This window comes from Sapajus apella, unplaced genomic scaffold (genome assembly GCF_009761245.1).
Source record: "Sapajus apella isolate SASKATOON/1434 unplaced genomic scaffold, GSC_monkey_1.0 scaffold103, whole genome shotgun sequence".
NCBI classification, from domain to species: Eukaryota; Metazoa; Chordata; class Mammalia; order Primates; family Cebidae; genus Sapajus; species Sapajus apella.
This window is the reverse complement of record NW_022437043.1, coordinates 5431815-5500119: the sequence shown is the minus strand read 5'-3', so window position 1 is coordinate 5500119 and position 68305 is coordinate 5431815. Positions and strand designations below refer to the sequence as shown.

The window sequence follows — 68305 nt, the reverse complement described above, 5'->3', positions numbered from 1 at the left end:
GCTGGGCATGGTGGCGCGTGCCTGTAATCCCAGCTACTCAGGAGGCTGAGGCAGGAGAATTGCCTGAACCCGGGAGGCGGAGGTTGCGGTGAGCCGAGATCGCGCCATTGCACTCCAGCCTGGGTAACAAGAGCGAAACTCCGTCTCAAAAAAAAAAAAAAAAAAAATTAAAATAAATCAAATGGAAGAATAGGTGGGTAGGTAAACATCCAAGCCAATCCCTGCCCTGCAAATCCCCTCCCACAGCATATGAAAGAACTCAGGACTCACAGAGTTGGGATAAGAAGGCTTGGTCTCCAAGCAGGTCCTCGTAGTAGAGAATGAACCAGCCCTCAATCACCAGGTGAATGAACCCACACACTGCAAACCAGCACAGGGACAGTCGCCGCCAAGTCCCCAGTGGGACCACTGCAGCACGACCCGACAACAGCCATGTGGTCACAACTAAGACCCCTGTGACAGAGAAGAGGCCAGCCAGTATATGCCAGGTGGGGCGGTCATTAGGCACGAAGTTGTCCAGTCTTAGGTGCTGAGGCCAGTATGGGTGCAAAGGGCCCGCGTTGGTAGTCATGTCTTTGTGGGCTGATGGCTTCGTGTGGATAGGCAGGAAGTTAAAAAAAAAAAAAAGGAACAGGAAAACCTGGACAAATAGAAAGCACAGAATGAGATAATAAAATTCGAATAGTTTATTACCAAAGAAATATAAAAGGACCGAATTTACCAGTTAACAGACAGGACTGTAACATTTCTAATTACATTCTGTTTTAAGAGTATGACCAAGGCCAGGCACTACGGCTGGTAATTCCAGTGATTTGGGAGGCTGAGGCAGGAGTATGCCTGAGGCCAGGAATTCAAATCCAGCCTGGGCAACGTAGCGAAACTCTGTCTCTAAAGAAATAAGAAAATTAGCCATGTGTGATGACGCATGTCTGTAGTCCCCAGCTACTAGGTAGGCTGAGGCAGGAGGATCGCTTTGAGCCCAGGAGTTCAAGGCTGAAGTAAGCCGTGATGACATCACTGCACTCCAGCCGGAGACTCTGCCTCTAAAAAAGAAAAGAATGCCGGGTGCTGTGGCTCACGCCTGTAATCCCAGCATTTTGGGAGGCCGAGGCGAGTGGATCACTTGAGCTCAGGAATTCGAGACCAGCCTGGCCAACATGATGAAACCCTCTGTTAAAAATACAAAAATTATCCAGGTGTGGTGGCTGCACCTGTAGTTACAGCTACTTGGGAGGCTGAGGCAGGAGAATCTCTTGAACCCGGAGGCGGAGCTTGCAGTGAGCAGAGATTGCGCCACTGCACTTCAGCCTGGGCAGCAGAGCAAGACTCTGTCTCAAAATAAAACAGAAAAGAAAAGAAAAAGAACATGACTGAAATATAAGGCCACAGAAAGACTGAAAGCTTGTTCCAGCCCTCTAGGAGCCATATTATAATGTGGTAGAAACAGTCCTGATCTCAGTCCTTGGGGGTCAAAGTCTGGTGGGAGGCACATGGGAACAACACCTGATCCCAGCCCTCCCTGTCACAGTCTGGCGAGGGAGATATAGGACCAGGCTTGGTCTCTTCCTTCAAGGATCACAAACTGGTCACGACCACCAAACCCAGTCCTGTGCTCCGGAGTCACGGTTTGGTAAGAGACACAGGAACCAGGCGTGGTCCCGTTGCACGGGTCAGCGTCTTGGACTGTTCAACAGAAAGCTATTCCCTCCCCCTGCCGTCCCCGTAGTCCTGAAAACTGCAGCTGGGGGACAGAGGAAAGAAAACGAATCAGAACTACAACCTTCAGTGCCGGCGTTTGGAAAGCCAGAGCCTCCTCGCGAAAGCTTGCAATGCCGTCAACCTGCCGGGAAGTGGCGGAAATTGAAAGGCTAGTATCGGGCAAGGAGCGCTAGAGCGGAACACAAAGCCCTCCAATCCGAACCAGACCCCTCCAGTCCTCCTGCCCAATGAGAAGGCGGATCTTGTCGTCCGGACAACCGTGCGGTAGCAGGGGGTCTCGCGCCGGCGAAAGGGGGCAGTGGGGGGGGGATGGCAAAGGGTCTCGCGCAGGCACGCCGCCGAGGGCTGGCTGCAGAGCCTGGGAGAGCTAAGAGAGGGAGCAGGGTGCCGGGTGGAGGGCACTCACCCAGCCGCGAGACGGTAGCGGCCTCCTGCAGGACTCCGGACTGTCTCTGTGTTGGCCCTGGAGCTCTGTCACATCCCTAGTTCGGGCTCATCCCCCTCGTAGGTTCCCTCGCCTTATGGAGCGGGCCAATGGCGAAGCGAAGAAGGCGGCCTGTGCCGCTCCCAACCAATAGGCGTTCTCTGTGTGCTGCTGGCCCCGCCCCCACGCGTGGCGCCATTTTCACCTGAGTCAGGTTTGGGGTGGAGACTGGGGCAGGCCAAGGTTGGTGGGCGTTTTGCGTCCGTAGCCAATCTGCATCGAGTAGTCCTGGCTTCAATTTCCCCATTCCCTCTTCAGTCGGTCAAAACAGGGACTCATTAAGGGCTGCATCCTCATCATCTGCTGGTGAAATCAGCTTTGCGTTGCATCCTCTCACCTCCGCCCTTTTCTAAGTAGAGTAACCCTCATCATAATGCAAGGAAAGTGTTACAGGCAGATCACATCCTGTACACTGCAACCACCCCCTCCCCTGCTCTTATGTGCTCAGAACTCCTCAGTTCTAATAGCGATCATTCTCTCTTCTCCCAACCACAAGTCAGAAGAACTAATCAGAACCCAAGCCTCTGAGTCCTACTGGCCAATTGGCATGAAGACCCTCAATCTCCCTGTGCCAATTCTAAAAAGTCAATCAAATGCCTAACCACCAGTGGGCCCCCAGACGGAGCAATCAATCAGAATCCAGACCCATCCCAGATCTCCCTTCCAATTAGAACCCACAACCCTCAGTCCTAAGGACAAATAGGCACCCATCCGTCATCTCTCTTGCTTTCTCTCCTCTGTGTCCCACTCAGAACAACCAATCAGAATGGAGATCCTTCAGTTTTCCAGCCAATCAGGCCTCCCCAACATCCAACTATACAATCTGTCCCTGCCCTACTCACACCAAGCAGGACCAGGACCCTGCCATCTTCAGGCTCATCATCTAATCTAACAATCATAAACTAACCATGAACCAATCATAGTCTGCTCTCTTCTCATGGTTTCTAGCTTCCAAACCTTTATCTATGCTGTGCCCCCTTCCTCACTCATTCCTATTCCCCTCTGAGTAGTGAAGAAGAAGCCTATTGTATATTTCCTACTTTTATTTGACAATAACAAACTTTATATAAAAAGGAAGACAGAAGGCGGGGAGGCCCTGGATCTCCCCCTCTCAGTTTCCCCAAGTGTCCCCCACCCCTAGGTCCCAGCAGGGACTACTCCCTTCCCGCCTTGTGGTGGGGTGGGGATTGACAGGCATGGAAATAGTGTGACTGTGTGTGTGTGTGTGTGTGTGTGTGTATGTGTGTGTTAAGGTGTTGGGAATCAAGGATGGAGGGGGCCAAGGAGTAGACAGAGGGCCTTCCCTCATCTTCCATCAGTGGCACCCTGAGAGGGGTCTTAAAAGGGTTATTAGGGTCCACAGATGTGCCTCAGCCTATGAGACGGTAGAAGATCCAGCATCCAAAAGTGACCCAGTGACTGGCCCAGTTGAGCTCTGACCACTTGTGGAGAGTGTATGCCATGCCGTAGCCCTGTGGGAGAGAAAGAGGTGATGGTCCCACTCAGCAAGGACAAAGAAGGTCTCAGGAAAACCCATCCTTTGCCCAAGGACATTTCTATGATTACCCTAGGTGAGGCCCTGCAGAAGGGCCTACGTACATATGAAAGGTGACCAGATATAGTTTTTGTCTTCTTTAAAAATCATTTTAAAAACAAAGTGATCCCATTCTCTGGCCTGTTATCTCCCAAACATATAAAGAGCTCCTAAAAATTTTGAGAAGGTAAATAAGTCATCCCAGTAAAGGAAAAACAAATGGCCCTTAAACACATGAAAAGATGCTCAGCCTCATTCATAATCTTCCTCTTTTAATTATTTTTTTTGAGACAGGATCTCATTCTGTTGCCCAGGTCGGAGTGCAGTGGCATGATCTCAGCTCACTGCAACCTCTACCTCCCGGGTTCAAATGATTCTCCTGCCTCAGCCTCCCGAGTAGCTGGGATTACAGATGCTGTGCCACCATACCCAGCTAATTTTTGTACTTTTAGTAGAGACGGAGTTTCACTATGTTGGCCAGGCTGGTCTCAAACTCCTGATCTCAAATGATCCACCTGCCTCGGCCTCCCAGAGTGCTGGGATTACAGGTGTGACCTGCTCCACCAGCCATCTTCTTCTTTATTGAAGTGGCAAACAAATCCAGGAAGTTTGAGAGGCACTCTATGCTGGTGGGGCAGCAAGCACATTCATGCATTGCTGGTGGGAGAGCACAAAAGTACTACTCCATTGAGACTATCAGGAACAGATCCTACAGATCTGTCTGCACCTGTGTGGATCCACGTGGGTACAGAGTTCCTGCTGCAGCATCACTTGTAATAGGAAAGGACTAGAAATCACCTGATGTCCACCAATAAGAGAAAAATTAAACTGTGTTACATCCTCGCAGTGGAAAAAATGAATGAAGACACTATATACTGATGTGGAAGATTTTCAAAAATTGCAGAATAGTATCATTCGTGTGTTATCTTTAGGGTAAAAACTCGGGGGGTAGAATTTAAATATATATATATATATATATATACACATATATATATATATATATATTTTTTTTTTTTTTTTTTTGAGATGGAGTCTCACTCTGTCGCCCAGGCTGGATTGCAATGGCGCAATCTCAGCTCACTGTAGCCTCTGCCTCCCAGGTTCAAACGATTCTCCTGCTTCAGCCTCCCAAGTAGCTGGGATCACAGGTGCCCGCTACCATGCCCAGCCAATTTTTGTATTTTTATAGAGACAGAGTTTCACCATGTTGGTCAGCTGGTCTCGAACTCCTCACCTTGTGATCTGCCCGCCTCAGCGTCCCAAAGTGTTGAGATTACAGGCCTGAGCCACCGCACCCGGCCTAAAATACATTTTCTTATTTGTGCCCTAGGTGAGGGCACAAATATGCTTAAATTTTGTAAAGATATTTTAATAAAAGGATAAAAGTGGGCCGGGTGCAGTGGCTCACACCTGTAATTCCAGCACTTTGGGAGGCCAAGGCGGGTGGATCACCTGAGGTCAGGAGTTCGAGACCAGCCTGGCTAACATGGTGAAACCCTGTCTCTACTAAAATACAAAAATTAGCCAGGTGTGGTGGCGCATGCCTGTAATCCCAGCTACTCGGGAGGCTGAGGCAGGAGAATCACTTAAACTGGCGCCAAGATCGCGCCACTGCACTCCAGCCTGGGCGACAGAGAGAGACTCCGTCTCAAAAAAAAAAAAGGATAAAAGTGATTACCTGTAAGAGGGTGGGGGGCAGAAGGTGGGAGCAAGTCTTTTCTCTGAATATCTTGACTACTGTTTGGTTTTCGAACCACATGATAGACATTCACTATTTTAAAATATTTTAATGAAAACAAAACAAAAATTTTATTTAAAAAGAAGCAGGCCAGGTGTGGTGGCTCATGCCTGTAATCCCAGCCCTTTGGGAGGCTGAGGCGGGTGGATCATGAGGTCAGGAGTTTGAGACCAGCCTGGCCAACATGGTGAAACCCCGTCTTACTAAAAATACAAAAATTAGTCGGGGGTGGTGGCACACGCCTGTAGTCCCAGCTACTCAGGAGGCTGAGGCAGAAGAATCACTTGAACCTGGGAGGCAGAGGTTGCAGTGAGCCAAGATCACACCACTGCACTCCAGCCTGGGTGACAGAGCGAGGCTCCATCTCAAAAAAAAAAAAAAAAGCAAAACCCAGATTTTGCACACTTAATCTGGATTAAAATTTTTTTAATGTCAAAAAACATGAAGTTTTGTTTTAGACTGAAAAAACTAACTAAAAGAGAAGCAAAAGCCTGGATTCTGCAAGAGCCATATGAATAAATGTTATTTTAAAGTTGTTGTTAATTTAAAAAGTAGTAAAATCTGGAATTTGCATACTCAACATGAACAAAAATAATGCAGACATTTTAATGAAAAATTTTAAAGTGCAGAATCCAGGGTTTGTATACTCGACCTAAGTAAAATATTTTTTAAATAAATTAAACAGGGTGCTCCTGTCTGTTATCCTGGCACTTTGGGAGGTTGAGGTGAGGGGACTGCTTGAGCCTAGGAGTTCGAGATCAGCCTGGGCAACGTCGGGAGACCCTGTCTCTACAAAAGAATTTAAAAAAATTAGCTGGGCTTAGTGGCGTGCACCTGTAGTCCCAGTTACTCAGGAGGCTGAAGCAGAAGGATGGCTTGAGCCCAGGAATGTGAGGCTGCAGTCAGCCGTGATCACACCACTGCACTTTAGCCTGGGTGACAGACTTTGTCTCAAAAAAAAAATTAAGAAGTCTTGAAAATTCTACCTAAACAATAATGAAGTGAAATAATTAACAAAAGTAAAACCTGGATTTTCCACTCCATCTCTATAAAATGAATTTTTTTTTTTTTTTTTTTTTGAGACAGAGTCTTGCTCTGTGGCCCAGGCTGGAGTGCAATGGCATGATCTCAGCTCACTGCAACCTCTGGCTTCCAGGTTCAAGCGATCTCCTGCCTCAGCCTCCTGAGTAGCTAGAATTACAGGCGTGTGCCACCATGGCTGGCTAATTTCTTATATTTTTAGTAGAGATGGGGTTTCACCAGCTTGGCCAAGCTGGTCTTGAACTGCTGACCTCAAGTGATCCTCCTGCTTTGGCCTCCCAAAGTGCTGGGATTACAGGCGTGAGCCACTGTGCCTAGCCTAAAATGAATTTTAGAAGTAAAATAAATAAACATATCTTGCACACTTCACCCAAATAAAAGACCCAACAGTGTGACTCAAGCGGAGGGACTACGGGAAAGGATGGAGGAAGACTGGAGGCCCACGCGAAGCAGCACAGTCTGAGCAGCTCAGGCCTCAGCTTCCCCGCATTTGTCCTCATGGTTTCCCCCTGGCAGGTAGCTCCACCCTTGGTTAACCACCCAGCCCAGGCCCCCCCCTCACCTGCTCCTCTGTGGTGTCGTCCACATCGACATCAAACAGGGAGCCCAGGTAGGCCAGGTGGAAGATGGCCAGGGCTCCAAAGAACAAGTTTAAGGCTCGCACCCCCAGGCCCTGTGGGGGGACAGATGGATACACTTGGCAACTGGACCTACTCACTGTCCCCCACCTCCTCCTGCGCAGGGGAGCCCAGGGGACACACGGGGCACAGTGGGTCCCAGGACTGAGGATGCCCAGGGTACCCCCTGAGATAGGAAAGAGATGGTTCAGGGAGCCTCCTATGGGAGTTCAGAGGCTTCCAAGGATGAGGGTGCTGTCCACAGTGAGGGCATCCTGGGTTGGGGGAGGGCACGTCTCCAGGCAGAGGAGGAAGAGTGGCGGGGCTTTGAGTCGGGGCTTTATAGTGATAAACGTTGACATCGGGTGGGAGACAAATATGAAGTTGTCTGTACTTCTTATTGCAAACAGAATGAAAAACATAAAATGAAACAAAACCAAATCCCCACCATGACCTAGAGAGTCCATGCCTCCCACCCATCTCCCCTCCCCACCCCACCTCTGCTCAAGCCACACTGGCTGCGTTGCTGTTCCTCAAAGATTCCAGGCCTTTCCTATCTCAGGGCCTTTCCTGAGGGTCCCTCTGCCTGGAATGTTTCCCTCCCTCACCTCCTTCAGTTAAAGGCCTCAAACGTCACCTCACCAGGGAGGCTTCTCTGACCTCCCTATTTCAAATGGAAATCACCCCCATACCTTCCGTCCCCCTTTCCCCACACATTTTCTCCTTAGCACTACTTGCAAGCTAACACACTATTGTTAGACTTTACTGACTCATTTTTCATCTACTGTCCGCCTGGCTAAAACGTTTGTCCCGTAGGGCTGGGACTTTGGTCTGTTTTGTTCACCACAGTGTCTCCAGCACCTAGAGTGCCAACAGGTGCTCCACAGATATTCAATGGGGGAAACGAATGCCAGGTGTGTATACAGCAGATACTCGATAAATGTCTGGTAGAGAAACAGATGCCAGTGAACAGAGGAGAGGTTATGAGGATGGCACCAAAAGAAGAAGCTGGGCACCCTGAGACAAATACAAGATAGAGACAGAAGGAACATTTTGGATGGGGAGTGTCAGGCACAAGGTTGCCCAGGCTGAACCCTCACCAAGCGATGCCGGTGTGAACAGTCTGGCGGGCACCGCTTTGACAAGACACAGGCACTGAGGATCCGAGCCAGGCGCTTCCGAAGGACTGGGGCGGTGGGGAGAGGCAAGGGGGTCAGGTTAGCCTCAGGGGATGCTGGTTCCAGCCCCCCACCAATCTTCTATCCATTGGCTGGGCTGGGCCATGCACTCACCATGCTCCACATAAGTGATAAAAGCCAGGGACATCAGGACCGCAGCCAGGTGGAAGCTGAAGCCCTGGGGGAGTGGAGGGGACAATGAAATGGGTGAGGAAGAGGCGCTGCCACCTGCCCCCACGCAGCTTCCACCCTGATCCTGCTCCGCCCTGCTCACATGCAAGAGGGCACTGGCTGCATAGGTGACCAGCACAGCCGAGAAGGTCCCCAGGTGGAGAGCATTCTTGAAAACATCTGGAGGGGAAGAGATGTGGGACAAAATTCTCCTGAGAGTCCCCCAGCCCCTCCTGGAGGGCCACCAGCAGGATGAGAGTACCCACAACCTGTTGGAGCCCCCAGGATAAAGTCCTTAGATGACCTCAAACTTCACATGCCCAAAGCCCAGCTCCCGATCTCCCCACCAGCCTGCCCTTCCCAGTCTCATCAAGTTCAGTGGATGTCAACTCCACCCTTCCAGTTCCTCAGGGCAAAAACATGGGAATCACCCTTGATTTGTCCTCCCCAAACTCCCACATCCAAACTCAGCAAATTCTGTGAGTTCCACCTTCAGAATATGCCAGAATCTGAGCTCTCCTCTCTGTATCCACTGCCACCACCACCATCATGTCCCCTCTCTTCTGTCTGTCCTCACAGCAGCCAAAGGGATCCTGTTGCAACCCAAGTCAGCCCAGGGCCCTCGTCTGCTCAGAGTCCTGCCGTAGCTCTCATCTCTCTCAGAGAAAAAGCCAAAGTCCTTTCTGTGGCCCACGAGACCCTCTGGGCCCTCCCTGACCTCACCGCCTGCCACCAGCCCCTCGATCACTCTGTTCCTGCCTCACTGGCCTTCTTGCTGTTCTCCACACACCAAGCAAGCTCCTGCCTCAGGGCCTTTGCACCTGCTGTTCCTGCCATCTGTTACACTCCTCCCGTGTATACCTGCACTCCCTGCTCCCTCACCTGCCTTGCATCTTTGCTTCAATGTCACCTCCACCGGGAGATTTGCCCTGACTAATTTTTTTTATGATTGCAATACCCCACCCTCCCCACTCCTATCTCATACCTGCACTCCTGGATCACCTTTACCTGCTTTATCTTTTTTTTTTTTTTTTAAACCATAGCACTTATCAACACCTGAGTTATTAGGTATTTTTTTCTCTTATTTATCATTTGCCCCCCAACAGAACTGCAGCTCCACAAGGGTAGGGATTTGGGGTGCCTAGCATGCGGAAGGTGCTCAGTAAATGTTGTATGAATGTATGAAAGGGCCTGGGTTACCAACACAGCTGGAGTGGTGACTTGGTGACTCACAGTTATTTAGCCAATAAGACATGGGCAGGTTCCAGCTTGTGACAACTTCCACCATTGACCGAGGCAGCTCCACATTCAGTGGCTTGGACACCGTCAGATCCCTGTGGGCAGAAGAGACACGCAAATTCATTTGGGATCTCAACTCATCTGACCACCACACTTCTGTCTAGGCTGTTCCCTCCCCCGGGAGTACCCGCCCTCCTCCCTGCAGCTCCTCTAGGCGGCACCCTGTGGGAGAGGGGGGTCCCCAAGCCCTCCCACCATTCCAGGTGATCCTTCTCCTCGGTAAAGCCAGCCCCCGCCAACGTGGCCGTGGCCTCGGACAGAAAGCCCACAAAATAGTTGCTGAAGTGGAAGGAGACAGCACTCTCGTAGGCTCGCAGCCACCTGGGGAGAAAGGGGCAGGGGAGACAGGCATCACGTTTCGGCCCTAGCATGATACCCCACCACATGTCAGCATCCCCGGTCCCGCTCTGTAGACTCACCTTACCATGGTGCCCCTAGGGCCCCCAGGGGTCAGGAAGGCAGCAGAGAAGAAAGAAAAGAGAGTCAGAGAGGCCCTGGAGGCTGATCTGAATTGTTCAGACAAGACAGACGAAATGTAGCCGCAAAAAAAGGTGAACTATGATAGTCACACACAGACATCCACCTTCAGGTAATTAGTCTTAAGTGGCTCAAACAGATGCACGAGCTGTCCTAAAATATGACATGGCCTTGCAGGCTCACATGGCCAAATGGCCAAAGCCACCATCAGAGACCTGACCTCACAGACCTGCCCCCTCTAACAGCCAGACACAAATCTTATCAGACTCCCAGCCTTGCAGTGCTCTAACCTGACTCAGCGACCACAGGACAGCCGAAAATCCCTGAGCTGGGCACAGAGAGCATCAAACACCCTGCTGTGCACACACACACCCCCTGCTAGTGGCAATCAGACATGGGCAAAAACAGGCAGCATCCTGCGTTGGAAGAAGCACAGGTTCTGAAGTTAGGCCTGGGATTCATGCCTGGCTGCTTAGCTGGGTGACACTGGTCAAGTCACTTGACCTTTTAGAGACTCATTCAGCATTAGACCTAATCAGCAGCCAGAGAGTAGGGGAGGGGCCATAAAAACAAAGGGCCAGATGAAACCCTGTAGTCCAACCAGAGGCAGTCAGTCCTGCAGACAGGCACAGACCAGAGTCGGTTACGACCCCTCAGCTAGATAACACCAAGCCATCAGACAAGGCAGACGTACAGGCAGAGGTAGCCGATGAACTCCACAGACAGGCATATGACATGCTACGGTCAGATCCATTCCTGGCCAAAGCTACAAAATGTCAGAATCATCAACACAGATTTATCTGATCCAATGACAGCCACGCACCCTATCATTGATGATGGCACAGCCAGACAGCCACTCACAGGCTCACACTCAGGGGGTCAGTGGCCAATAGACAAAACAACCCATACATGTCCCTAGCCAGAGTTGCTGACAGGTTAAAGTCACCCAACCAACACACATGTCACTCTCCATGACAGTTATGTGACTCACTTCTAATAGCAAGACAGCTGAACAGATGGACAGCCAGACACACAGTATGTGTTGGAGTGTCAGTCATACAGAGTCACAGAGCCAAGCTTGGTCAGCCAGCCAGCCACAGTCTCTGTCTAGTCGTGGAGTTGACGGTCAGACACACTTGGACACACAGAACCCATTGGTCGGGGGCTCTGCCCCCACTCACGTCAGCCCCACTCCATGAGCCCTTACACCTGCCCCCCTCATTTACCTGGCTTTGCGTTTCTTGCTGTAGTAACAGAAGACAGAAAGAAGCATTAAGAGACAGACTCAGAACTGGGGAAACCGCGGGTCCCTACCCAACCCCCTTACTGCTGGGCAGGGATCTCAAAGGCTATGCTCACTTGCGAAGTAGGCGGTCACCGTCGAGGGGGATGAAGTACGGGAAGAGGTAGGGGCCCACACAAGTGGACAGCACAAGGCACAGCAGGGCCAGTGCCAGGCTACGGGCCACCTTCTGCAGCCACTGGCGGCTCTGTAGGGAAGGGATCAAGGCTCCATGAGTGCTGCTCCGGGGCAGCTCCCACAGTCCCTGCCCACCTGTCCACCCAGGACCTCACCAGTGGGCGGCCTTGGACAGCCTGTAGGTAGTTGTGGAAGGATATCCAGGGCCCGAAGACAATGGTGCCCACGAAGTAGAGGTAGCCCATGAACTCCACTGGCGAGGGCACTGCACCCACCTCGCCCCGGTCCAGGTCGAAGCCCAGAGACACTGCCTTCATGGCCACGATCATCTGGGCCCCTATGTGTGGTGCCCATGGTCAAGTGGATGGGCAGAGGGCAGATCAGCATGGCAGGGAGGAGGCGCACCAGGTGAGATGTAGTAGGAAAAGAGGGCACAAAGATGGATAAGTGGGCATGGGACAGGTAGGCAGGTGGGCAAGGAAATAAACGAAAGATAGATGCTCTTACTCCAGAGAGTCAGGCATGTACATGACATGAGACAGACAGACTTAGGGAAAATGCACGGTGGAAAGAGACAGGAACCTGAGGGTAATGTGACGCCTGCATGTCCAGTGGGGTGGGCAGATGAGCGAGAAAAGCAGGGGAGGAAACGCACAGGGTGGGGCGGCGGAGGGGATGAGCAGGTGAGAGGGGCAGGGCTACCTACCTCGCATCTTGTGCCATGTCACAGTGTCTACCATGTGCATCTCACTGAGGAAAAAGGTGTTGGTCTTGGTCCCATGACATTCATGGCCTCCGAGACCACAGAGGTGGGGAACCAAGGTGCCCAGAGGGTTCTGCTTCCTCCCATCCTACAACCGTCTCATGGCTGAAAAATTATCCCAGGCTCCCTCCTCCAGGGGGAGCCCATGCTCAACCTGTCCCTTACAGTCCTGTGAGAAGACCAATCTTCCAGATTCCCTTCTCCGGGGACACTCCATGCCCTCCTGTTCTGTGCCTCCTCGTAGGAGAATGACTCTCCCAGACTCCCTTCTTTCTCCGGGGAATCTTACCCCCTCCCTGCCCTGGACAACTTCATCTGGGGCGTGGGGACCCACCCACACACTTCAGCCAGCAGTGTGAGGATAAGGACGCACACCCATACCCCATGAGTAGGTAGATGAGGATGGTGACGGAGAGGAAGACGCCTCGATGGGAGGAATGTCGGCAGAGGAACAGCACGAGGTAGCACAGGAGGCTGAGCAGCACGACCCAAACCATGTGCAGCTGGAAGAAGTGGTAGAGGCTGAAGAACCCGCCTGCCACGGTGCTTGCATGCTTCAGGTAGGATGGCAACCCTTTGGGCAAAAGGGAGAAAGAAGGAGAAAGAACGAGAAAGAGAGAGAGAAAGAGAGTGTGGGAGGAAGGGAGGGAGGGAGGGAGAGAGGGAGAACAAGAAAGAGAAGGTTGGTGGACTGGTAGGAAGGGGAGGATGGCCTGGGCAGAGGGCATAGCCAGGGCAAAGGCCTACAGGCTGGAATGTAGTGGGATCGGGGGGGCCTGGAACAGGTGTTGGGGAGCTGGAGAGGGTGGCAGAGCCTGGGTTTAAAGAAAAGAAACTTCTATAAAGGGTATTTGGGGGACCCTGGAAGAAATTCAAGTATCAATTTATATAGGATAACATTATTGTATCCAGATTCAATGTCTCAGGGGGTAATGGTGGAGGATGTGGTTGTGGGGGATGATGTCCTTGTTCTTGGGGCCACACACTGAAGGATGTGGGGTACACTGTCATGATGTCAGCAGGTTATTCAAGCAATTCAGGAAGATGATAGATAGATGGATGGATAGATAGATAGATAGATAGATAGAGCCAGCTAATGTGGCAAGATGTTGAAGTTGGAGAATCTGGTGATGCATGCGTGGGCGCTCATTGTACTATTTTTTCAACTTTTCAGTGGCTTTGAAAAATTTCAAAATAATAAACCTGGGAAAAAATAAACCATCCATTTAAAATAAAAGAAAAAGAAAAAAGAAAGTGTAGAACCTTCGGATCTCAGATTTCCAGAAATCTCCACGTCCTATAGGAACCTCGGGGACTTGGAATCTTTCATTAAGATACAGGCCTGCTATGACTGTGGAAACATTTCAGAATCCTAGAATCCGGAAATCGCATCATGCCCTGATTATAGAAATCCAGAACGCCAACATTTTAGAAGTCTAGAATGTGAGAATTTCAAATTGTCAGAATCTCCAAGCCCTGTAATCATGGTACTTTGGGATTTCATAACCCTGCGACATCAGCATGCCAGTGTCTTATAACCTTGGGTTGTAGACATTTCAGAATCCCAAGATCCAAGAATCTCAGCTTTCCGGAATCCCAGAAGTCAGGAATACTGAAGGGCATGGCTTGGCATGGCAGGATGTGGCTCAGTGTGGTGTGGCTCAGTGTGGTGTGGCATGGGGTGGCTGGCATAGTAGGATGCGGTGTGATGGAATGGGGTTTGGCCTGGTGGGATGTGGTGAGGCTTAACATGTTGGGGCCCGGCTTGGACATGCTGGGCCCCGGCAGGATGTGGCAGGGTAAGGTGTGGCTTGATATGGATGAATGTGAGAAGTCTGATATGGCCTGGCATGGTGGCACACGGTATGGCAGGCACTTACCGAGCCTCCAGAGGAGGCGGCAGGCAAGGCAGATGGCAAGGAGCAGCCAGATCTGGTCAAGGCCCTGCTGGGCAGTAGGCAGGAGACAGCCTTGCAGTAGCTGTTGGAAAAATTCCTGGCGGCTGAAGGTGGCCATTGCGGACCCCCACGGATGGAAGACCAGATGGATAGATCTGTCAAAGCGGGGACACAGAGGGAGCGGGTGTCCGTGGGGCAGACCTCGCTCAAGGGATGGACTCCGGCACTCACATTTCAGTTTGGGCTGCCCGACCCATGTAGAGGTACGGTACTGGGGGCCTGGGGGAGGGTGTGAGAAGTCAGGTACATCAGGCTGAGCCGCCAGCTGTGTACGTGTGGGTGTTCGTTCAGCACGCACACGCACAGCCTGTGACCTGGAGTGAATGAAGGACCTCTGTCTCTCCAATGCTATGAACAGTCCAGTCCGATGGTGGTGGGATGGCATACATTTCAGGCCCATATATCAAATGGGGCGGGCGACGGGAAGGGGAATCCCTGGTTTCCAAGGTAGAGTCGCTCTGGGTGGAGGGCAGAGAGGGGGATTCTGTGACACTTGGGGGCCGTGTGCATCTCTCCTTGTATGGATGCGGCGGGTTGGGGGGTGTCCTGTATCCTCCGCGCGCCCCATCTATCCTCTCCCGGCGAGAGGCCGCCAACAAAGTCCTGCCCAGGTCCGGGGGCTGCAAGGAGGTGGTGGTAGGGGACATAGCCGGAGGGAGAGTCGGAAAGGTGATGGGGAGGGTGTCCCACCACTCGCGCTACAGATCCGCCCGGGGAGGCCGGCTCAGGGATGGGAGCAGGGGAGTCGCGTGCGCACTACTGGCGACCTACCTGGCAGGAAAGAAGCCGTGGTCCTGGGGACCGAAGACGTGCTGCCGCCGCCGCCGCCTCCTCCGGGCAGCCTACCCCGCAGGCCGCAAGGCCGGGACCAGCAGCGGCTCCCAGGGCGGCGCGGCGAGCGGGCCCTTTAAATCCCGGGGCAGCCCGGCCGCTGGCTCGGCCAATGGGAGAGCAGGAGGGGGGCGGGGACGGGGACGCGGAGGAGGGGAGCGGGAGGATCGAGGGAAGGAGGAGCGCGGGGTTGAGGGGAGCCGGGCGCGGGGGTACGTCGGCGCGCAGGGCGTTCACGCCCGCACCTTTCCGGCCTGTGGCCGTTGCAGCCCCGGACCGCTTGCGTCCGGAGGATTTCTGGCCATCCAAGAACAAACTTCCAAATCTCCAAATTTCCAAGCCTTGGAAGCTGAGAAGGGAATGAAGGGGGAGGGAGGAGGGAAGCCGCTGCACCCCCAAATGGTCACCCTGGCACGTCCTCTAGATACCGTGGTGGCCCCGTTTCACAGATGGGAAAACAAACCGAGATCTCTCCTTCCTCGTCCTTTGAGAGAACCGAAGTAACTTCCAACCCTTCCCGCCTCCGGGGAACGGCCAGGAACATTTATAAGTAATGACTGTGTCACCTAGGAACACAAATTAGGCGCCTGTGCTTCCCCTGGGGACAAGCTGTGAGCACTTGGCGTGTTGTCGTTGAGAAATGATTTGCATGCTTAATTCCCCGGCAGACTCTTTGCATTGAAGGTGACTCCAGCGACTAGTAAATGTTCCCTGTGAACTAGAAGGAGGCTAGTACGGAGCACGTAAAAAGGGTATTTATAAAGCTCTTACATCTATAATCCCAACACTTCAGGAGGCCAAGGGTAGGAGGATCGCTTGAGGTCAGGAGTTGGAGACCAGCCTAGCCAACGTGGTGAAAACCCGTCTCTACTAAAAATACAAAAATTATCCGGGAGTGGTGGTGCAAACCTGTGGTCCCAGTTACTCGGGAGGCTGAGGTGGGAGGATGGATTGAGCCTGAGAGGCAGAGGTTCTAGTGAGCCGAGATCGCGCCACTGAACTCCAGCCTGGGTGACCGGGCAAGACCCTGTCTCAAAAATGAATGAAGACAGGGCGCGGTGGCTCACGCCTGAAATCCCAGCACTTTGAGAGGCGGAGGCAGGTGGATCACCTGAGGTCAGGAGTTCGCAACCAGAATGGCCAAAATGGAGCAACCCCATCTCTACTAAAAATACAAAAAAAAAAACAGAAAAAAAAAAAAAAAAAAATTAGCTGGGCGTGGTGGCGGGTGCCTGTACTCCCAGCTATTCTGGAGGCTGAGGCAGGAACCTCGGAGGTGGAGGTTGCAGTGAGCCAAGATCACACCATTGCACTCCAGCCTGGACAAGAGTGAAACTCCTTCTCAAAAAATAAATAAGTAAATAAATAAGAGCAAAACTTCTTCTCTAAACAAATAAATAGATAAATAAGAAAGAAAGCACTTAAACTGGCCCCAACAAAGACCCGTATAGGGTTCTATCTGCACCGACACTAAGGATTTATGTAGCACCCGCCTTCTACCTACCCTACTGCTGCAGTTTCTAGGCATTCCACTTTGTACCAAGGGTGATGAAGCCTATTTTTCCAAAAGAGCACTTACTGCATGCTTAGCTGTGACGTGGAAGGGAGAAGGAAGCCCAGGTCAAGCTGGACTCCACCCTGACCTGGGCAGCCAACTGAAACAAATTTTAATCAGATTAACAACGGCCTGTTTGGAACTGGTAAGTCATGTTCATTCACCCGTCTTCAGTGTCATTTTCTGTTAAACAAAAGAGTGGCCTTGGCAGGTTTTTGCTGGGAAACACCAGTGGTAATCGAAGAGAAATGTATGTTTTCTCTCTATTTTAACATGCAGTTAAGTGGAGTTCTAGCTCATAAATTAGTATTCACGTATAATATACAAAAATATTTAATGTTTAATATATATATATTACCATATATATATAAAATGAATAATAGCTTAGACCAGATGCACAAATCCCAATTCTTTTCCTTAACAGCAGTATACAGGACATGTATTTTATGAATTAAATTTTATTTTAATTTTTTTCTCAGTTGTCAAACACACTCAAGTTGATTCAACAAAGACCCACAGCACCTACCGGAATACTTCCCTCAGCTGCAAGATCTGGCATTTAAAACTGGAGGATTCTTTAGTAAGCTGGTTTTCTCCAACAAGGAAAAAAAAAAAAAACTGGAAGATTCTTACCACATGTGCTTCTGGGCTTTGAAAACTTGATCCTTTCCATCTAGGCTTTTGACCTGTGCAACAAAGAACTAGTATCTAGATTTTAGGATATGTAACAAACATCTACAAATCACTAAGAAGAAGACAAACAATACACTTGGCAATAGACATCGGATACAAACAGGTAATTCACAGCAGAAGAAACCTGAAATGGCCAATATGTATAATATATGAAAAGATAACCCAATTTGTTTACTTATCAGGGAAATATAAAATTAAAACAACGGTGAGATATAATACCATTTTACACCTACCAGATGTTGTGCTTCATATTTTTTATCACTGGAGATTAGTAGAGGGTGGACACTCAGTAAATATCTGTGGTCATTCTGGGTTAGGGTTTCTGGGGTGTTTTAAATGAGTACTCCATAATTAAATAAATGCAAATTAAAAACAATGATATACTGTTTTTCTCTTATTGGACTAGCAAAAATTCGAAGCCTTATAATGATAACATATTTACTCTCTTTCTGTCTGTGTCCTTCTTTTTTTTTTTTCTCTCTCTCTCTATATATATACATATGTAATTTATATATATATAATCTTTCTGAATGATACACAGTGATTTTTCTGAATTATTTGATAGTGGTTGCAGATATGATGCCCTTTTAACTAAATACTTCAGTATGAATTTCCTAAGAGCAATGACTTTTTTTTTACATTGCTACCAGCATAGTATGAGGCTTCCATTGCTTCACATTCTCAGAAATATTTGTTATCTGACTTTTTGGTTCTAGCCACCCTGGTGGGCATGTCAATAGCATCTTTGTATAGGAAATTCGAATCATAGATTAAAAGACTAATCATAGACCAAAAAAACCTGATAACAAGATTCTGTTACCAGGTTTTTTTCGTTTCCTCCAATGTGGAACAATGTCTTCATCTTCACTTAACTTTCATGATCTTGATGTTTTAGGAGAGCACAGACCAGTTCTTTGGAAGAATGTCCTTCAGTTTGGGTTTCTCCGATGTCTCCTCATGATTAGATTTGAATTCTACATTTTTGGCAGGAATTCCACAGAAGTGACGCTGTGTTCTCAGCTTATCAGGAGGCAGGAGGGTTCAGTTAATCCCGAAATTGGCATTAGCATTGATATTTTGGTTAAAGAGGTCTTCCAGTTTTCACCAGTATAAATTTACTGTTTTCCCCTTTGTAATTCTTTTTTTTTTTTTTTGAGACAGGGTCTTGCTCTATCGCCCAAGTTTGAGGGCATTGACGCAATCATGGCTCACTGCATCTTTGAACTCCTGGGCTCATGTGATCTTCAAGGACTAAAGGTGTGAGTCACCATGCCCGGTTAATTTAAAAAATTTTTTTTTGTAGAAACAGGGTCTCACTGTGTTGCCCAGGCTGGTCTCAGATTCCTGGGCTTAAGCAATCCTCCTGCATCAGCCTCCCAAAGTGCTGGGATTACAGCCATGATCCCCTTTTGTAATTAATAAGTATCTTGTTGGGAGATACTTTGAGACTGTAACTGCATTTTTAAAAAGCAAACTTTTACTCACTACTTTAGCATCCATTGGTGGTTCTTGCCTGAAGCAATAACTATTCTGATGGTGGCCAAATAATGATTTTTCTTTTATACATAAAACGGGATTTTACTGTGAGGAAGACCTTTCTTTCTCTTTCTCTCTCTGGGACACATAGATTCTTATTTTATTTTTTATATTTATTTATTTATTGAAATGGAGTCTTGCTCTGTCACCCAGGCTGGAGGGCAGTGGTGTGATCTCCACTCACTGCAACCTCTGCCTCCCGGGTTCAAGTGGTTCTTCTGCCTCAGCCTCCCAAGTAGCAGGGATTACATACACCTGCCACCATGCCTGTCTAATTTTTGTATATTTAGTAGAAACAGGGTTTCACTATGTTGGCCAAGCTGGTCTCGAACTCCTGACCTCAGGCAATCCACCCACCTCAGCCTCCCAAAGTGCTGGGATTACAGACATGAGCCACTGCACTTGGCCAGATTCTTATTTTGTTGATTGACTTTAGGGTCTCACTCTGTTGCCCAGGCTTGAGGGCAGTGGCTCAATCATAACTCATTGCAGCCTACAACTCTTAGGTTCAAGCGATCCTCCTGCCTCAGCTTCCTGAGTAGCTGGGACTTTTAAAGATTCTTTTCCAAAATGCTAGATATAGGTGATGGGGAGGAAGGCAGCAAATCACACTGCCATGTGTGTACCTATGCAACAATCTTGCATGCTCTTCACATGTACCCCAAAACTTAAAATGCAATAAAAATAAAAATAAAAATTCTTTTCCAGAGATGGGGGTCTTGCTGTGTTGCCCAGGCTGTCCCTGAATGCCTGGCCTCAATCCATCCTGCCATGTCACAAAGTGCTGGGATTACAAGTGTGAGCCACCATGCCTGGCCCCACACTGGATCTTAAAGAAATATTATGAGATCTCAAGGTCAAGAAAGGAAGGGAGGAGGGTTCCAGGTAGCCCAGGTAGTTCCTGACCTGGGCAAAGGCAGAGGGAAATTGTGAGATGGGAATGAGGTGCTCCTGGTGACAGGGTCTGTGAGGGTACATATTCTGGGACACAGCAGCTGGGCAGGGAATATGAGGCTCCTTTAAGCTGAGACCCCAGTGTGTGAGCCTTCTTGAGGGTAGCCCTCGTGTGGGGGTTCCTTTATCCCTTACCTCAACCTGGGATCTCACTGCGCCATTCTACAGAGAGAATGGTAGGGCAGGGAGAGAGTGAAGCCATTCTTCAGAGATGAGCATGTGCGTATCTTGCCGGGTGGTTCTGTGGCCTGTGCAGGGAGAACACTGTTGTGGCCAAGGTGAGCTTAGGGATGGGTTCCATGTCTGCAGGACATACCTCACCTTGGGACCTGCAGCCACCCTTTCCTGTTCCTACCCAGCTGCTAGCTTACAATGGGACTTTGAAGAAGTCAATCTGTCTAGACCTCGGTTTCTTCATCTATTTAATGGTGTTACTGATGCTCTAGATTCAAGGCCACTTAATTAGAAGTTTGTGAACTAGGCGGATGCATAGATGGGATTCCAAAGAGCCCATGAGCTTGCAACCAACTCTGTAAGTGCTGTCAAAGTCCTCCAGCCAAACCCCCCAGGAACACGTGTGGTTGAACAAGTTGGGTTTATTGCCCATTGCAACAAGGGAGGGCGTACACTGTAGGGCACCACGGGGTGTCTCAGTAAAAGGGAGTTAGAACTTATAGGATTGAGGCTTGTGTTCAGTGATTTTGGGGACAGTTTAAGGAAGCAGGGCTTTGCTTTGGCTAGGAAGTGGTGCTAATTCTTTTTTTTTGTTTGTTTTATTTATTTATTTATTTATTTATTTTCAGTTTGCGTATTGGTGCTATGATTGGCTATCACAATAAATTTTATCTAGAAGGAGGGCAGTCTAACTAGAGTGGAGGCTAAAGCTGTCATTAGCCAAAAAAAAAAAAAAAAAAAAGCATTATATAGCCAAGTCGGGGGATATTTGGTCATTTCTGTGGTTTGGACAACAACGTATTCATTTGTCTGTGCTGAGACAAGATGACATACTGATCTTGTTTTTGTCTCGATCCATCACAATCAGACTGACCTTGTCTGATATTGATGTTTTGTGAAATTGTCCATGTTCAATAGGAGGGCATTAAGGCCTAGCTGTGGGTACCAAGCCAGCTCTGGGATGTCAGGGGCTGCTTGTCTCTTTCTCAACATGTTCCTAGGGAGCAGGCTCTCAGTTTTCATCAGATTTTCTGGGAAATCTGGAATCTCACAGAGAATCAAATGCTTAGTCTCTAAAACCACTTGTAGCTTAGACAGGTACCGCCCATTTTACAGAGGCTGCAACTGAGGCTCAGATGGGATAAGTGGCTCCTATGGGGATGTGGGATATGAGGTCGTGTGTGTGTGTGTGTGTGTGTGTGTGTGTGTATGTGTGTGTGTCTGGCATAGGCACCAGCAGAGCCTGTGACAATGGTGAAATTAAATCACTCTGTAAAAACCAGTCTTTGTGAAATTAAATCCCTGTCTTAAAACCAGTGCAGGCTATTAGATGTCAGCAAGAAAGACTGTTTGGTTTCTTTTGCAAAGATCGGCTTTTCTTATTTGTGCTTTTTAAAAAGTCCTTTTTACAACCTCGATGAAGGGGAATTTGACATCTAACAAAAATGCATGTTTTTCTTTTGCTCCAGCACTCCCACTTCCAGAAATTTACCCTGAAGATACTCCCCCAAACACTGTGAAAATACAAATGCACAAGGTATTCATTGGTTGAATAAGCTGTGGTGCAGTCACACAGTGGAGTTCTATACAGCTGTAAAATGATTGAGGAAGACATCTATGAACCGATGAGGAATGATTAGGGCACACTGTTTTTTTAGACAGAGTCTCACTCTGTTGCCCAGGCTGGAGTGCACTGGCACAATCTCAGCTCACTGCAACCTCCACCGCCCAGGTTCAAGTGATTCTCCTGTCTCAGCCTCCCGAGTAGCTGGGACTACAGGCACACGGCATCAGACCCAGCTAATTTTTGTATTTTTGGTGGAGACAGGGTTTTGCCATGTTGGCCAGGCTGGTCTTGAACTCCTGACCTCAGGTGATCCTCCCACCTTGGCCTCCCAAAGTGGTGGGATTACAGGAGTGAGCCACTGCACCCATACAGGACATACTGTTAAGTAAAAAAAGCAAAGTGCAGGCCGGGTGCGGTGGCTCATGCCTGTAATCCCAGCACTTTGGGAGGCCGAGGTGGGCGGATCACCTGAGGTTGGGAGTTCGAGACTAGCCTGACCAACATGGAGAAACCCCGTTTCTGGCCGGGCGCGGTGGCTCAAGCCTGTAATCCCAGCACTTTGGGAGGCCGAAGCGGGTGGATCACGAGGTCAAGAGATTGAGACCATCCTGGTCAACATGGTGAAACCCTGTCTCTACTAAAAAAAATACAAAAAATTAGCTGGGCATGGTGGTGTGTGCCTGTAATCCCAGCTACTCAGGAGGCTGAGGCAGGAGAATTGCCTGAACCCAGGAGGAGGAGGTTGCGGTGAGCCGAGATCGCGCCATTGCACTCCACCCTGGGTAACATGAGTGAAACTCTGTCTCAAAAAAAAAAAAAAGAAACCCCGTTTCTACAGAAAATACAAAAAAAAATTAGGTAGGCGTGGTGTTGCATGCCTGTAATCTCAGCTACTTGGGAGGCTGAGGCAGCAGAATGGCTTGAGCCTGGGAGGCGGAGGTTGCGCCACTGCACTCCAGCCTGGGCAACAAGAGTGAAACTTCATCTCAGAAAAAAAAAAAAAAAAGCAAAGTGCAAGACAGTAAATATAGTATGCAAGCCTTCATGTAAAACAAGATGATATAAGAAAACATATATGTATTTGTTTATCTTTACAACAAGAAACATTGTGGAAGGATAAAGCAGAAACTATTGAGATTGGTTTCCTAGAAGGAGTGGGATGGAACAGAGAAGTGACAGTGACACTTCTCTGAGTATACTTTTTGGTCTAGTTCTGACTTTTGAAACCATCTTGTTTCATACACCTTAAAAATAAATAAAATGAACAAGGATAGGGGAAATTACCGTTAGTGGGGATGTAAAATGGTGCAACAGCTGTGGAAAACAGTACGGAATTCCGGCCAGGCCAGGTGGTTCATGCCTGTAATCCCAGCGCTTTGGGAGGCTGAGGTGGGGGGATTGCTTGAGGCCAGGAGTTTGAGACCAGCTTAGGCAACACAGTGATATGACATCTCTACAAAAACATTTTTTAAATATTGGCTGGGCGTGGTGGCTTATGCCTGTAATCCTAGCACTTTGGGAGGCCGAGGTGGGTGGATCACTGGAGGTCAGGAATTCAAGACCAGCCTGGTCAACATGGTGAAACCCCATCTCTACCAAAAATACAAAAATTAGGCATGGAGACAGGCACCTGTAATTCCAGCTACTCAGGAGGCTGAGGCATGAGAATTGCTTGAACCTGGGAGGCAGAAGTTGCAGTGAGCCGAGATTGTACCACTGCACTCCAGCCTGGGCAACAGAGTGAGACTGTCTCAAAATAAATAAATAAATAAATAAATAAATAAATAAAAGAAAAAAGAAAAAGAAAAGAAAAGAAATAACCAGGCATGGTGGCATGTGCCTACAGTCCCAGCTACTCGGGAGGCTGAAGTGGGAGGAGTCCTCCAGCCTAGGAGTTCCAAGCTGCAGTGAGCTGTGATTGTGCCACTGTAGTCCAGCTTGAGTGACAGAGAAAGACCCTGTCTCTACAATAAGATAAAACAAAAAGATCCAGTTTGATATCACTTCCCAGGTTGGGGAGACCCTTCCTGCCTCTTGCTTCTGGGATTCCCACGCCCTGTGCAGACCCTGTCTCCATAAACCTCATCACACGGAAGTGTCTGCCTCCCCACAGGCAGTGCTGCATCTCTGTGCTGTCTGTGGCCTCCAGTGCCTGCATTAGGCTCAGCATCTAGACAAGGTCTGGCAAGCATTGACTACAGGACTCCATCAACCAGTGAATAGCAGGGGTGATGAAGGGCTGGGTGCTGGTGTCTCCCTGTTTGGACAGTGCTTGAAATGGGGCTGCCACAGGACTTTTGGGTTTTGGGGGATGGTGCTCCTCGCCCTGCAGCCCTATTGCCCTTGGTTTTCTACCCCACCTTACCTGCAAACTGCTGTCCCTCTTCCTTCTAGAGCCAGCTAGGGTCTCCCCACAGCTCCTGGCACCCCAGGGCCTCCTGGCACATCATCCCCTGGCCGAAGTTCTTCTGGCACCCTGAAATCTGACTGCACTACCGTCACACCAAGCTATCAAGGCTAAGGACTTTTCCTGACCAAGCCTGACACCTGGAAAGCTGGCAGCCCTGGACAGAGGGATGGGTTTACTACTGAGCCCCATCCCCTGGCCAGGGTGTCATTCTTAGGACACATCCTCAATTGTCCTCCTCGTTCCCTGTGAAGGACATCATTTAACAGAGCTAACAGCACCTAGTTCGAGGCCTTGGGATGGTTTCTTAGCATAAAAATGTAGCTACACTCAGGAAAATTCAGAAGCTGCCCTTGAGGAATTTTTTTTTTTTTTTTTTTTTTTAAGATACAGCCTCGCTCTGTCAGCCAGGCTGTAGTGCGGTGGCACATGATCTCAGCTGACTACAACCTTTGCCTCCCTGGTTCAAGCGATTCTCCTGCCTCAGCCTCCTAAGCAGCTGGGATTAAAGGCATCCACCACCACACACAGTTAACTTTTGTATTTTTGTGAGACGGGGTTTCACCATGTTGACCAGGCTGGTTTTGAACTCCTGACCTCAAGTAATCTGCCTGCCTCAGCCTCCCAAAGTGTTGGGATTACAGGTGTGAGGCACCATTCCTGACCCCCTTGAGGAAATTCTTAAGTGGCTTTGACCTTCTGGCCCTCTTCCCTCAGCAATGTGGCCATGCATCCTGCAAGCCCTCCAAGCCCTGCAGAGCCAGATAAATTGGGGTGCGCATGCCTGATTCCCCTGACCACATTGTTTCCCTGTTATGTGTCCCCAGAGTATGTGGTGTGGACCAGAGTTTATGCTTGCTTCTGTACACCCACCAGATATCTCAGCATCCCACTGTCCATCTGTCCATCCATCTCAGGGACACTTCCTGTAAATGGCATTCTTCCTGAGGTTTAGGGTCTTTTTCTTTCTTTGAATTGCAGGCTGGAGGTTGGCACACATGTCTCCTTGGGATCTGGAGCAAGAGTGGGCTGGCTACCCCAGGCCTCTGGCCACACTCTCTGGGTGCTGGCTCTTTCGCTCAAAAGCCATCCCTGGCACCCCATGGCTAGGAATTAAACCCCCTGCTCAGCTTCCAAGTGCCAACTTCTTTTATTATTATTATTATTATTTTTTGAGAAAGTCTCCCTTTGTTGCCTAGGCTGGAGTACAGCCATCTTGGCTCACTGCAACCTCCGCCTCCCGGGTTTAAGCGATTCTCCAGCGTCAGCCTCCCGAGCAGCTGGGATTACAGGTGCCCGCCTCCACACCCAGCTCATTTTTGTATTTTTAGTAGAGATGGGATTTCGCCATGTTTGTTGGTTCAGGCTGGTCTCTAACTCCTGACCTCGTGATCCACCCACCCTGGCCTCCCAAAGTGCTGGGATTATAGGCGTGAGCCACTGCTCCCGGCCCAAGTGCCAACTTCTTCCTCAGCCCTTCGTCCACCCTGTGCTTCAACTGCACTCATTCTCTCTTACACCTCCCAGGGTGTACCCACACTGTTTCCACTTCCAGGAATGCCCTTCCTCCTCCTCTCTTCTGGCAATACCAACAGATATATCAGCACTTGGCTAAAATGTCAGGGTCATAATCAAATGCTCCCTGGGGTAACCACAGCATTGATCACAGAATCATGCAGCGAGATTTGCCTGTGGATGTCTCTCCAGTTAGACTGGGAGGGCTGAAAGAGCAGGAGGGGGTATGACTCATCTCTGTGCTCCCAATGCCTGGCGCAAAGCTGGAGCCACAGCAGTGATCAGTTACGTGGGTGTGCAGATGGGTGGCTAGATAAACAGATGAATGAATAAGTGGGTAAGTGGGTGAATCATGGGTGGATGAATGGGTGCAAGGCTGGGTGGCTGAGTAGATGAACTGTGGGTATCCACAAGAAAGAGCAGGTTGATGACAATTCTAATATTCTTACCTGCTCTCATCCTTAATAGTTGGATGAACTGACTTCCCTCTGCCAAAAAATCAGGGTTAGGAAAAAACGCTCGATGAATACACACCTACACAACAGCTTTGCAGCAGAGCTGAACAGACAGGATGATAGCTAGACAGACAGATCCCTCAGAGATGGGGAGCAGAAGAGCTGGGAGCTCAGATGCGCCTGGGAGGGCCATCTGCTCTGAATGGAGACAGAACATGGGAAGGAGGCTGCTGTCTCCTCCCGGGGCTGCCTTTGAGCCGCCCGGTCCATTGAGTACTTGGTACACTGCCTGACAGCTCCCCATCCTTTTGCCACGCAGCTCTAAATCTCACCAGAACATTAGCTCACATCCAGCGAAGCTTTGCCTTCTTCAGACACACTCTGCCACTTCTGGTAGTCATTGACATTTTAGTAGAAATTGCCTTTTAATCTGGCATGGGTAGCAGAGACAGGGTTTCACTATGTTGTCCAGGCTGGTTTTGAACTCCTGGCCTTAAGCGATCCTCCTGTCTCACCTCCCAATGTTCTGGGATTACACATGTGAACCATCATGTCCAACCTCCATTTTTTTTAGCGACCCCCTTCCTCCTCACCTCACTCCAGTGCATGTTGTTCTTGTGTGGCCAACTCCCCCTCCCCCTGCTCCCATGCATATCTTCAGGAGTGTACTCATGACTAGATCAGCCAATCAGAGCAATCTATCATTGTGACTATAGGGTCAGAATGGGTGTGACTCAAGCCAGGCCACATGATCTAAGGCTGGAACTGAAGGGAAAGAGGCTTTGCTGCCCTCTGGGGCTCCTTGCTGTTTAGGGATAGGCGAGGCAGCTGCCACCTGGGAGAGCCTGCTGAGGGCCAAGCTCTCAAAGAGAAATCAGACCTCCTCCTGGACACAGAGAGAGTCCTCAGACACACTGTGCATGGCCAAAGTTCACTCTGTCCCAGGTCTCTTCTATTACCTGAGTAATTCCCTTTTACCTTAAGTTGGTTTCACTGGAGTTTCTGCCACTTACAACTCACAGAACTCTGAAGAATAGAATATATCCTTCTGCCTGCCCTCTCAGCCCACATGTGGTTATCATCTCATTTTGCAGATTTGCCCTCTGAGGTCAGAGCATGCCAGCCACAGAGAAGAGTCTGGACTGGAAGGGACCCCACAGGCCACTGAATCCATCCCTCTGACCCAACCCCCACAAGTTCCCCAGGTCGGCCTCAGGAGTGGCCTGGCTGCACACTTTCCCTTCACTGACCACAAAACTTGGGCAACTGGACTCTCAGCCTGCTGGGAAGCTTCTGGTGTTGAGGCAGGGACTAGGTTTTCCCTTTGTATCTGGTGTACTTTGTCTCCAATGGCAAGGCTTGGGCTGGGAGAGGGTTAGCTTCCAGCTGTTACACTCTTGGAGAACATTTGTTCTTCCCCAAAAGGCGGCTGCAAAGGTCTTCAGCAACTCACAGCTCCAAACTGTTCATTGTGCAGATGGCTTCTCCTAGGGCCTCCCACCATTTCCTGTCGGGAATTCATCACTCCTTGTGCTCCTCCTCGTTTATGCTTCGGGCTTCCTGGGTGGCAACATGGGGGTTCCAGAGAGCAAGCCAGGCATGTCTTCCCTGGCCAGGGGTCTGAGCTCCCTGATCCATCACCCGGGGAGCACTTGTTGGGTGTTTCATCCAAGGATGGAAGAGCTGGGTCCTGCTAGGCCGGCATCTCAGGGGGAGGGTCCCAAGCATCCCTTCAAAAATGTCCACCACCGGAAATTCTGCAAAGGAAACAAACCTAATGACTAACAGCTGATGCATATTGAGCGCTTGCTCTGTGCCGGGCAATTTGAAGAGCTTCGTGTCCATGATCTCATTTAATCTTCTCCACATCATATAAGGCAGGAACCGGAACTAACTACATTTTTTTTTGAGACGGAGTTTTGCTCTTCTTGCCCGGGCAGGAGTGCAATGGCATGATCTCAGCTCACCGCAACCTCTGCCTCCTGGGTTCAAGCAATTCTCCTGCCTCAGCCTCCTGAGTAGCTGGGATTACAGGCATGCACAAACATGCCCGGCTAATTTTTTTGCATTTTTAGTAATGATGGGGTTTCTCCATGTTGGTCACGCTGGTCTCAAATTCACAACCTCAGGTGATCTGCCCACCTCGGCCTCCCAAAGTGTTGGGATTACAGGCGTGAGCCATTTCGCCCAGCCTACATTTTATGGATAAGGAAGCTGAGGCCAGCGGTTGAAATAATGTGCCTAGAATAAAGCTTTCCTATGGTCATCACAAGCATAGCAGTTCAGGATGGCAATGGGGGCATTTCAGCACTTCCTCTGGCCAGGATCACCTGGGGTGGCGTGGACGGCTGGTTGTGTTTTGAGTCTGAATCAAGGCACAGCACAGAGGGTGGGACCTGACAGATGACCCCCTCATCCCAGAGGGTCACTCCATAACCCCATGGTGGAGGTGTGTCACAGACCCCGATTCCATACCTGTGTAAGCACATCCCTGTCCCTCCAGAAGCAGGCCAGAGCCCAGAGCAGCTCCAGTCCAGCTCTGTCTTCCAGTCTCAGTCCCTGAGGGTTACTTCAAGCAAGCCCCTCTCCCCCAACTTGATGATCTCATCTGTACTGGGAGCTGGTAGATGAAATTAAAAAATGATTTCCAAAATGGTAACATCACGACTCCTACAAATATAAAGTGAACATGTGTCAAAGATTTTTAGATCATTTATTTATTTATTTTTGAGACAGAGTCTCACCCTGTCGCCCAGGCTGGAGTGAAGTGGTACAATCAGAGCCCACTGCAGCTTTGACCTTCCCGGGCTCAGGTGATCCTCCCACCTCAGCCTCCTGAGCAGCTGGGACCACAGGCACGCACCACCACACCCAGCTAATTTTTGTACTTTTTGTAGAAACAGGGTTTTGCTATGTGGCCCAGGCTGCTCTTGAACTCCTGGGCTGAAGCGATCTACCCGCTTCGGCCTCCCAAAGTGTTGAAATTACAAGCATAAGCCACCATGCCTGGCCCAGATCATTTATGAATGAGGGAACTGGTAAGATGTTACACTAGACCCAGAGGAGAATGTGAAGAACAAACATATATAAGCTCCCAGAGATACTGCAATGGATTTGCCAATAGATGCAATGTAATATCTGGAATCATCTTTTTCTACAGGATAGAGATCAGTCGTATCTCTACAGCACAAAATTCATTTATTATGGACGGGAGTTATCAGTCCTGCACAGGTTCACTTTTCTCTCTACAGAGTTGCAAAATGGCCCAGCCAAAGACAAAAGTGCAGCCCGTTATAGAATCAGATAAGCCGTAAGGGGGTCCACTAGACCACACCCAGTGTTCCATTGAAAGGACACCTTGGGAATAGTTTCGCCCATTTAAAAGGTTTTTAGAATTTTCCTGATAAGCATAGGGCTATGCTAGACAATGGCTGAGTGTTTTTTTTTCCAGCTCAGAGATGTCCCGCGTGAAGGCATACCTGGCTCTGGGGCTGTGTCCACTTTCTGCCCATTCTCCAGACTTCCTTTACCTTTAAAAACCTGGACACTGAGAGGTGCCACTAGTTCACATAATGCCTGTGTGAACTTTAGAGAAAAATGCCCCTTCCTCCTGATGGATACAGCCCCAAGCCAGATCTCGGGGATGCTAGTGGAGCCCTGGCTGTGTTTCTGTTCCCAGTGTCCTCTGTAGCCAGGCAGCTTCTGTTAGACCACAGCCTGCACAACTGTGTCCAGTGACCCGTGGCTGCCTGACCTCTGCAGTCAGTAGTGTTGACCTTCTGGAGGATCTAAAAGAAAGCTGTTGGCTCGGAGCCAGATGTGGTAGCTCACTCCTGTAGCTGAGGTCAGAGGATCACTTGTGAGATCAGGGCTGCAGTGAGTTATGATTGTGCTACTGCATTCCAGCCTGGGTGACAGAGTAAGACCTCCCCCATCCCAGTCTCTAAAAAAAAAAAAAAGGGAGAGACAGAGAGAGAGAGAAAATCTATTGGCTTGGGGTTGAAATGGGGGCACAAGAAGGTCTTAACACTGCACCTGGGAGTTTTTTGGGCTGGGATGCCATAACTGGAAGGGGAGATTTGTGTCCATGTACCCCTAGGGGCGCATGCATGGGAATGCTCCTGTGTTCAGCTGTGCCAGTGGGCTTGGATCTTGGTGTCTGTGTATGTACAGCTTGTGGGACCACTGTACATCTGGGCCAGCTTGAAATTCAGGAGCAGCAGCATCCTTCTCCAACTAGGGTCAGGAGGATGGTTGTGGGTCCCTGTGCCTCCCCTGCTGCGGTCGGGTGGGTTGGTGGGGGACCAGGGTTCGCGGTGGAAGTGCCTCCTCCTAGCCCAGAGTTGCAGCCCCACCACGCTTCCCCCATGCTGACTGGCCGGTGGCCATGGCTCCCCAGCCCATTTCCAAGCTTTGCCTCTAGGGCAGGGTATAAAGACTCTGAAGTGGCAGAAGAGCAGGAGGGTGGCCCAATCTTGGGGAGCAGCCAGCTGCCTGCCCACTGTCTATGGGTTCCTCTCTCAGGCTAAATCCTTCCTTGGGCTGCAGACAGGCAGGCCATGTGACAACGGAGAAGACCGAGGCCCAGAAAAGGAAGGCAGCTTACCCTGGGCCCCAGGGGCTCGTGGAATCCTCGGCAGTTCTGTGTTTTTTGTTTTTGAGATGGAAGTTCACTCTTGTTGCCCAAGCTGGAGTGCAATAGCACGATCTTTGCTCACTGCAATCTACGCCTCCTGGGTTCCAGTGATTCTCTTGCCTCAGCCTCCCGAGTAGCTAGGATTACAGGCATGTGCCACCATGCCCGGCTAATTTTGTATTTTTAGTAGAGACAGCATTTCTCCATGTTGGTCAGGCTGGTCTTGAACTTATGGATTCAGGTGATTCACCCACCTCAGCCTCCCAAAGTGCTGGGATTATAGGCATGGGCCACTGCGCCCGGCCTGGATAGTTCTTTAAGCCTAAAGTGCCTGTTACAGGGACAGATATAACTACCTCCATCCCCAGCTCCAAACTCTGGTTAATCGCTGGGCTTCTCCCAGGTCTGGGTACTTGGTCTCTTACAAATGATAAAAGAGCTGGATGCAGTTTCCTGGGTAAACAAACACTGTTTCCCCACTCCCAGACATTAGCCTTCTGAGTGCCCCTTGTTGTCTGTCCCCCTGCCCCATCCCTGTAGTCCAACTCCTCTCCATTGCTGTGGGCCCTTCACTGCCTCTTCCTACCTCTCACCTCTAGGAAGCCTCCCCTAAGGCTCCAGGTCAAGTCTCTTTTCCCTAACCCTAACCCTAACCCCTGCTCTCAGGGGCCTCCTGGCCCTTCTGCTTCCTATCATGGTGACTCATAAGCAATGCTCATCTTCCTGGCCCTCTAGAGCCTGGCCACATTGTCTCTGGGGGCTGAAAGAGGGAAGGGGTATTTTCTAAGCTCTAGCTTTGTCTCGAGTAACAAGGTTTGAGACAAGTAAAATGGTCCCAAATTTCACTCCCTTAGTTCTGCTGAAACATGGATTCATGGAGGTAGCTTATTCCTTGGTTTTCCTTATGATCCCCAGCCAGGTGGAGGCGGAGTTAAATCTGCACACAGATTCCCCCCACGGTGCCACATAAGCATGCATGAATGCCATCTGTGGTCCCCGAAGGGTACACATACACAGACACCAAGATCCAAGGCCATTGGCACTGCTGAACATGTGAGCATACTCATGCATGGGTTCCTAGGGGTAGATGTACACACATGCCCAGACCCAGGTCCCTGGCCACACTTGAAACCATGCACATGCACATGTATGAGCCTCCAGAGCTACACATGCATACATGCACAGGCCTAGGCCAATGGGCACACTTGTACCTATGCACGCACACACACACACACACACACACACACACCCGAGGTATCTGTACATAAACACTGAGGACTGGGTCCATGGGCACACCTGATCACATCCACACACCCATGCACATTCACACAGGGTATATGTTCTTTGTTTTTTTTTTTTTTTTGAGACAGTCTCATTCTGTCACCCAGGATGGAGTGCAATGGCGTGATGTCGGCTCACTGCAACCTGCGCCTCCCTGCAACCTCCGCCTCCCGGGTTCGAGCGATTCTCCAGCCTCAGCTTCCCAAGTAGCTGGGATTACAGGTGCCTGCCACTGCGCCCAGATAATTTTTTTGTATTTTTTTAGTAGAGGCAGAGGTTTCATTATGTTGGCCAGGATGGTCTCGATCTCCTGACCTCATGATCCACCCGCCTCAGCCTCCCAAAGTGTTGGGATTACAGGGATTACTGTGCCCAGTCCACACATGGTATATGCTCACAAATACCCAGACTGAGGCCCATGGACAAATATGCATCTGCAGTGCACACTCACACCTTTCTGGGCATCCAGGGGGTATATGTACACAGACAGCCAGACCTGAGCCCATAGGGACGCCTGCACTTTTGCACACATACATGCATGGTGCCCAGAGGTACATGTGTACAGACACCACCATCTAGGTTCCTGGGCACTTGTGCATCTGTGCACATACACACGTGGGAAATCCCTGTAGCTATGGATATAGCATGCCCACACATAGGCTCCCAGGGGTACATGTACATGGACATCTACGCCCAGGCCTGTGTGGTACTTGTTCATTTACACTTGCATAGGGGTGAGTACCCAGGGTATACGTGCATAGATACTAGGCTCACCAGCTTGGGTCAATGTGCTCCCCTGCACTTAAGCACACACACAGCCATGCACGTGCACCCTGGCATACACATGTATACACACAAACATAAACACTCAGGCTAGCACCCATGGACATAGGGCATTGCACATAGAATCTCATACATAAGTATACCTTCACACATATGCACAATTGCTTTTCACAAACACCCTTGTCAGGGTACAGGTCCCCATGTGCCTGCTGCGCCCTAGCATCTCCATGAGAATATACACTTGAACTTGTGTTGCACACATGCACTTATACCTGCATTCAAAACAGCAAAGCACGAAGGCACACACATGCCCTGTATGCATGCATGCACAAAAGGACTGTCAATGTGCACACACACGGGCATAAGCATGCCACGCACTCCTGCATAACTTCACACATGCTGGTATGCACATACCTATGTGTGGGCATGCATACTAATTATCCCGAGGCTCTTATCCACCAACCCTGCCTAACTGGTGATGGCTTCCAGCTCCTGCTGGACAGAACTTTCTTGAGGTAAGGGCTGTGGCTCATAACTCACTCCAGCTTTCCTCAGCCCCTGTGTCATCTACAGAGACTCAGACCTCAGAACACTTGCTCTTTCCCTTGGGCTGCCACCGTGCCTGAGATGACACCATCATACCTATTCTCCTGAACCAAGGCATCGACGGCTCTAAAACTGCATACGGGTTCTGCAGGGGGAACAACCTGCCATGAACCTGGTGTGGGCAGAGTGTTAGAGGAAGCGCCAGGGCAGTTCTGAAAGCTCCCCAAGCAATTATTAATAATCTTGTAATGGTGGTGGAGGATATTCCATGGACACTGCCCCTAGAACCTGCAGGAGTGCCATGGATTTCATCCCAAGCTTGCCCTGGGCCCCTCCTGCTGGTCCACAGCCCCCTTCAGCTAGATAAGAAGGATGTGCCGAATTTTCCTTCCTTCACTCGAACACTGGCTCCCCTCACTCTGGGCCAACATGAGTCTCCTGAAATCAGCCTTGAAACTGAGAGGCAATATATTAGCTACTTAGACTGCCTTAACAAAATGCCTCAAACTGGGTGGCTTAAACCACAGACGTTTATTTTCACAGTTCTGGAGGTTGGAAGTTCAAGATCAAGGTGCTAGTAGGGTTGGTTTCTGGCAAGGCTTCTCTTCCTGGCTTGTAGACAGCCGCCTTCTTTCTCTGTCCTCAGGCAGCTTTTCCTCTGTGCGCCCACAGGGAGAGAGGGAGGGAGCTTTGGCATCTCTTCCTCCTCTAATAAGGACACCGGTTCTATCAGATTAGGACCCTGGCCTTATGGCCTCATTTAACCTTAATTACCCCCATCTCCATATACAGTCACATTGAGGATTAAAGCTTCAAAAAGGAATTTGCTGAATTCACAATTCAGTTCATAGCAGACAACAAAGGGAGCACTACCTTGAGCAGTCGAGGGAGGTCCTGGCTCCCTCCTTTTCCGCAGGTGCATTCCTGCGATGTAGCTGTGCAGAAAGGACAGTCATGAGCACGGCCTCTCTTCGCTGACATAGAAATCTTTAATGCTTGCAAAGTACTGCTCGTTTTTGGTTTTGTTTTTTCTTTGGGACAGAGTCTTGCTCTGTTGTCCAGGCTGGAGTGCAGCACTGTGTTCTTGGCTCACTGCTGCCTCAATTTCCCAGGCTCAAACGATCCTCCCTCCTCAGCCTCCCAAAGTGCTACGATTACAGGTATGAGCTACCATGCCTGGCCAGTACTGCACATCTTTCAAAAGTTATAACTTAAATTTTAAAAGTTATAATTTATATATGATAAAGTTCACCCTAAAAGACATATAGTTCTCCAAGTTTTGACAAACAAAAACAGTTGAGTAGCCACCACCACAGCAGCCAGAGGGATCCTGTTGCAACCTGAGTCAGCCCAGGGCCCTCCTCTGCTCGGAGCCCTGCCATACTCTCATCTGTCTCAGAGAAAAAGCCAGTCCTCTCCATGGCCCACGAGGCCCTCCAGGCCCTTCCTGACCTCACCGCCCACCACTAGCCCCTGGCTCACTCTGCTCCTGCCCCACTGGCCTTCTTGCTGTTCCTCAAATGTGCCAGGCACCTCAGGGCCATTGCCTTTCTGTTTTTGAGACACAGTCTTGGCCTATTATCCAGGCTGGAGTGCAGTGGCACGATCTCAGCTCACTGCAACCTCCACCTCCCAGGTTCAAGCGATTCTCCTGCCTCAGCCTCCCAAGTAGCTGGGTTTATAGGTGTGCACTACCACGCCCAGCTAGTTTTTGTATTTTTAGTAGAGGCGGGGTTTCACCATGTTGCCCAGGCTGATCTCAAACTCCTGACCTCACGTGATTCGCCTTGGCCTCCCAAAGTGTTGGGATTATAGGCGTGAGGCACCACGCCCAGCCCTTCACCTTTCTGTGGATCACTATTGCTCTAGATACAACTTCCCAGCCACACCAATGGGGAAGAGTGCACTCCCAGGTTTACACTGACTGCTGTAGGTTCTTCCCAGGGTCACACAGCCTGGGGTGTGGATCCTCTTGGAATCACACAGGTGAGGGTGTAGACACACATGATGTTACTAGATTTTGGAGTAAGAAATCCTGGGGTCAGTCTGGGCGCAGTGGCTCACGCCTGTAATTCTAGCATTTTGGGAGGCTGAGGCAGGTGGATTACCTGAGGTCAGGAGTTCAAGACCAGCTTGATCAACATGGAGAAACTCCGTGTCTACTAAAAATACAAAATTAGCCAGGCGTGGTGGTGGGTGCCTGTAAACCCAGCTACCTGGGAGGCTGAGGCAGGAGAATCACTTGAACCCGGGAGGTGGAGATTACAGTGAGCCGAGATCATGCCATTGCACTCCAGCCTGGGCAACAGAAACTCTGTCTCAAAAAAATAAAAAAGGAAACTCCAAGCCATTGTCACTGCTGGACTCACAGAGGCTGGCGTGAGGACACTCCTGAGGTCTCACAGGCTCTTGTGTGAATGCTGCTGAATTTGCACTGTAATAGGTGTGGCTACACCTGTGGTCACACGGCCTTTTGTGTGGACACTTCCACCATACATTCTTGGGCTGTGCATATTCATAGATTGGGGTGTGGACATTCCTGTGGTCACACCGACTTTGGTGAGAAGACTCCTGGGTTAAGTCACCATGGTGTGGACACTCCTAGACTGACACAAAATGGGGTCTGGACATTCCCGGAGTCACATGGACTGGGGTGTGGTTATTCTTGTGGTCAGAGACTGGAGCGTAGACATGCCTAGAAACACACACTCCAGAGTTTAAACGCAGTTTCTGACTGGAGATTGGACAATGCTTGTCCCAGACTTGAGTGCGTATACTCCTGGGGTCACACACTGTGACTGGGGTGAATCACAGTCAGGTGTGGAAACAGCTGGGGTGGCAGACTGGTATGTGGATACTCCTGAGGTTATTGGACTGTGGTGTGGATAGTCCTTGGGTCACCGAGTGAGTAAGTGTTTCTAAGGACACAGGATTAAGCTGTAGAAAACAGTTCTGCTCAGGTAGCTGGGGAGTTTCTGTCAGCTCCTGTTTGTTAAGTTAAAGAAATTTAGGACGGCAGTCCAGGTAGACTTTCTGATGTTTAAGACAGGTTCTTAACCAAAAAAATTTGTTCTGGAGGCCGGGTGCAGTGGCTCACACCTGTAATCCCAGCACTTTAAGAGGCTGAGGCGGGCGGATCACCTGAGGTCAGGAGTTCAAGACCAGCCTGGCCAACATGGTGAAACCCCATCTCCACTAAAATTACCAAAATTAGTTGGGCGTGGTGGCGGGCACTTGTAATCCCAGTTACTCAGGAAGCTAGGGCAGGAGAATTGCTTGAACCTGGGAGGCAGAGGTTGCAGTGAGTTGAGATCACACCACTACACTCCAGCCTGTGTGACAAGAGCGAGACTCTTTCTCCAAAAAAAAAAAAAAAGAAAAGAAAAAAGAGGCTGAGGTGGGTGGATCATTTGAGGCAAGGAGTTTGAGACCAGCCTGGCCAATATGGCAAAACCTCAGTTCTACTAAAAATATAAAAAATTAGCTGGGCATGATGGTGCATGCCTGCAATCTCGGCTACTCAAAAGGCCGAGGCAGGAGAATCACTTGAACCCGGGATGTGGAGATTGTAGTGAGCCAAGATCACGCCATTGCACTCCAGCCTGGGCAACAGAGCGAGACTCTGTCTCAAAATAAATAAATTTGTTCTGGGGGACCCTTAGGCATCTGGTTAAATCAGTGAACCCCTTCACAGAATATTTTTAAAGGTACGTATACACACACACACACACACACACACACACACACACACACACACACACGATTATAATGGAAGCCAATTACATTGAATTACAATTACTACTATATATTAAATTGAAACAAAATTGAGATGCAGTAATATATGGGCTTTTAAATTAATACATCAAATTATAAGATCTGCTATCATTCCAAGAGGTGACAAATATGAACAATACTTCAAGATGCCCTTTTTATGTTACATTACAGTTGTAACTGGTTTGTATTGGTGGGAAAATCCCAGGTACTTTTACTATTGTGATTTGTTGCCAGCATTTATAACTTGGGAGTAAGGCTAAACTTCAGTTATATTACTGAAAATGAAGATGTAACATTTTCTTCCATCAAGTTTATGGTTACCCCTCGCTTCTATCCAGGTCTTTAAGAATCCTTCCCGTTAGGGGAAATTCTGGATATAATCAGGACACTCCTGAAGATGTTTAAAGAGGTAAGACCTCACCCAAGAATTCCTACTGCAGTGCAGACAGACTTCTGTGGTTTCTTTCCTCGTTGTCTTCAGGGTTGCTGCAGATCCCTCCTCAGACCTTGTTTGTCCAGGCCTCGTTGTTGAGATATTTTGAAAACAAGTTCATCCACAAGTTCCACTTTTCCTGACATTGAGTAGTCTCTGAGTTGTATCAGCTTGCCAGCTAACCAAAAGTCAACGAAAGTATTTTGTTTTGTTTTTTTTTTACAGACAGGGTCTCGCTCTGTCACCCAGGCTGGAGTGCAGTGGTGCAGTCACAGCTCACGACAGCCTCAGCCTAAGCTCAAGTGATCCTCCTGCCTCAGCCTCCCGAGTAGCTGGGATTACAGGCAGGCATGTGCCACCACACCCAGCTAACTCTGCTGCTAACATTTTTGTGACATTTCCTCTTACTTTTATGGTGAACTGTAACATATAGAAAATGCATAAAACATATATGTTCAGTTGAATGAATAAGTACAAGGTGTTACTTGGTATAATTGCAGGATGTTCACTGTCGTCGTTGTGCAGTTCTTCACCATGAGTATGCCATGATGGAATGGGCATACTACAAATGGTGCTGCTAGCAACATTCTAGGACTCAATTCTTTCTTTCTTTTTTTTTGAGATGAAGCTTCATTCTTATTGCCCAGGCTGGAGTACAATGGCACAATCTTTGCTCACTGCAACCTTCACCTCCTGGGTTCAAGCGATTCTCCTGCCTCAGCCTCCCAAGTAACTGGGATTACAGCCATGTGCCACCACGCCCAGGAATTTTGTATTTTCAGTAGAGACAGGGTTTCACCATGTTGGTCAGGGTGGTCTCAAACTCCTGATCTCAGGTGATCCACCCACCTCAGCCCCCAGAGTACTGGGATTACATTACATGTGTGAACCACAGCACATGACCTTTTTATTTTTGGAGACGGAGGGAGTCTCACTCTGTTGCCCAGGCTGGAGTGCAGTGGTGCATTCTCAGCTCACTGCAACCTCCACCTCCCGAGTTCAAGCGATTCTCCTGCCTCAGCCTTCTGAGTAGCTGGGATTACAGGCAGCTGCCACCATGCCCGGTCTCTAGGATTCATTTCTTAGGAGTGGAACTGGCACCCATGCAGCTTTAGTAGATAATGCCTAATGGTCTTCCACAGTGGCTGCACCATTTTACATGCCCAGTAGTGTGTATGAGGCTTTCAATTGCTGCATATCCTTCCAAATATTTAGTGTTGTCAATATTTTGAGTTTTCACTTCCATTTTCCTGATGAGCAGCTTTTCACATGCTTACTGGCCATTCTCATTTTTTTCCTTATTGATTTATGGGACCCTTTAAATATTAGAAATTGTAAATCTCTTTTCACACAATGACTTGCTGTTTCAATTTCTCTTAAGGTGGCTTCTTATGGCTGGGTGTGGTGGTTCACGCCCGTAATCCCAACACTTTGGGAGGCCTAAGCCAGGCAGATCTTGTGAGGTCAGGAGTTTGAGACCAGCCTGGCCAACATGGCGAAACCCCTTCTCTACTAAAAACACAAAAATCAGCCAGGTAAGGTGGTGGTACACGTCTGTAATTCCAACTACTCGGGAGGTGGAGGCAGGAGAATCTCTTGAACCCAGGAGGCAGAGGTTGGAGTGAGCTGAGATAGTGCCACTGCACTCCATCCAGCCTGGGCGACACAGCAAGACTCCCTCCATATCAAAACAAAACAAAACAAAAAAGGTCAGGTGCGGTGGTTCATGCCTGTAATCCCAGAATTTTGGGAGGCCGAGGTGGGTGGATCACCTGAGGTCAGGAGTTTGAGAGCAGTCTGGCCAACATGGTGAAACCCTGTCTCTACTAAAAATACAAAAATTAGCTATGCATGGTGGTGGGCGCCTGTAATCCCAGCTACTCAGGAGGCTGAGACAGGAGAATCGCTTGAACCCAGTAGACGGAGGTTGCAGTGAGCCGAGACTGTGTCATTGCACTCCAGCCTGGGTGACAGGGCAAGCCTCCATCTCAAAAAAAAGGTGGCTTTTTGTGATGGCAGACTAGTCTGAATATGCTGCTATGTCATTGTCAGAAAGGACCATCCTCTAACATCGCAGTTTTAGCACATGTGGCTATGGATAAACTTTCCTCCTATACCATGTGCAGTTCCACCTTTGGGACTTGGCTATTTCCTTTACCCAGAATACTCTTCCCTCCAATAAATACACAGCTTCCCTCCAGCAGTGCCTTCAGGTCTTTGCTCAAACATTACACTCAGAGGAATGTCTGAGGCCTTCTATGACAATCCTTTTTAAAAAGTGCAAACTGACTGGGCGCAACAGCTCATGCCTATAATCCTGGTACTTTGGGAGGCTGAGGAGGGCAGACTGCTTGAGCCCAGTAGACCAAGATGAGCCTGGGCAACATGGTGAAACTCCATCTCCCCCCAAAATACAAAAATTTGCTGGGCATGGTGGTGCATGCCTGTAGTCCCAGCTACTGGGGAAGCTGAGGTAGGAGGATTGTTTGAACCTGGAAGATGGCACCACTGAACTCCTGGGCGACAGAATGAGATCTTGTCTAAAAAAAAAAAAAAAAAAAAACAAACAAACAAAAAAAAAAACACACCAAAAGATGAAAACTGCCATGCCTAGAATTCCTGATTCTCTTCACCCTGATTTACTTTTTTCTATTTTTTATATCCCATATTACTCTTACATGTTACATATATTGCAAGGTGTGTAAATGGAGAAATGCAAGCTATATAGTGTGTGTGTGCGTATATGTAAAGTCTTGCACTCATGGACTGTTTTATTGATTGTTGCCTCTTTCCCAAACTGGAAGCTCTGTGAGAACCAAGATGTTTGTTTTGCTCCCTGCTGTATCTACAAACCCAGAACAATGCCTGGCACTCAGTATGTGCTCAATAAATGTTTACTGAATGCCTCAAATGTAAAATGCTCAAAGCAGTTCCTAGGATATAACAACAGATATTTAGAAAACGGCTTGTTGATTAAAATCTTATCAGTTGACATAAAAATTTCAAAGGTGAAATTTTACTGAGGTTTTTCATAAAAGTGGCCCTTACTCAAACCCTTAGATAACAAGGCAAACTTACCGTAATAGGTTAAGGTGAACTACTCATTTCATTGTCTTCCATCTACCCAAGAAAAAGAAAAGTGACTCACATGTTTGGTGAAACTTTTCCATTCATTATGCTTGGTTTTACCAATTTTTTATAGCTATTGGGAGGCAGGAAAGAGAATTTTGGCCCCAGAAACCATGAGGTTTGGGTCAGAGAGAGGCAAATGGGGAAGGGGTCAATGTAGGCTCAGAGTCACATTTCCAGACCTCAGGGGCCAGCAGGGTGTGGCACTGAGGGGCGGCCAGGGACTGGGGAAATGTGTCCACTCTGCTGCTGGGGCAGTCCTGGGGGCGGATCTCCTTGGCCAGCTGCCCCTTCTTCTTCAACGTGCAGGCCTCCTGGTATGGTGGTGAGATGGGGGGCTGTGTAGGTGGAGTATACTTGTACTCTGAGCCGTCCTCTAGCTGCAGGGACAGAGGGGTAGGGAGACAGTTAGGACCTGGGAACCTAGGACAGCCCTTCCTCCCACCCACCTACTGTTGGTCGGGCACTCACGTCCAGTGGGTAACTGCGGTCCGAGTCATAGGAGCTCAGGTCCCCACAGGTCACAAAAGGCACAATGATGCGAGTGGGACCATCCAGCTGGTTGAAATCTGAGTCTTAGGAACAGGGGGAGACAACTGAGAACAAGGTCAGGACGCCTGGGGCCAGTCATGACACAGGCAGCGGCATGGGTGCCAGGCCTTCCCTGCAGATCCACCAGCTACTCTCTTCCCACCCCACCATAAATCCTTCATTTGGTTTGGATCACCTCCTCGGGGAGGCCCTCCGTAATCACCCCTTCTAAAACATCGGTGCCCTGCTCTTTTTCACTGCACTTATGTCCACCTGACATTGGATTATATGTGCCTGGATGATGTCTCCCTCACTCAAATGTCATCCCAGGGGCAGGCTCTCTATCTCTTCCCACTAGAGGCTGAAGGGACAAAAGTTTCACATGGAGGAGGCTTCCACCTGGGGGTATGACTGAGATCTTCCTAGGAGACAGTGTCCTTAGGCAGGTGGAGACTCTACTGGGGCAGGGCTCAGGATCCTCCTGGGATGGAACTTTCACCAGGCCCAAGAGTCACCATTACAGGACTGCCTGGGCTGCAGCTCCTCGTGGGACAAAATACCCATAAAGGGTAGAATTTCTACCAGAAAATGGGGCTGAGGATCTCCTTGGGAAAAAAATTCCCATGGGGGGAATAGAGCCTCCACCAGTGGGTGAGGCTGTGGACCCTCGTGGGACCTAGATTGCATAAGGTGGGGCAGAGTCCCCTGGGGGTGGCCCGTGCTCTCCAGCTCTCACCGTAAGAGTGGTCCAGCAGGGGTTTGCTCAGGTCCGGCATGAAGCCCTCGGGAGGGTCATAGCCCTGACAGACAGCGAAGGCCTCTGCCGGAGGAATACAGAGTGAGGTGTGACTTCCACTTCCTTCTCGTGCAGGCAGTATCCCGGAGATGCCCCCCTGCCTGCCTGGCCCCTCCACCCTACTGACCGATGCTGGAGTTCCGGCTGCTCCTGGGCTTGGCGCACAGCACGCTGGAGAAGAAGACCCGCAGCTGGCTATAGAGGAGCGTCACATCCCGGCCTCGGAATATCTGCAGGGTGGGAAGGCAAAGATAGCGGGTGAGGGTGGCCCTCAGCAACCTCTCTCTACTCCACCAGCTTCCTTGAGACTTACCTTGGCCACAAAGCAGCCCCCTGGCTTCAGGACATGTGTAGCAATGTTCAAAGCCTGTGGGCAGGACAGACAACTGAGGCTGAGGTGGAGACAGCCAGGAGAGGGCCAGTGGGTCAGGGGTGGCCAGGGTTACTCACAGCTAGGAGGAGCTGCGCCTGCATATACTCGTCAACATCATGGAGACCGGTTACTGTGGCAAGAGGAACAGTGTTAGGGGGGCCCATCCGGCTCTGTGCAGCTTCTTGTACCACACAGATCAGAAACTAAAAACATTTTCCAGGTTCTCTTACTGCTAAGGTTCTGGATGCAAATTACTATCTGCCAACTGAATACATATTCTGAGCTCCTAACCTTATAACTCATTTGAATTCTAAAACAACATCACGTACAAGCATCATTAGCATTTCCACCTCTAGCCCAGACTGCTCCTCTGAACTCGATTCACAAATCATATTCCACATCTCTAATACATCCGCAACCAAATTCCTGACCTTCCTTCCCAAACCTGCGCCTCCCACCACCACCCCCCCATCTCATCTGAGCCTTCTAGTTATTCAGGTCCCAAACCTTAGTCATCTCTGATGCTCCTCCCCGCATCCTTTCCTCACACCCACATTCAAGCCATCAACACATCTACTTTCAAAAGATCTGACTTGACATTCTTCTCCTCTCCACCACTGCCCCACCATTCTCACTTGCTTGGACTACTCCACCCTGGAGCCCCTGCTTCTGCCCTTGGCCCTCACACAGCTCACAGCAATCCAAGCCTAGCACGGTCCTCTTCTGCTCGCAACCCTTTCATGGTTTTCTCCAAGCTGTCATCTCGGTGAAAACGCCAACATCCTCGCCATGGCCCATGAGGCCCAAGAGGACCTGTCCCCTGTCACCTCTCTGATGTCACCTCTTACCACTCTCTCCCTCACTCTGTTCCAACCACAGTGATCTCCTTGCCTTCACTCATACATACGAAACACCCTCCTGCCTCAGGGCCTTTGCATGGGCTGGAATTCTGCCTGGATTGCTCTTCCTCCAGACATAACCATAGCTTACTTCTCCACCTCCTTTAGTCTCTGCTGTTAAGTCAGTGAGGCCTTCCCCATCCACTTCATTTAAAATTCCAACAGGTACTCTTGCCTTCCTCCTGCTCAATGATTTCCCTACAGTATCTAACTCCCACCGCCTTTTTTTAGAGACGGGGTCTCTGTTGCCTAGGCTGGAGTTGTAGTGGTGCGATCATAGCGTACTGTAACCTTGACTTCGTGGGCTCAACTGATCCTCCTGCCTCAGCCTCCCGAGTAGCTGGGACTATGGGCATGCACCACTATGCCCAGCTAATTTTTGAAGCCAGGGTCTTGCTATGTTGCCCAGGCTGGTCTCAAACTCCTAGCCTGAAGAGTTCTTCTCATCTCATCCTCACAAAGCACTGGAATTACGGGTGTAAGCCACCATACCTGGCCCTATCCCCTTTTAATGGTACAAAGCTCAGTCATTTATTTACTTTCCCATTTGCTCCCACTAGAACATCAGCTCTATGAGGTTAAAGATTAATGGAATTTTATTCATGAATGTTTTCCCGACACAACAGGTGCTCAGTAAATGTATGTTGAACGGATGGCTGGCTGAAAATGAATGAACAGTGCAACAGAATTGGACAGTTGCAGAGAGATGAGAGCAGGGAAAGGTAGGCAATGGACATGAAACTCAAAAGGGTGGGGTGCGAGTGGGAGGAAGAGAGAGGCAGAGAGAGAGCAGGAGCAAAGGTAGGGAGAAGTTGCTGGATGTGGGAGAAAGCTGACAGCAGAAGGGAGAAGCAGGGAGTCATTGAAGAGGTGAAGTCAACCAAGGTGGGAAATCCAGAGAAGGACACACACAGGGACCCCGCCTGGCCTCCCACTTTCTGTTGCTATTTACCATCAGGAGCCCCATCACACACCACTAGGTCCGCAGGGCAGCCCTTGAAGTGCTGGATGATCTCCTTGGCAGTGGACAGCTATGGAGAGAGGGAGGATGAGTGGTCCCATGGCCCTCCACTGCTGCCCTCAGATCCCACCTGCCCATGGTCCTGGCCCACAGACCCTGGGTTAGCCAAATTCCCAGGCTTTGCCTGTCTAAGACTGGGCTCCATCTCTGGGGACCCAGCACCATCATTTTCTGCTGTGTCTCTGCAGTGATGACCTGCTGGCTGTTTCTCCATGGTTACTCTCTCGTTCTGTTTCTCTCTCTGTTTCTCTTTGACTCTACATAGACCCCAGGTAAAGGCCTTCACCCAGGATATACCCCAGCACCCTCAGCCATGCTCTTACCTGAGTGATGTCGCCCTGGATCTGTACTACACCTGGTAGTGGAGCCATAGCCTGCAGGTCCACAGCCACCACGTGGCCGGACCCTTGGCCTCTGTGGACAACACAACCCATGTCAGCCTAGTTATACTCCCTGGCCCCTCCCACCTAGCCGGCCCTCCTGGGTCTCCCATCTGGGACCCCCACACTTACCCAATCTTCTGGCTCAGCACTTGGCTCCAGCTGCCCGGGGCTGCGCACAAGTCAACTGCCCGTGTCACGCCTGGGCACACATAGTGAAAGTATCCTGGTCAGCTGCACCCACTTCTCCAACCTGGAGATCCCTGCAAAGTTCACCCCTCTCCCCTGGGGAGCACCCACATCTCTCCACTACCCAGGTGTCCAACTCCTCTCCGGTATTCTGCCTATTTTCCTGCCTGTCTCCCTGCCCCAGAGACCCTCTGAGCCAGCCCACCTACCATAGGGAGCTCTGCAGACCCAGCCAACTTGTCTATCTCCTGTGCCCACCTCACCACCCAGTGACCTGCCCGCCAGTCAGGGACCTTGAAAGAGATGGAATTCCTTGTCCAGTTGTAGCAGTTTGAAGGCGCTGCGGGCACGCCAGCCATTCTCCTTGGCCAGGCGGTAGTAGACGTCCCGCTTGTCCTTCGACGTCCGTCCCATTTCATACACCAGTTGCCCAAGGACCTGTGGACAGTCAGCTGGTGCCTCCCAGTATCAGTAACCAGATGACTGGGCGATCACCTACCTCTATAGGGCGGAGAGAACCACACAAACTGAACTGGGCTCATCTGACCCACATGACAGCTCACACAGAAGATGGGCTGACCGAAGCCCTGGCACTGACCCCACTGACCTTGTAGGGCCCGAAGGACCCTATCACTGAAGGCTCCATTGCTTATCATGCAGACCCTCTGCCCTCATCACTTACCCCACAGTTCCCACAAAAGATCCCATAAACCCAGCATTCATCCCATAGATGGCCCACTTGTGAACCTGTCCACCTCCCATCACTGTCACCCACACTCCACACATTAAACCCTGTAACAGTCACTGTCAACCCTTCTCTGCCCATGTCATGCCCATTAACATCTCACTGCCTGTCTCCCCAGTTGTCCCCATTGTCCCTAGATTCATATAGTCCTATTAGCCTCCCATTAATCCCTTGCTTTGCACCATTATCCTAATACAACCTCATTGTACCTCCCACTCCCTATATCTCTCTCATTCTACCCCATTCCCCATTAATCTCTTAAACGGTCCCATTATTACTACATCCTTATGAACTTCTATTAATGCCTGGAGAATCATGGCTATTAGCTCCCCATTGAGCACTCAATCACTGATTTATCAGCCCCCATTAACTTAGTTTTCTCCAATATACCCTTCATAGATCACAGCACTAGTCCTCTGCCCTGTAACCCTTTTATTAACAAACACATTACTCCCTGATGATCATTCGTCAGTTCCCCATTTTCCCCTCACTGTCCACCCCACTCTCCATGGATCCATCACTGGATGATGACACTCCAACAGTTTACTATTCACCTACTATGTATCCACAAAAGTTAAATCCCCTCAAAACCCTAGTTTACTATCTCCCTTTGCTCATTCTGTCCCCATTAATTCCTCGATGGTCATGCCACCATAGCCCAACTACTGACTCTGACTACAACACCATCAGCCTCTCATGATCTCTTCTTTCACCACGGCCCCTTGTTCATGACCTCCATCTGCTGATTCCCCCCACAGCCTCACCATCATTCTTGCCATTACTATGCCCCATCACTTTCCATTAACCTGTTGAATATCATACCTCCATCAATCCATCGGGGATCACTTTCCCATCCACCACTCATTGTATTCTAGTTGCTTACTCTGCCACTCTCTCATTAATCAATCAATGAACACTTTGACTAAAATACTCTTATTCGCCCCCATTGATTCCTCAGTAACACCCGACACTTGCGCTCCACTCAGCCTCCCATTAAACAGCCTTCTGACCACACTCCCCGTCCCTCCTTGTCAATACCTCAAAGACCACAGCTCCATCGGGACCACCAGGTCCCCCTCCAGGCAGCTCTGACCGCTGCATCCCATGTCCCCACCTTGAACCCATCCCGCCTACCGGTCCCTTTCTGCAGACAAACCTTGGGTCTAGAACTCACCAGGTGCCAGCCGCCGGACCTCCCTCCTTCCCCCACCGGTGGGACAGTGCAGGCCTGCCTCAGCAGCCTCCGCCCGCATCCCCGCCCTCCGCACCCCGGGTCCCACCTTAGTTTTTGGATCAGGGTGGTCCTCGACCAGCCTGTGCCTCCGCGAGAGCGCAAACGGGCGACAAGTCGTAGGGCTCCAGTTTGTGCTCCTAGTCCACCCGAATGTCCGGTGGGCAAGCCTATGGGCTGTGGCAGCGTGGCAAACTCGGCATCGTGGATCGCCCAGGCTCCGGCGTGCGGGACCTGATCTCAACGTACAACGTGAGTCCCGTCGTCTGGTGTCGACGTAACTGGGGCTCGCGAACTGCATTTCCCGGCATGCAACGGGCACGTCCAAAGCGGCTAAATCCACGCGCTGCGTGGCTGCAGCGCCGCGACGCGCAAGCTGTCAGCGATTCTTTGTTCTTTTTATTCCGAGGACAAGATCCTTTGCTTCCCCGCCCCTCCCTTCTTGGACCTTGCTTGTCATTTAGCCTGTAAACTACATTTCCCAAGATGCCACGCGCACGATGGCGCCCATTCATTTTTCGCGTGCCGGGAAGCTAAATTACCGCTGGGGGCATAAACGTGACAGTAAGGAAAATGTGTTCTTGAAGTGACTAGCGCCCGGAGGCTGCTCTGCTGCAATTTCAGATCGCACTACAGCTAGTGGATGGCGCTGGCTGAGTTTTACCGCTTTAGAACTTCAGTTTCCCTGTCTGGAAAATGGGGATAGTCAATAGTACAGACTTCACAGCATTACTTGGAGGTTAAATAGGTGTAGCTAAGCCACTCTCTGACCCTTCGTAATTTTGTCATCTTCAAACATTTTAAATTACAACCCAGACACAAAAAAAGACTATACATCCTGACCCAGTGGACAAACGGAAATATAATGAAAACGTTTATCATAGCGTTTACCGTGTACTAGGCTCTAAATGCCCTCAGTGGTGTGCTGGTAAATGGTTAACCACTGGCTGGAGCAGGGGTGGTGGCGGGGGGAAGGGAGACTGGTTTCTAGCATTTGCCAATTTCCGTGGCTTAGGTACAATCTTCTTGTTAGATTTCAAGGTACCGACCTGTGGTCACTGAACAGGGAATTCAAAAGAGATGCAGTAGTGCACTATCATGTATTATTTTTACCATACAGATAAAATGGAGCTAAATAACCTCAAGAACATAGACAATAGTGGAATGGGGTAAAATAATTAGGAAGTGACAAATTTTGAGTAAGTTTATATCATTTCTTTTCTTTTCTTTTTTTTTTTTTTTTTTTTGAGATGAAGTCTCGCTCTTGTCCCCCAGGCTGAAGTGCAATGGTGCCATCTCAGCTCACTGCAACCTCTGCCTCCCGGGTTCAAATGATTCTCCTGCCTCAGCCTCCTGAATAGCTGGAATTACAGGCGCCAGTCACTACATCTGGCTAATTTTTGTATTTTTAGTAGAGACAGGGGTTTCACCATGTTGGCCAGGGTGGTCTCGAACTCCTGACCTCAGGTGATCCACCTGCCTCAGCCTCCCAAAGGGCTGGGATTACAGGCGTGAGCCACTGCACCTGGCCACATAATTTCATTTTTAACCATAGCTGTTTAACTTTAGGAGGCTGAGGTGGAAGGATCGCTTGAGTCCAGGAGTTCAAGACCAGCCTGGGCAATATGATGAGATCCGCATCTCTACAAAAAATAAAAATAGCCGGGCATGGTGGTGTGCGTGAGTAGTTCCAGCTACTTGGGAGGCTCAGATGGGAGGATTGCATGAGCCTGGAAGGTCAAGACTGCAGTGAGCTTTGATTGTGCCACTGCACTCCAGTGTGGGTGACAGAGTGAGACCCTGTCTCAACAAACAAAACCAATTGTTAAACCAGCTGTTTAACAACCAGTTTGCAAAATTCCTGAAAATTGAATAGCTCCTCCCAACTTGTACAAGTTGGCTCCAGCATGTCCTTCCCTTTGTTCATTCATTTTAATCCTGACAACATGCATATGAGTATTAGTCAGGGACTGTGGCATGCACCTTTAGTCCCAGCTACTCCAGAGGCTGAATTGGGAGGATCCCTGGAGCCCAGGGTTCGAATCCAGCCTGGGCAACTTGGTGAGAACACATGTCTCTTTAAAAAATAAAAGGGCTGGGTGAGGTGGCTCACGCTTGTAATCCCAGAACTTTGGGAGGTGAGAGGCGGGTGGATCAGTTGAGGTTAGGAGTTGGAGACCAGCCTGGCCAACATAGTGAAACCCTGTCTCTACTAAAAATACAAAAATTAGCTGGGCATGGTGGTTCGCACTTCTAGTCCCAGCTACTCAGGAAGCCACGGTGGGAGGATCGCTTGAACCCGGGAGGCAGAGGTGGCAGTGAGCTGACATTGTGCTACTGCATTCCAGCTTGGGCAACAGAGTGAGACCCTGTCTCAAAAAACAAACAAGCAAACAACAAAAAAAATCTGGATGCTGTGACTCACGCCTGTAATCCTAGCACTTTGGGAGGCCAAGGCAGTGGGATTGCTTGAGGCCAGGCATTCATGAGCAGCCTGGCCAACATAGTGAGACCTCATCTCTACAAGAAATAATTTAAAAATTAGCTGGGCATGGTGCTATTTGTCTATAGTCCTAGTTATTTGAGATGCTAAGGCACAGGAATTTGAGGTTTCAATGAGCTGATCATGCCACTGCACTCCAGCCTGGGTAACAGAGTGAGACCCTGTTTCAAGAAAAAATAAAAAATAAATAAAGAACAGAATAATTGATTCCTTAGCACACGAGCTTCACCAGGCAGGGATTCCTGTTCTGTCATGTTCACTGCTGCCTCCCAGTGCTTGGAACAGGGGTGGTGCACAGTTGATGTTCAATCAATGTTGGTTGAATTCATCCTTTTGTTGCTTCGTTCCTTCATTTTTACCCCAGTGGTGCATCCTGCATTTTCATGGAGCCCTGGGTGGAGGCGTAGAGACTCTGAGAATCAGGGAAGAAGCCAGAGCTTTGTCAGCAGAACTCAAGGGCATTGTGGGGACTGTGGGAACAGGACTCCCCTGCAGAGGCGAGCAAGTGTGAGAAAGGAAGGGTTCGAGCCACCAGGCCTCCGCTCCACAAGAGAGGAGGGGGTGCCAGTCATTGGGGGCCTATGTTCACCCTGTGGGACGCTTCCCACGTCCTGTTTTCTTGCCGCTCATGAAGAGGATGTTTAACTTTTAGCAAAGGAACTTGCTTCCTCCAGCAGGGCCGGGGGTTCGGGGGACAGGAGCCAGCCTCTGAACTCTCCAGGATCTTCCCGAAGTAGGGTGTCGGCCTGCAGCTCCCACCCGGCACCCCACTGAGTGTAAAGGTGTCCTCCCCTTGGCCTCCTGGAGAGGTCAAGGAAGAGGGAGCTGCCAGGCCGGCTCTTTCCCGGAGGGGGCATCTTAGCAGTGGGAGAGAAAGAGGGGGGTGGCCCAGGGGCAGGGGACTAGGACTTTGCTGCCCAGGGGCTGCTTTGAGGAAAGGAAGCGACTGGAAAGAGTTACTCCGTGGGGAGCCTGCATGAAAGGACAGATTGGAATCCTATATGCAGCCCAGCAAATGGGACTTGGCTTTCACTGAGAAATCATTAATTCCTTCCACAAATATGTATCGAGCAGTTACTATGTGTCAAACATTGTCTTAAGTGTTTTGCCTGTGGTAATTAATTCAATCATGTCAATAGCCCAGTGAGTTAGGTGTTATTCTGCCCTTGAGGAAGCTGAGAGGCAGTGAGGTTTAGGAACTTGCTTGTTTAGCCACGCAGCTAATAAGTGGCAGGGCTGAGAAAGCTTTTGCTGTTAACTGCTTAACTGTGTCCCTCCCTCCCCTAGATGCTACCGAGCAGTGACCTGTTTTAATCAAAGGTCTCCTTAGAACTGATGAGAACCCCCAAAGTGACTTTTAACAGATTTCACAGGACTCCCAAATGTTAGACGAGGATCTGCTTTACTGAACCAACAAAAACCTTAAATGACCCTGAGAAGAAGCCCTACTTTGATGAACTAACAAAGTGTTCTTATCCCTGGCATGGCCTCAAGGCCTCAGTCCTACTTAAAGACATCTGTTCCTTCTACAACAGGTTCCCCCATGCAGCCAGATCACACTTTCCCTTTGTTTTCCCGCTGCCGGACCGGCTTATGGTGAGCGCCCACTATCTGCAGTGCCCAGAAACTTAGCGGAGCTGTGGGGTTCTTAGAGCTGCACAGAGGTTCGTCTCTCCCCTAGAAGAGTTCCTCTGGCAGAAATAAGAGTAATGGTAATAATACGATATTAGATAAGTGGACTTTATTGAGCACCTACTGTATGCCTGGTAGCCCTCCCTGTGTTGGGCCATGCTGGAAGGCCGGTGGGGGCAGGGCCTGGGAGGGAAGGAGAGCAATCAGAGCAGGAGGCTATGCCAGGGAGGTGGCGAATGGATGCAGAGGGGAGGGGGGTTGTCTATTTATTTTTTTATTTATTTTGTTGAGACGGAGTTTTGTTCTTGTTGCCCAGGCTGGAGTGCAATGGCACGATCTCGGCTCACCGCAATCTCCGCCTCCTGGGTTCAAGCAATCTCCTGCTTCAGCCTCTCGAGTAGCTGGGATTACAGGTGCCCACCACCACACCCAGCTAATTTTTGTATTTTTGGTAGAGATGGGGTTTCACCGTCTTGGCCAGGCTGGTCTCGAACTCCTGACCTCAGGTGATCCGCCCACCTCGGCCTCCCAAAAGTGTTGGGATTACAAGTGTGAGCCACTGCACCCAGCCCATCTATTGCTTTTTTTTTAAATCCAAGATAAGGTATGCTAGTTCTTTGGATGGGACACTTCAGACTTGAAATATGTATACCTGTGTCCCGCCCCCCACCTTTAGCCACGTGGGCCAAGGCCTCTGGTGACAGGTGTCTCTTTCCCTGACCAGCTGGTAGCACAGATGTGTAATGGCTCTGGGTGGGGGAGGGGTATGAGGGGAGAGAGAAATCAGAGTAGATAGGAAAGGAGACAGAGGCAGGAGGAGGCTGGGCAGGGTGTTTGTGTGTGTGTGTGTGTGTGTGTGTGTGTGTGTGTGTGTGTGTGAATACGCTGAATGTATCTCACCTGCCTGTTCTCAGCCACAACCATGCGTATGTGAGCTGCACCTGTGTTTTCCTATGTAACTTGCCTGATTGGTACTGTCTGCCTGAGCAGTTCATCTCTTTGGGGTTGTGTGTGTGTGTTGCTTGGGTATTTGTCTCCTTTGTAATGGTTGTGGGTGATGAGTGTGTCAGAGTACTTGTCCCTCCTATGTGTGTATCTATGTGCACGTGTCTTTCTTTGTGTGTCTGTTGCTGTATTTCTGTCTCTCCTTAGCAAGTGGCTGCAGGTATGTGTGCCCTCGGGGCGTTTCTTCTGGTGCTATGGTATGAGTACTATCTGCTTCTCCTATTTCTTCCTTGTGCAGCTTTCGGTGTGGTTTCTGGATTTCTTCTTTGCAACGATAGTAAGCGTATTCTGCATTCCTGTACTCCGTGTTTGTGTGCTGGTATATGCTTTCCCTGTATGTTTCTTTTCTGACTTGATTTGTGACTAGCTGTGTGTGTACACGGCTGTGTGCAGCCATTTGCTGGAATGCAGTTGTGTGTGTGTGTGCTCGCATGAGAAAGAGAGAGAGAGAGAGAGAGACACTGTGGCTTTTTCTTTTTTATTATTTTTTGGCTCCCCCACAATGTAGACTGTGGCTTTTCTGTTTGTACAATCATGTCAGCCTGTGAGCGCCTCTCTGTGTGACTGGAGCTGTATGCGGTTACATGTGGTCACAAGTGCACATGCAAGTTCACATACACAGAGAAATCATTCTAGGGTTTGAACCTGGAAATTTGCCTCTGGGGCCATCTGAACCTGGATTGTGCGTGTGGGAAAGACCCAGGACCCATGAGCGATGTCATCAGCTGGGTGTAATCGTCTGTGTGCGGCTGTGAGTCTGTGTGTGGCTGTGTGTGTGTGTGATTTGCCTGTTGGTTGTCTTTGGCATGGCTGTGGGTCCACGGGTGATGATGATCAGGAATCTAGAGTGGAAACCTGCATGAGCCTATCCCTGTGTTAGCTGTGCTCTCTGTGAGCGGCTCTGAGCCTGTGGGTGTTGTTAGCTGTAAGATTATCTATTGTCACTCTGTGTGGCCACGTGTGGGACTGTCCCATGAGCCTGTGCTCTTCACGTGCAGTGGTGAGTTTGTGTGTGTTCATGTCTGTCAGTCTTTATTCTCTGTGTGTGGCTGTGAGTCTTTGCTCACCTCTGTGAGTGATGGTGAGTCGGCCCCCATATCTGAGCCCCTCGATGAGACTGTGATTGGGACTGTTGTGTCGCTGCAATCCCTGAGTGTGCAGGAGTCTTTCTCCCGCTGTGGGGAAGTAAACGCCCCATCCCTTGTCCTCCTCCAACTGCGGGTGGGGTGAGGGCATCTAGGCCAGCTTTGAAGCCTCAGCCAGCTCCTGGCCTTTCCGGGAATTCTGTGTTCACTGTGGGGGGTGGGCAGGCGGGCAAGGGGCCCAGACAGAGGCCTCTTGTCCACCTGGGCTTCAAGCAGCCCAGTCGAGGTGGGCCCAGACCCCAAGTCCATCCTGCCTGACATCCTGTAGTGGACACGTGCGTTGTCTTGGACAGGCATGCCTGGAAGGGAGTGAACAGACGGACTCCCATAGAAGACAGATGGACAGATAGATAGTGGGACTTCTCAGGGCTTGGATAAGCCCCACCCCATGCTTGGGGTGGGGTCCAGGACTACAGTGCCCGCCCAGTTTGCAGACAGTGTGAGTTCACAGTCCACATTCCCCACCCAGCCACAAATGCCCTCCCTGCCTCCCTCTGGGGGCCCCCAAGATCTAGGGTCCTCTCGTGACTAGGCTGTCTGCCTGAGGTCTGCCTGGAAGAGCCTGGCTGCTACACCTGCACCTGTCCCCTGCTGTCTCCAGGCCTCTCTGCCTGAATCTGCCTCTGTCTGCCTCTTCTCTTCTGTCCCCTCCAGCTGTCTCTCTGCCTCAATCACTCTCTCTGTCCCTTCATCTGTCTCTGAGGTGGTGTGTCTGGCCCTACCCTCTGTTTGGGGATCTGTCTGGCTCTTTCCCCCACCTCTCTGCCAGCCCGTGTCTCCTGTCTCTGACTGAGCCTCACTGCCTGTTGCCTTTCTGCAGGTGTTTGCACGAGCCTGTCCCTACCTACCTGCCTGTTTCCGAGTCTGCCTGTGGGTCCCTTTCTCCCTGCGGCTGCCCTCGCCTGTCTACCAAGCTCCCCCTGCATCCCCTCCTCCGCCCATCTGTCTTGCTGTTCCTTCTGTGGTCTGTCTGTTCCTGTGTTGTTTCTTGTGCCTGCTTATCTCTCTTTGTAACTTTGTTTCTCCTGCTCTGACTCCTCCTCTCTGTACCTCTTCCTGCCACCGATCCCATTCTGCCCTCTGTCTGCTCTGTGAGTCCATCCCTTCTGTCTGCCTGTCACTCTCTCTAGCCGTGGGTCTACGCCTTCAATCTTTCAGGCCATTTTCCCCGCCACCACGACACAAACAAACCTCTGTTTCCCTCCAAGTGGGTCCAGATAGGGGGCGCCCCTTCTCCACCTCTTCCCCCGCCCAGGGCCAGAAGGAGGGAAGCGAAATTAAAATTAACATTTCTTCTCAGAAAAAAAAAAAAAAAGTACCGCGCCAGAGCAGGAACTGAGTCAGCCGAGAGGGTCCCCGAACCCAAGTCTGAGTTGCCGCCACTTCAGGAACTGAGAGGAGCAGGTGGGTGAGGAGGGAGCGTGGGCTGCTGCGGGGATGGTGTTCCTGGGGGCCCTGAGATCTGAGTAGGGGTCCTGGGAGGGGACTTGAGGTTCCTTGGAGAAATTTTAGCACTTGTGGAGAATGGCATGGCGTGTGTGCGTGGCGGTGTGTGTGTGTGGGTCCTTTTGATACCTTGATCCCAGGAAGTGAATTCAGGTGTCGATGGGAGACCCCAGAGGGTGCTGGTGGCAGGGGATGGGACTCCTTGAGATCCTTCCCTTTCCCAGGAATGGGATTCAGAACTTGGGGAAGGATTTCCTGAGCCACTTTGAGCTCTAACGTGGACCTTGAATGGGGGTTTCTGAGACACCTCCTTCCCAGGGAATAAGCGTGGGGCTGGGGTTTCTCCAGAGATGCTCTACCCATAAGACAGGGCTCCAGGCTCTGGTGGGGATCGCAGAGTCTCCCCCACCCCAGGAAACTCGTTAGGCCACGGGAGGGGGACTTTGATGAAGGTCTCAGAGACAGCTCTTCCTCCGGAGGGGAAATGCAGGCTTGGGCCAGGTTCCTGAGACACCCCACGCCCAGGAAGTTTCTCAAGTCTGGAAGCGTCTCCAAATTGACTGCTGTCAGAAGATGGGTGTTTAAGACTTGCTAGGGGCCTTGGAAAATACCTCTAGCCCCTAGAAGGGGGTTAAATGGGAGTCCCTGGGTCATTTCTATCCTGGGAAGGGGCTCAGTTTGGGGACTTGTCTTTGGTTTCTAGTGAGGATATTCAGAGCTGTGGCAGAGAGCAGTTTGCAGCGTCTGGGGCAGGGGTCTCTGAGTCTGCCCCCCACCCTCAGCCCACTCAACAGGTTGCATCAGCTCTGGGCTCGGGCTTGGGGACCCAGGCAGGAAGGAGGGGGGCGAGGGCATTAGGAGGGGTGGGGCAGCCGGCCGACACGTGTCCCTGCAAGGAGTGAGCCGCCTGGCCACGTGGTGAGGGTGGAGGGAAGTGCGGGGAGGGCGCGGGGGACCAGGGAATGAAAGATACAGACAGCAAGAGAGACAGCGTGTGTGAGTCTGGGGTCTGGGAGGACAGGCTATCCTTTCTCCACATGGTCGGTTCATCTGCCCTGGGGTCCGGCTCTCTCTGGAGCTTTCTGTCTGTCTCGCCCCCACTATTTCTCTCTCACTGGCTTCTTTTCTCTGTGTCTCTCTGAGTAACTGTTGGCTTCTCTCCTTCTCTGATTCTTCATTCTCGCTCATCTCTTTCTCTGTTGGCCTGCTTCCATTTCTATCCCTGTCTGTTCCTGCTCCCCTGCCCCATCCTTTTCTCCCTCTTTCTGTCAGTCTCTATGGGGCTCCCCTCCCCCCTTCTTCAGCTCCCCTCACTTTGCAGCACCCCAATAGGATGGAACTGCAGGATCCAAAGATGAATGGAGCCCTCCCTTCAGATGCTGTGGGGTGAGTCAGGGGTCCAAGGAGGTGGGCTCAGGGGTCAGGGGTCAGGGTTACCCTTTTATCAGCTTCCATTTCCCTGCCCTATCCAGCTACAGGCAGGAACGTGAAGGCTTCTTGGCCAGTCGTGGTCCTGCTCCTGGGAGCAAGCCAGTCCAGTTCATGGATGTGAGTGGCCCCACAGGATCTGGCCCGGTGGCACCTTCCCCAGCTAATCTCCTCCCTGCTCTGCTCCCTCTTCCCCACTCCTCCTCCCTGCTGTTCCCCTGCCCAGCTATCTCCCCACCGCAGCTACGCACTCGTCGGTCCTCCCCTCTCCAAATACTCCTTTTCCCCAGATATGCCCTTTCTAGCTCTCTCCCTGGCCTTGCTTCTCTGCCCACGCTGTTCCGCCCAGTGGCTGCCCTTCCCAGCTACTCCCCTCCCCCTATTCTTCCTCCTCCAGCACTCCCCATCCTCAGCCCATCCCCACCCCCAGCGTCTCCCCTCCCCAGCTGTTTTGCCTCTGGTGGCTGCTTCACCCTCCCCTGGTCCTCTCTGTCCACTTCCAGCGGCTCCCTCCAAAGTTTGTCCTAGTTTTCCCCTTCCCAGCTCTTCTCTTCGCAGCCTCTTCCATCTTCAACTCTTCTTCCCTGCTAGCCTCTTCCCTCCTCAGATGGTCTCTCCTTGACTTCTCTCCACCCCGGCTTCTCTCCACCCCGCTTGCTTCTTCTCCAGTCTTTCCCTGGCCCTGGCATCATTGGTCTCCTACCCAGTGCCCCCTCCCAATGTGTGCCCGGGCTTTGCTCCTTGCGTGCAGTTCGAGGGGAAGACATCATTTGGAATGTCAGTGTTCAACCTCAGCAACGCCATCATGGGCAGCGGCATCCTGGGGCTGGCCTATGCCATGGCCCACACAGGGGTCATCTTCTTCCTGTGAGTCCACAGGTGGCCTGCGGGGCCAGTGGTGTTGCGGGGTGGGTGGGAGGCCTGCGGCCAGGTCTGAGCTGTGCCACCTGCCGCAGGGCCCTGCTGCTGTGCATTGCTCTTCTGTCGTCCTACTCCATCCACCTCCTGCTGACCTGCGCTGGTATTGTAGGTGAGACTCAGAGCCTGCATCTCAGTCCCCACAAAGCCCCTTTGGACCCCAGACTCTGGACCCGCATCCAGACCTCAACCCAGACCTTGGGCCCCAGACCCCAAACCCAATTCCTTGACTGCAGAACCCAGATCCTGGACCCAGCACCCCAGAATCCACCCCCAGATGACTACACTCCACCTCTAACCCCACTCCTCAGTCACCAGACCCCCTGTAACCTGGAAGCCAGCCCCACAACCTTGAGATCCCCCAAATCTCAGCCCCCGGTTCCCCAGCTCCCACCATGGTCCCAGTCCATAGTCTGGCTCAGAGACCCCTTATTCTCACCTCCGGCCTTCATCCATTTCCCTGGCCTCAGATCCCACCTCCCAGAGTCTGCCCCCAAACTCAACCCCAACTGCTTACCCCCCACCTCCAGCCTCCATCAGTCAAACCTGGTTCCCCTAAGCCCTAGCTCCCCAGCTCCCAGGCCCTCTGGACTGCACCCCTGGCCTGGCCTCCTGGACCTACAACCTGTTCCTGCCTTCCCCCGCTAGGCATCCGAGCCTATGAGCAGCTGGGACAGAGGGCATTCGGGCCTGCGGGGAAGGTAGTGGTGGCCGCGGTCATCTGCCTGCACAATGTTGGGGGTGAGGACTATGGGAGGTGGGGGTCCGCTTGTGGGAAGGGGGTGGAGTGAGGTGGGCTTCCCTAGGCTGGGCTGGGGAAGATGGGGTGGGGGCATGACGAGAATCCTTCTACTTATACCTCCCCCACCCGCACCAGCCATGTCCAGTTACCTGTTCATCATCAAATCTGAGCTCCCCCTGGTTATCAGCGCCTTCCTGTACATGGACCCCGCGGAGTGAGTGAGCAACACCCCTTGGCTGGCCTGCAGCCCCTTGACTCTGCCTGCAAGGCCCGGCCGGTATTTTCAGTGCTGTGTGTGCAGCTGGCTCCCAGATGTTCCAGTTTGAGATGGCTGGGCAGGCCACTTGGGTCAGACTGATTCCTCTGCGTGACTGTTGCTCAGACCACAGGAGTCTAGTTGACCGTGTGCTGATTTTGTGACTTATTTTGGCTGCTTCTGGCTGGAGGCTGACTCTTTACGTCCAGTTTACTCTGCTGCTGACCACGTGTGTGTGAATGTACATAGCTGGTGGACTCAGACTCTGCCTGTGGGTTTGACTCCGTGTCTGCTGTGCTGGCTGATTCTCTCGGGCTGGCTTTGTAATTGATTACAGCTGTGTCCCGTATACTGTGATTCCAACCATATGTGTCTGACACTCGGTCACTCTGACTTCCCCGTCCAGCTGATTGTTTGAGCTTGATCCTAGGTTCATTTGGCTGAATCTGTCTAGCTACAAGTGTACGATCGCTGACTCCAACATATGCTGTGGTATCAACTATATGTGACTCACTCTGACTGTATGTGTCCAGCCAACTCCATCTCTGATTTGGTGGCTGTTCTGGTAAATTATCTTTGCTCTGTGAGTGTGTGTGTGTGTGTGTGTGTGTGTGTGTGTGTGTGTGTGTGTGAGATTCCTGACTGCCGATGTGTCCTCTGTATTATGGTTGCAACCATGTATGCTGGGCTGTTCTGATTATGTATCCGGCTGACTGTGTGTGAGTCTGGATCCACTGCGCTGGCTCAGTCTGTGTGGGGGTGTGTGCATGATGGGACTCCAGCAGGGCTAGTGTGTATGCACAGTGTGCTGCAGTGCTTGTGCTTCAGCTGCACGTGTGTAACTCTCTGTGTGTGTTTTAGGCACAGCTCTGTGTGTCCAGTGGCTAACCTTGCCTCTGGTCCCATGGACTTTACATAGTGCATAGTTGTGTCTCTGGTTTTGTCAGTCTGACTCTGGGTTAGTTGGTCTCTGTGTCAGTCTGACAGGTTCTTTTTTTCTTTTTTGAGTCTCGCTCTGTGGCCCAGGCTGGAGTGCAGTGGCATGATCTTGGCTCACTATCACTTCTGCCTCCCGGGTTCAAGTGATTCTCCTGCCTCAGCCTCATGAGTAGCTGGGATTATAGGTGTGTACCACTATGCCCAGCTAATTATTTTATTTTATTTTTTTGAGACAGAGTCTTACTCTGTTGCCCAGGCTGGAGTGAAGCGGTGCCATCTTGGCTCACTGCAACCTCCACCTTCCAGGTTCAAGCGACCCTTCCACCTTGGCCTCCCAAGTAGCTGGGAGTACAGGTGCCTGCCACCACGCCTGGCTAATTTTTGTATTTTTAGTAGAGACGGGGTTTCGCCATGTTGGCCAGGCTCATCTTGAACTCCTGACCTCAGGTGATCAGCCCACCTCAGCCTCCCGAGTTGCTGGGATTACAGGCATGAGCCGCTGCACCCGGCCAGTCTGACAATTTTAACTAAGTGCTTGACTTTTATTGTCTGTGTGTATCCTTTAAGATCTTTGGCTTGATTCTGAGAACACTAGGTAGCTGACAGTGTGACCAGACATGTGTCATTATTATAGTTAGCTCCCATTGGTTTATTTCTGTGTAACTGTGTATGAGATAGAAAGAGACTGTGTGAATGCCTAGAACGCAGGCATTCGATCAAGTTCTTTTGAATGTGTGAGCAGTTGTTTAGCTGATTCTGTCTTAACTGACTCTTGCCTGGTCACCTTCCTCCAACATCTGTACAGATTCCACCCTTTCTCAGAGCTTGGTTCTAACAGTTTGGCCAGCTGGTTGATTTCATTTCTATTTCATTCTTTCTTTAGCTGTATGGCCAAATCAGTCCACAGGCATACTTTCAGGCATCCAACAAATCTTGAGCTGTTCAAACAAGCATGCGTTTCTGACTTTTTCATTGACTCTGCATCGTGGCTTGTCTACTGGATCATCAGACTGTTGCTCTACCTGTCAAACATACCACGATCATGACTCACTTTCTTTGTGTCTGGCACGTTGTATTGGACTGATTTTCCTTTCTTTTCTCTTCTTTCCTTTTTTTGAGATGGAGTCTTGCTCTGTAGCCCAGGCTGCAGTGCAGTGGCTCGATCTCGGCTCACTACAACCTCCGCCTCCCGGGACCTGGTTCAAGCAATTCTCCTGCCTCAGCCTCCTGAGTAGCTGGGATTACAGGCATGCACCACCATGCCCAGCTAATTTTTGTATTTTTAGTAGACACGGGTTTTGTCATGTTGGCCAGACTGGTCTTGAACTCTTGACCTGGTGATCCTCCTGCCTTAGCCTCCCAAAGTGCTGGGATGACAGGCCTGAGCCACTGCGCCTGGCCGTGACTTTCTTTTTCTTTCTTTCTTTTTTTTTTGAGACAGCATCTCGATCTGTCTCCCAGGCTTCAGTGCAATGGCACGATGTTGGCTCACTGCAACCTCCGCCTCCTGGGTTCAAGTGATTCTCCTACCTCAGCCTCTTGAGTAGCTGGAATTGCAGGCGCGTGCTACCACACCAGGCTGATTTTTTATATTTTTGTAGAAATGGGGTTTCACCATGTTGGCGAGGCTTGTATTGAACTCCTGACCTCAGGTGATCCACCTGCCTCAGCCTCCCAAAGTGCTGGGATTACAGGCGTGAGCCACTGCACCTGGCCTGGACTGAATTTCACATTGAATCTGACCAATTTGGGTTGTTTGACCCTCTGGTTGTACATCCACTCGTGAAGTCTGATGGCAAGTTTTGTCCAGCTGAGTATGTGTTTTTAGCTGTGTCCCACCGACGGTATCTGACAATCTCATCGTCAGCCTGTTTTTGTCAACCCTATTGTGCCATTTGTCACTGTAACCACCTGAATGACTTCTCACAGCTGAGGTTGTCAGCTTAACTCTCCTGACTTAAGGCAGAAAGCTGTCTGACCGGCTGTCTTCTATGAGTGTCTGCCTGACAGTTTCCTTTGGCTGGCAGCTAGGCACTGTGTCTTCCTGTCTTTCTAGGGACTGGTTCTTGGAGGGGAGCCACCTCATCATCATTGTCAGTGTGTTAATCATCCTGCCCCTGGCCCTCATGAAACACTTGGGTAAGAGGCTCCCTGGGTTGGGCATTGGATAGCGGGATTAGACAGAAGGAGCCAGACTGAGAAAACCCCCATTCATTGTCAAGGGCTGCAGAACACCAGGAGAGAGCTTATTTGATGTGGGCTTTAACAGATTAGTAGGAGTTTGCTATGGTTTGCTATGGAGGGGAGGCTTTTGTGGGTGGAAGTAGAAGCCTATGCAAAGGTAATTACGGTGGGCAGACCTTGAAGGCCAGACTAGGTGTTTGGAGTTCACTGTTGGGGGGGGATCCATTGATTTCTTTTTTTTTCTTTTTTTTTCTTTTTGAGACAAAGTCTCGCTCTGTCACCAGGCTGGAGTGCAGTGGTGCTATCTCGGCTCACTGAAACCTCCACCTACCGGGTTCAAGCGATTTTCCTGCCTCAGTCCCCCTAGTAGCTGGGACTACAGGCATGTGCCACCACACCCAGCTAATTTTTGCATTTTTAGTAGAGACGGGGTTTCGCCATGTTGGCCAGGCTGGTCTTGAACTCCTGACCTCAGGTGATCCACCTGCGTCAGCCTCCCAAAGTGCTGGGATTACAGGCATAAGCCACTGCGCTGGGTCGATTTCTGAGACTCTGTTTTGCCCCTCTTAGGCTACTTGGGGTACACCAGTGGTCTGTCCCTGACCTGCATGCTGTTTTTCCTTGTTTCGGTGAGTCACAGAGAAGTGGGGAGAGAGTTTGGGACATTGGAACGTAGCCTCCCCCATGACCTGGCTTCTCTGCTGCCCCCATCCTTAGGTCATCTACAAGAAGTTCGAGTTTGGCTGTGCTGTAGGCCGCAACGAAACAGCAATGGAGAGTGAAGCTCCTGTGGGACTCCCCAACCAAGGGCTCAACAGCAGCTGTGAGGCCCAGATGTTCACAGTTGACTCACAGGTATGTGTGCAGGCATGTAGGAGGTTGCAGCACACTCAGGCCCTCTGGTTCTGTCACACAGAACATCCTGCTCAGAGTGGAGCTGGATATTGGACATTGGGAGCTTCTGTGTGTCTGTTATGGAGGGCGATGACGGGGTGGGGGGGGATGGGGAGAAGGGGATGGACCACTGTGGGCTCTAATCCCAGGTATTCTGGAATTCCCTAGATGTCCTACACAGTGCCCATTATGGCTTTTGCCTTCGTCTGCCACCCTGAGGTGCTGCCCATCTATACGGAGCTCTGCCGGTGAGTGGGCGGGCAAGTGGGCCTGCATGTTGGGGAGCAGGTGCAGCGGTAACCAGAATGTCTGACACTCCCTCCAGTAGTCCTGGGGCTGTAGCTTGGCGGAAGCTAGGTTGTGCCATGGGAAGAGTTTGGGGGACTTGAGTCTTGGGGAGCTCAGGGTAGTGACTGTTTGCTGATCAGGGCTTAAGTAAAAATGTGGATGGGCAGAGTTGGGAAGCAGAGATCAGATGATCAGATGGAGGGAGTGATATGCATGGCTGGTGGTATGGGGATGGGGAGGTACGGACAGACAGAGGGGGAGGCAGGGATGCTATGATGGGGTTTGTGTGGATGATCAGACAGAGGGACAGCATGGATGGTCAGATGGAAGAGGCAGTGGCAGGCTGGGTGCACTGGCTCACGCCTGTAATCCCAGCACTGTGGGAGGCCGAGGCAGGCGGATCACCTGAGGTCAGGAGTTTGAGACCAGCCTGACCAACATGGAGAAACCCTGTCTCTACTAAAAATACAAAAAATTAGCCGGGCGTGGTGGTGCATGCCTGTAATCCCAGCTACTCGGGAGGCTGAGGCAGGAGCATAGCTTCAACCTGGGAGTTGAAGGTTGCGGTGAGCTGAGATTGCGCCATTGTACTCCAGCCTGGGCAACAAGAGAGAGACTTTGTCTCAAAAATAAAAAAAAGGAAGAGGCAGTAGCAGTCAAATGCAGAGCAGAGATGGTCATATGGGGAGAGATATGGATGGTCAGGAGGGGGGTTTTGGCTAGTCACAGGGTAGACAGAGATGGGTGTGTACCAGCTGAATGTCAGTCTGGGAGAAGGGGATTCTGGAGGGTGGAAGCTGGCTTTGAGAGACCTCGGCCAAGTCCCAGAGTCTGGGCATGACAGTTGCACAACCTCTACACTTCAGGCCCTCCCAGCGCAGGATGCAGGCCGTGGCCAATGTGTCTATTGGGTCCATGTTCTGTATGTATGGGCTCACAGCGACCTTTGGATACCTCACCTTCTACAGTGAGTGGGGCTGGGGGGAGGGCTGGGGGGAGGGGGAAGGCCTAGGGCAGGAGCCTCTGAGCCCTTTCCTTCTGTGACATGGACCTGTCAGTTTCCAAAGGGAAGGTGTGCCTCACTTGTGTGGATTTTGTCACTGTGCATGTATGTATGGGTTTCTGGGGCATTGGTCCTGGTACTCTTGCCAAATCTTGCATCCCACATCCCCTGTCCCATGGCCCAGGTAGCGTGGAGGCAGAGATGCTGCACATGTACAGCCGGAAGGACCCACTCATCCTCTGCGTGCGCCTGGCCGTGCTGCTCGCTGTGACCCTCACTGTGCCAGTTGTGCTGTTCCCTGTGCGTGGGGCCCATGGGGCAGAGGGACATGGATGGATGGGTAGAGGGCATAGGATGCGTGGGTGGAGACTGGAGACAGGAGTGGATGGATGGATAGATGAATGAGGCAAGGATGGACAGACAGGAAAGGGCAGCGTTGTCAGATGGACAGAGACGGCAAAAATTGATGGTCAGACAGAAGCAGGAGGACATAGCAGGAAAAAGAGGGTCAGGGTACAGCGTACTCAGTTGGAGGGAGGAGGCACAGATGGATGGCTAGACAGAAGAGGGAGGCAGGAAGGGTCAGTTGGGGGGTAGAATGAAGAAACAGGAATGGAGAGAAAGGGTGGAGGCTGAAGTGGTGGGATGTAGGAGGGACAAGGCTCTGAAATGGGGAGGTGGAACTAATTAGACAAAGGAGGGAAGTAGAGGTCAGATGGGGAGAGGCAGGGAGCTCAGACAGGGTAGAAGGACGGGTAGATGGTCAGACAGAAGAGGAGACGAAGATGGTCAGCTAGAGGAGGAGGCGGGGATTTCAGACAGTGGGTGGAAGTGCCGATTGGTGTTCAGACAGAAGGAAGAGACGTGGATTGTCAGAGGATGGAGGGAGGAAGCCCGTTCAGAAGATGGAGACACAGATGCTGGGTTAGGCAGGGTGGAGCCATAGACAGTCAGAGGGAGGGGAAATCAGGGATCGAAGACGAGGTAGAGCTAAAGACAGATGATCACTTGGAAGGGAGCAGCACTTGGGTCCTGACTTCTGTCCCATCCTACTCTGGCCACAGATCCGCCGGGCCCTGCAGCAGCTGCTTTTCCCAGGCAAGGCCTTCAGCTGGCTGCGACATGTGGCCATAGCTCTGATCCTGCTTGTTTTGGTCAATGTCCTTGTCATCTATGTGCCGACCATCCGGGATATCTTTGGAGTTATCGGTCAGTATCCCTCACCCCAGACCTATACTCCATCTAATATGGGCTTTGTACCCAAGTCAGGTTGACTCCTGTTCCTTCTTCTTGTCCTCCAGGGTCCACCTCAGCCCCCAGCCTCATCTTCATCCTCCCCAGCATCTTCTACCTCCGCATTGTACCCTCTGAAGTGGAGCCTTTCTTATCCTGGCCCAAGATCCGGGTAAGCATTCCAGGGCAGAGCTAGGGAGAGAGGGAGCACTCCAAGATGGCTGGAGGTGAAAGGGACATGGAGAGGAGGGGCTGGGAGAGCATCTGAAAAAATGGTCTGGAAGAATGAAGGTGATTGTCTTAGGAAGGGGCAGAGGAGACAGCACCAGCAGGGTCTGGGAAGACAGGGAGCACTCAAACAGGGGCTGGCATAGAGGGAGGATTCTCCAGACAGATGGAAGGAGCACTATTGGGAAGAGAGCTTGGAGCACTTTCAAGAAGAAGGATGGAGGAATGTACTTTCTCATGGGTTCTGGGAAGATGGAAGGAGGACTCACAGGAAGGGGCTAGTTGTAAGGAAGGAGAGGGCACACAGAGGAGGGTCAGGAATGGATAGAGCACTCTCTGAAGGAGGTGGAAGACTTGAGAACATTCTCAGAAGGCATTTGGGTGAGGTGTCCCAACTGGCCCCATCTTGTCTCTCTGGCCCACAGGCCCTGTGCTTTGGAGTCCTGGGAGTCCTCTTCATGGCCGTCAGTCTAGGCTTTATGTTTGCCAACTGGGCCACAGGCCAGAGCCGCATGTCTGGACACTGACCAGGCCCTGCTGGCCCGGGTCCTCGTGCGCATGCACATGGAGGGGTCGGGGCTGCTCCCTAGGGTCCCTCCGTGGAGGTGGCTGGTTCCCATGAATGTGGTTGTCAGAGGCAGGGGACAGCAGAGGCTGCAGACTGGCCCACTTCCCTCCTCCCCAGGGATGCCAAGCTTCGATCATGGCCCTAATCCCAACCCCAACCCCACAAGAGGAGGAGGAGGAAGAAGAAGAGGAGGATGCCAGGTCCTGGCAGAGCCTTTGCCTAGCCCAGTCCTCTCTGCCTCCTCCTGGCTGAAGCCATTTGTCAGGATTACCCTTGGGCCAAAGCGGAAAAATAAAGATGTTGAGATACAACTCTGGACTCAGCCTTCTGATCTTTCTCTTGAGACTTGGTGGTGGAGCCTGCTGGAGTCCAGGCTGGAGCACACTGAAACCCTGCGAGTCGGACAGTGTCTGCTCATGCGCTCACTCCCTTCACTTTTCCAGTAACCTGCCACTCAACTTCACATATCACTCACTTGGCCAGGAGCAGTAACACACGCCTATAATCCCAGCACTTTGGGAAGTCAAGGCAGGCAGATCACCTGAAGTCACGAGTTTGAGACCAACCTGTCCATGGCAAAACCTCGTCTACTAAAAAATACTAAAATTAGCTGGGCGAGATGGTGTGTGCCTATAGTCCCAGATACTTGGGAGGCTGAGGCAAGAGAATTGCTTGAACCCGGGAGGCGGAGGTTGCAGTGAGCCAAGATCATGCCACTGCACTCCAGCCTGGGCAACACAGTGAGACTCCATCTCACACATACAAAAATTCTTCAGTCATTCACTCAGTAAACATCTACTGAAAGCCTACTGGGTACCAGGCACTGTTCTAGGTGCTGGGGATATAGCAGTGAACGAAGCAGACAGTAGTGCCCTGGAGTTGTTCTGGCACAAGATTGTGCAAATCCAGCCTGCTGCCTATTTAAGTATGGCCCTTGAACTAAGACTGGCTTTCATATTTCCGAATGATTGAAAAAAGGTGGACCTAGCACGGTGGCTCATGCATGTAATCACCAGCACTTTGGAAGGCTGACGCAGGAGGATCATTTGAGACCAGACTGGGCAACACGTCAAGTCCCCATCTTTACAAAAAATATTAAATAGCTGGGTTTGGTAGTGTATGCCTATAGTTCCAGCTACTTGGGAGGCTGAGGTGGGAGGATTGCTTGAGCCCAGGAGACTGAGGCTGCAGTGAGCCGTGATCACGCCACTGGACTCTAGCCTTAGTGACAGAGTGAGATCCTGTCTCAAAAAGAAAAGGGGCTGGGCGCCGTGGCTCACGCCTGTAATCCCAGCACTTTGGGAGGCTGAGGCAGGTAGATCACCTGACATCAGGAGTTCTAGACCAGCCTGGCTAACATGCTGAAACCCCATTTCTACTAAAAATACAAAAATCAGCCAGGTATGGTGACATATGCCTGTAATTTCAGCTACTCAGGAGGCTGAGGCAGGAGAATTGCTTGAACCCAGGAGGTAGAGGTTGCAGCGAGCCAAGATCATACCCCTGCACTTCAGCCTCTGTCTCAAAAATAAAAAAAAAAAGGAAAGGAAAAAAATTATTAAAAGAAATAATATTCTGTGACACTTGGAAATTATATGAAATTCAACTTTCAGTGTCTAAATCATTTACATATCAATTTCAGTGCCTGTAAATTATTTACATATCATTTACAGTGTCTTCTTCATTTACATGTTGTTTATGGCTTTCTTGTGCAGAGCTGAGGAGTTGCAACAGAGACCATATGGCCTGCAACGCCTGAGCTATTGACTCTCTGGCCCTTTTCCAAAAAGTTAGCTGACCTCTGACCTGTAATTCCAGCTACGTGGGAGGCTCAAACAGGAGAATCACTTGAACCTGGGAGACGGAGGTTGCAGTGAGCCAAGATCGCACGGCTGCACTCCAGCCTGGGAGACAGAGACTGTCTTGGGGTTCAAAAAAGGTACAGAACATTTCCATCACCGCAATGCTATCCCTTGTGCTACTCAGTTTTAATAATACTCTCCTCCCATCCAATATCCCTAACCCCTGGCAACCACTAGTCTGCTTTTCATTTCTACAATTTTGTTTTTTCTAGAATGCTATACAAATGAAATATTATAGTATGTAACATTTTAGAGACTTATTTCACTCAGCGTAATTCCCTGGAGATTCATCCAAGATGTTAATATTTGTGTACCAATAGTTCATTTTTATTACTGAGTAGTATTCCATGGTATGGATGTACCACAGTTTGACCATTCACTTATTGCAGAAAATATTGATTATTTCCAGCTTTTGGCTATTACAAATAAAGCTGCTATGAACAATTATGTACAAGTTTCTGGATGGGCATAAATTTTAATTTCTCTGAAGTGCAATTGTTGAATTGTATGGTCATTGCATATTTAGTTTTATAAGAAACTACCAAACTGTTTTCCAGAGCAGCTGTAAGATTTTACCTTCCCAGCAGCATTTTACGAGATGTCCAGTTTCTCTGCATCCTTGCTAGCATTTGGTGTTGTCACCGTGTCTTTTATTTTAGCTGTTGCAATAAGTGAGTAGTGATACTTCATCGTGGTCTTAATTTGCATCTAGTGAAACAAATTAGTGTTGAACATCTTTTCATGTGCTTATTTGCTTATTTCCTCTTCAGTGAAATGTATGTTTATATCTTTTGATCATTTTCGAATTGGATTGTTTGATTTTTTTTTTTTTCCAAGACAGAATCTCACTCTGATACTGGACTGCAGCGGAATGATTTTGGCTCACTTCAACCTCCGCCTCCCAGGTTCAAGCGATTCTCAGGCCTCAGCCTCCTGCGTAGCTGGGATTACAGGTGCGCACCATCATGCCTAATTTTTGTATTTTTAGTAGAGATGGGTTTTTGCCATGTTGCCCAGGCTGGTCTCAAACTCCTGGCCACAAGGGATCTGCACTCTGTCCACCTCGACCTTCCGAAGTGCTGGGATTACAAGTGTGAGCACCATGCCCGGCCTACCGTTGAGTTTTGAGAGTACTATACGTATCCATTATAGATTCTGGATGTAAGTCATTTGTTGGATATGTGGTTTGCAAACATTT

The 68305-nt window shown here is 50.4% G+C and overlaps 4 protein-coding genes across 24 annotated transcripts in view; 1 reads left to right on the top strand and 3 right to left on the bottom strand.

The window, feature by feature from the left end:
- EBP (EBP cholestenol delta-isomerase) overlaps nt 1-3016 on the bottom strand; it is a 9043-nt gene extending 6027 nt beyond the window's left edge. Inside the window, exons 1-3 of one of the 5 annotated variants that reach the window (XM_032258601.1) lie at nt 2126-3016; nt 1781-1840; nt 271-640 (exon numbers count right to left, since the gene is read on the bottom strand). In XM_032258601.1, the coding sequence (XP_032114492.1) occupies nt 271-571 (301 nt within the window). In that variant the 5' untranslated portion in view covers nt 572-640; nt 1781-1840; nt 2126-3016. Of the gene's footprint in view, nt 1-270; nt 641-1503; nt 1742-1780; nt 1841-2125 lie in introns of all 5 variants that reach the window. The other 4 variants (XM_032258600.1, XM_032258603.1, XM_032258599.1 and 1 more) reach the window with 4 other exon arrangements.
- A 212-nt stretch (nt 3017-3228) lies between these two features.
- On the bottom strand, nt 3229-15310 carry PORCN (porcupine O-acyltransferase). 8 transcript variants are annotated; one of them, XM_032258591.1, is made up of 15 exons: nt 15171-15310; nt 14322-14857; nt 12823-13015; nt 12385-12428; nt 11834-12015; nt 11618-11748; nt 11485-11502; nt 10201-10215; nt 9977-10102; nt 9716-9816; nt 8586-8662; nt 8426-8489; nt 8234-8319; nt 7079-7189; nt 3229-3675 (listed from the first exon to the last, which is right to left on the bottom strand). In XM_032258591.1, the coding sequence occupies exons 2-15, from the start codon at nt 14797-14799 to the stop codon at nt 3574-3576; spliced, it is 1728 nt and encodes a 575-aa protein (XP_032114482.1). In that variant the 5' UTR covers nt 14800-14857; nt 15171-15310; the 3' UTR covers nt 3229-3573. The 8 variants fall into 8 exon arrangements, with proteins under 8 accessions (XP_032114482.1, XP_032114487.1, XP_032114486.1 ...); XM_032258596.1 differs by having other exon boundaries at nt 14322-14494; nt 15171-15307; XM_032258595.1 differs by lacking the exon at nt 15171-15310 and having other exon boundaries at nt 12823-12944; nt 14322-14494; nt 14704-14968.
- A 25378-nt stretch (nt 15311-40688) lies between these two features.
- Nucleotides 40689-47373, bottom strand: FTSJ1 (FtsJ RNA 2'-O-methyltransferase 1). Of its 5 annotated transcripts, none has more exons than XM_032258587.1 (11): nt 46883-47373; nt 45151-45358; nt 44801-44870; nt 44612-44702; nt 44220-44298; nt 42446-42498; nt 42309-42362; nt 42123-42225; nt 41936-42019; nt 41140-41243; nt 40689-41048 (listed from the first exon to the last, which is right to left on the bottom strand). In XM_032258587.1, the coding sequence occupies exons 2-11, from the start codon at nt 45269-45271 to the stop codon at nt 40794-40796; spliced, it is 1014 nt and encodes a 337-aa protein (XP_032114478.1). In that variant the 5' UTR covers nt 45272-45358; nt 46883-47373; the 3' UTR covers nt 40689-40793. The 5 variants fall into 5 exon arrangements, with proteins under 5 accessions (XP_032114478.1, XP_032114480.1, XP_032114476.1 ...); XM_032258589.1 differs by having other exon boundaries at nt 41140-41237; XM_032258585.1 differs by having other exon boundaries at nt 45151-45295; nt 46883-47220.
- A 6192-nt stretch (nt 47374-53565) lies between these two features.
- Nucleotides 53566-65563, top strand: SLC38A5 (solute carrier family 38 member 5). Of its 6 annotated transcripts, XM_032258578.1 has the most exons (17): nt 53578-53664; nt 54419-54522; nt 55886-55950; nt 56037-56112; nt 56662-56859; nt 56949-57022; nt 57559-57651; nt 57788-57866; nt 60904-60986; nt 61602-61660; nt 61749-61886; nt 62094-62173; nt 63080-63180; nt 63401-63516; nt 64281-64425; nt 64518-64621; nt 65103-65563. In XM_032258578.1, the coding sequence occupies exons 3-17, from the start codon at nt 55923-55925 to the stop codon at nt 65202-65204; spliced, it is 1476 nt and encodes a 491-aa protein (XP_032114469.1). In that variant the 5' UTR covers nt 53578-53664; nt 54419-54522; nt 55886-55922; the 3' UTR covers nt 65205-65563. The 6 variants fall into 6 exon arrangements, with proteins under 6 accessions (XP_032114472.1, XP_032114469.1, XP_032114470.1 ...); XM_032258581.1 differs by having other exon boundaries at nt 53566-54522; nt 56744-56859; nt 65103-65204; XM_032258579.1 differs by lacking the exons at nt 53578-53664; nt 54419-54522 and adding an exon at nt 55463-55560.
- Nucleotides 65564-68305: the final 2742 nt, after the last annotated feature.

Excerpts from the sequence above, each read along its gene's own strand:
- PORCN (XM_032258591.1), bottom strand. The coding sequence starts at position 14,799 with ATGGGCCTGAAATGTATGCCATCCCACCACCATCGGACTGGACTGTTC. Across the intron at positions 13,016-14,321 it reads CCGCCTCCTCTGGAGGCTCG|GGTTGCCATCCTACCTGAAG; the intron begins GTAAGTGCCTGC and ends TTTTGCCCAAAG. Across the intron at positions 8,490-8,585 it reads CAGCCAGTGCCCTCTTGCAT|GGCTTCAGCTTCCACCTGGC; the intron begins GTGAGCAGGGCG and ends CCACTCCCCCAG.
- FTSJ1 (XM_032258585.1), bottom strand. The coding sequence starts at position 47,134 with ATGCAGTTCGCGAGCCCCAGTTACGTCGACACCAGACGACGGGACTCA. Across the intron at positions 45,296-46,882 it reads ACCCTGATCCAAAAACTAAG|GTCCTTGGGCAACTGGTGTA; the intron begins GTGGGACCCGGG and ends GACTGTCCACAG. Across the intron at positions 44,703-44,800 it reads GTGCTGAGCCAGAAGATTGG|AGGCCAAGGGTCCGGCCACG; the intron begins GTAAGTGTGGGG and ends TGTTGTCCACAG.
- SLC38A5 (XM_032258578.1), top strand. The coding sequence starts at position 55,923 with ATGGAGCCCTCCCTTCAGATGCTGTGGG. Across the intron at positions 57,652-57,787 it reads CTGCCTGCACAATGTTGGGG|CCATGTCCAGTTACCTGTTC; the intron begins GTGAGGACTATG and ends CACCCGCACCAG. Across the intron at positions 63,517-64,280 it reads TGCCAGTTGTGCTGTTCCCT|ATCCGCCGGGCCCTGCAGCA; the intron begins GTGCGTGGGGCC and ends CTCTGGCCACAG.